General features: G+C 39.8%; 3 protein-coding genes across 3 annotated transcripts; 2 read left to right on the top strand and 1 right to left on the bottom strand.

Annotated features, from left to right (window-relative positions):
- Window positions 1-51: 51 nt before the first annotated feature.
- Window positions 52-4,778, top strand: LOC139728238 (tubulin beta-4B chain-like). The gene is made up of 3 exons (XM_071639200.1): window positions 52-188; window positions 2,402-2,737; window positions 3,262-4,778. Exons 1-3 carry the CDS (start codon window positions 132-134, stop codon window positions 4,210-4,212), a joined length of 1,344 nt encoding a protein of 447 aa, XP_071495301.1. The 5' UTR covers window positions 52-131; the 3' UTR covers window positions 4,213-4,778.
- Window positions 4,779-11,809: 7,031 nt separating this feature from the next.
- Window positions 11,810-57,104, bottom strand: LOC139728265 (enhancer of mRNA-decapping protein 4-like). Its single transcript, XM_071639224.1, has 25 exons — window positions 56,855-57,104; window positions 53,652-53,673; window positions 52,521-52,566; window positions 48,149-48,219; window positions 44,623-44,734; window positions 39,143-39,242; window positions 38,333-38,516; window positions 36,297-36,444; window positions 32,907-33,014; window positions 32,010-32,206; window positions 31,141-31,330; window positions 29,977-30,151; window positions 28,373-28,472; window positions 27,809-27,909; window positions 26,006-26,897; window positions 24,926-25,066; window positions 23,188-23,299; window positions 20,791-20,986; window positions 19,743-19,898; window positions 19,175-19,290; window positions 16,552-16,717; window positions 15,977-16,163; window positions 14,973-15,189; window positions 13,674-13,837; window positions 11,810-13,209 (listed from the first exon to the last, which is right to left on the bottom strand). The coding sequence occupies exons 1-25, from the start codon at window positions 57,006-57,008 to the stop codon at window positions 13,032-13,034; spliced, it is 4,233 nt and encodes a 1,410-aa protein (XP_071495325.1). The 5' UTR covers window positions 57,009-57,104; the 3' UTR covers window positions 11,810-13,031.
- A 4,780-nt stretch (window positions 57,105-61,884) lies between these two features.
- LOC139728237 (phenylalanine--tRNA ligase, mitochondrial-like) lies at window positions 61,885-67,647 on the top strand. The gene is made up of 5 exons (XM_071639199.1): window positions 61,885-62,383; window positions 63,128-63,293; window positions 64,176-64,307; window positions 64,956-65,113; window positions 67,284-67,647. The coding sequence occupies exons 1-5, from the start codon at window positions 61,907-61,909 to the stop codon at window positions 67,569-67,571; spliced, it is 1,221 nt and encodes a 406-aa protein (XP_071495300.1). The 5' UTR covers window positions 61,885-61,906; the 3' UTR covers window positions 67,572-67,647.
- The last annotated feature ends 4,442 nt before the right edge of the window (window positions 67,648-72,089 follow it).

Genomic DNA, 72,089 nt, shown 5'->3' with positions numbered 1-72,089 from the left:
AGATCTCTTCGCGCAGGACGCACACAACCACTTTGGACATGTTGGCGAGGAACGCTGTTTCATAGCTGAATCAGACATATCAGGGGGTTCTCAATAATTGTCCATTTTGATTGATCACATCACAAGTAAACATGCGGGAAATCGTCCATTTACAGGTCGGCCAATGCGGGAATCAAATCGGATCAAAGGTGAGTACATTTAACCAGTTTCTCGTTTTCCTGCATGATTATATTCTGTCGTGAATTCTATACTCTACTATATTTCTAAGACGTCACTTCAAAATAACAAAGTCAGAAAATCTATTTCATTTGGAGGAAGACTGGAAAAATGTCGAATAAGTCAGGTAAAGGAAGAGAGCTGTAATCGAAGCTATTATAGACTTTTCTTTTTTTTACTGAACCCAATTTATCATGACATTTGTGAGCAAAGTATTTAGACCTATATATAGGACTCTCGACAAGCCAAATTACTGACCGAATTTTATTCTATTACTTTTGTAAACTGCGTCATAACCTTGATTCGGTGTACGCGTGTTTTGTATGGAAATAAAGGTATAAGAGAGAGGGGCGGGGGGGGGGGGGGAGATTAATGGACTGAATTGATATATATTATGTGTGTGTGTGTGTGTGTGTGTGTGTGTGTGTGTGTGTGTGTGTGTGTATAGCCACGTATAGGTGCCGCAGTATGCGTGCATACATAAGTTTAAAGGGATGGTACAGTTTCCGTTGGAATGGGAAATGAGGTTTCCAAATGATGATTCTTTGAGATAATGAGAAACCTCTCAGGAGATATTAAAAAAACAACGTTCAATTCTAAGAGGAATTAAATGTTGATTTGATTGGATGAAAATTGGTTTTGAAATGGCTGAAATATACAAAACAAAGTGATCCTTATAAAAGGTGCATGGGACTCACCTTTTATAAGGATTGCTTAATTTGTTTTATACTTTGTTTTTGGATATCTCAGCCATTATAAAACCGATTTTTAACAAATATTCTTTGAATCCCTCTTTATAGAATTGTATGCATTTTGACATCTCGTAAAGTGGCATCTAAGTATCCCACAAAAGAGTTTCCCTCAACCAATACTATACCATTCCTTTTAAATAGAGTGTCCCACCCCAACCCCATCCCCACCCCCGCAAAAAAAAAAAAAAAAGAGGGAGAGAGAGACATAGGTACGTGTAGACAGAAGAGCCAATACTCTCAACAATATGAAGCGTGCATGTGAATAAATTTGCTGAAAGTTGGCATAGTGCGAAGCCACAGTGCTCTTTGGACTCGACTTTTGAATACCTTATCAGAGTAAACGGTTATGCTTGGGGTTTACTCCTGATTCTTGAATACCGACTCGTTCCAGTTAATACTGTTTGGAATACAGATTATGATCAACCAGTGATTAGCATAACGGTCCTACATAGTGGTCTCTTGTCGATATTTTCGAAAAATGCACACTGGAAACTTTTGCGCGCCAATTGTAACACAGGGTTGGACTGTGACCTATAGGCCTAACACATTTTGTCCTGCAACTCCTCCAAATCAAACCGAATTTCTTATGTCGCTGACCAGAATAAGTTTTTTTTTTTCTTTTAATATCGATGTGGTTCTCCCTACATTTTGTTCAATTCACAGTTGCGATATTTTGACATTGCTTTTTATTGAGAACATCCTTGCCTTTGACAATGCCTCAAAGACCTATAAAAGAAAACATTAAAAAGAGCTTAACATTATTACAGCTCCGACATGGTGACGAGTGATTTAATTGTCGTCTATTTCTGAGTCGAATAATGGAGGAAAATAACTTCTCCATAAAACTCCGAAATCAAGGAAACATTGTGTGTTATGAATAGCGTTGTCATGACATCACATGGTGAAAAAAAGATATACAAAAAAACAAAAACAACCCATAACCTGAAAAGGAACATATTGCTGTTAAGCTGGTCCTATGGATATGTCTTGTTTGATCATTTCGAATAATTATTCATATTTCATTTGGCGATATTCATATGAATCCATCTGTCTATTTCTCACATTGAATGTATAATAATAGCTACACCTGTCAAAAAACTAATTTACCTGTCTGTTTCCCTCTTGGTTTCTTATCCAGTCCAGTCCAGAAGTAGAACATACTCCCTTATCTCTTAGTCTCACTCCATTATTACGTATGTATATAATTATCTATCTTTCTATCTATGTGCCCCTTTAATTTTGGAAAGGCGCCTCCCCTTTCATAGGGAATTTTTGGCGCCGCCCCTGCACACCATAGAAAACACACACTGATACACATCGTGTATATAGGTCTATATTGTTTCTTGTTATTTCCGTAGAGGAAAAAGAAACTTGAAGTCTCACCATTTATCTCTGTATACTTTTAACCTTTCATTACTGCGTTGCCGACAAAGTTCTGGGAGGTGACGTGTGACGAGCACGGCATCGACCCGGTCGGGAACTACCAAGGCGACTCCGACCTCCAGCTCGAGCGGATCAACGTCTACTACAATGAGGCTACCGGAGGGAAGTACGTTCCTCGAGCCATTCTTCTCGACCTCGAGCCCGGCACCATGGACTCAGTTCGATCAGGGCCCTTCGGTCAGATCTTCAGACCCGACAACTTCGTCTTCGGCCAGAGCGGTGCGGGCAACGTGTGGGCAAAAGGCCATTACACGGAGGGGGCGGAGCTCATCGAATCCGTGCTCGACGTCGTGAGGAAAGAAGCGGAAGGTTGTGATTGCATGCAGGTAAGCAATTCTGAATCTCCGAGATCCTTTGAGTGAACACATACGTGATGTAATGTGGCATTAATAATGTAAATCAAACACAGCAGATAATGATGTGGCATCAATAATGTAAATCAAACGCAGCAGATAACTTTAGAAGCCTTTGAGAATTAAGGATATCATGCACTCGATCTTTTAGAACGAGGGTAAGTAAACATTGATGGGGAAAGACGGGAATAAATCACTAACTGAACGAAAATAACGACGGAAATGAAAGGACAATACCATGTACTTCACAAGATCAGTTAAAGCAAAGGAAAGAGGAGGAAAAAGGTCAAAGCTATAGCACAGAATATCGAGTGCCCGCTTTTAAGTGTATGCATCCTTTTTGGTTTATGTTAAAACAAAATCATATACTGTACACGATTTTCCTCTTGTGTAATCCAGCAAAATGAATGTATAACCGAACAATCAATGCAATAACAAAGCACATTTTGTAAAAACTTGCATGTTAACAAGAATTATAATTTCGTCACTTTTAACAGGGATTTCAGTTGACTCACTCTCTCGGCGGTGGTACGGGGTCAGGGATGGGTACACTGCTGATTAGTAAGCTGAAGGAGGAGTACCCAGACAGAATCTTCATGTCTTTCAGCGTCGTTCCATCGCCCAAAGTATCCGAAGTCGTCGTCGAGCCGTACAACGCCACATTGTCAGTCCATCAGCTCGTGGAGAACACGGACGAAACCTACTGCATCGACAACGAAGCCCTGTACGACATTTGCTTCCGCACGCTGAAATTGAGCACGCCCACATACGGGGACTTGAATCACATTTTATCGTACGCAATGAGTGGCGTCACAGCCAGCCTTCGATTCCCTGGACAACTCAACGCTGATCTCCGCAAACTTGCTGTCAACATGGTTCCCTTTCCTCGACTCCACTTCTTCATGCCCGGTTTCGCTCCTCTGACCAGCCGAGGTAGTCAACAGTACCGCGCCCTCACCGTACCCGAGCTCACCCAGCAGATGTTCGACGCCAAGAACATGATGGCCGCCTGCGACCCGCGCCACGGACGCTACCTGACCGTTGCCACAATGTTCCGGGGTCGCATGTCCATGAAAGAAGTCGACGAGCAAATCCTCAACGTTCAAAACAAGAACAGCAGTTACTTCGTCGAGTGGATCCCCAACAACGTCAAGTCGGCCGTTTGTGACATCCCGCCACGCGGTCTCAAAATGTCGGCCACATTCGTCGGGAACAACACCGCCATCCAAGAGATCTTCAAGCGCATCTCCGAGCAGTTCACCGTCATGTTCAGGCGAAAGGCTTTCCTCCACTGGTACACTGGAGAGGGCATGGACGAGATGGAGTTCACAGAGGCTGAGAGCAACATGAACGACCTGGTGTCCGAGTACCAGCAGTACCAGGATGCTACAGTAGATGAAGAGGGGGAATTCGATGAGGAGGAAGGCGAAGTGGAGGAGGAGGCCTAGGACACGTGGTCGATGGACTGTTGTCTCACAAAAGAAAAGGGAAAAGAAGAGAGGAAATCACGCAAAAACAACAAACAAAACAAAACACACAGTTCATGTCTTCGTGAACACCGATGATTCTTGGGATAGCGTTTGATCACCTTCCGTAGCGAGGCGATTGTGAGCACTACTGTATTACATGTCACTTTTCTTTCCATTAACGGTAAGAATCCAACTTGGTAACATAAAGGAATAATGCTTCAACTGATTGACAAATTACCCTATACATCGACGAAAATATTTGGCATTCAATTACAATAAAAACAACAACAATTAACTTTTAATTTGAAAAAAAAAGAAGAAAAGAAAAATAGACGCTATTGGCGCTTTCGTTTTATATCAATGAAAACAAGCTTCACACCTCCGGTATGACGAGGTGCCTTTTATTCACAATGGTTGCGCAAACACGATGATATATGAATAGAAAATCAAATGGTTTCAATGGAAATTCAACCATTACACATCAAATCTATCCAGCTCGTAAAGCTTCTTACCTTTTGCTAATGAGCAACTCATCTCAATTGGGGTGGGGGGGGGGGGGGGGGTAACTCGCAGTGTCCCGAGTTATCAAGACAACCTGCGCTTCGCATGTTCAAGGTTTCACTCTTCTTACGGTAATTACGGGATGTGCCAAACTAACTTAAACGTTGTGCCAAAGTAACTTAAACGTTATGCCAACGGAACTAAAGTCAGCTTTGGAAACTGGGAACTAATATCTACATTCAAGAGCATTTTATTTCAAATTGCCACTTATTTTGTCTTGAAACGTCTTTTCACATATCCAGAATGATCCCCGAGCGCAAAATATTACCTCATGAGTACGATGATTGTATCAATAAAGTTTTATAGACTTTTTCACAGTACACGACTCAGACTTCGTGCACGTTGAATGATGTTGGCGTTTAAAGTTTGTGTTTGTGGATTTCAGGGTAAATAGCGCAAGAGATCCTTTAAGAAAGGGTGCGCTCAAGATCTCCGATAACACTGTGTAGTTAGTGATCGGTGTGTCAACTCAAGATAGATCACTGTGATGCGGAACTTTGCTGTTTAAAGTATCGTATTATAGTATCGAGCTACAGTAGTAGATTACTTGAGTGTGTGACATACTAGTAGTGACTGAATACCGTAATGCCCGTTAATGCATGTATGTGAGTGTGTGTGTAACTGTGTATGTGTGTGTGTGTGTTTGTGTGTGACCCATAGAAGTGACGAATGTATAGGCCCTATTAGTCAAAGAGAATACATGTATGTAACATCTTTACTAGAGTTCTTTATAATTCAACCCCTCTTGTAACACCAATTAGGTCTATTGTGGCGGTGAATATGTAATACGCTAGTTTTCTTTGACGTCACTCAGTTATAAGATGTGGTCTATACGTCCACTCCGCGTCAGCCTCCAACAAATAGAGCACATTCAAACCACTTAATGATACATTAATCTACAGAACAAGACAGAAAGTAAGAAAGATATTCTAAAGTTTTACATAAGCGTATATTAGATGATTTTTGTCATGTCATCAAAATTCTCTCATTCATTAACATGCACTTACCTTTCACTAAATTTCTCTTTTGCAAAAATTCACGAAAGAAGTTATTGCATATGTCTATTCACAATTTAGAGGTTGTGACTATTTAGCAGTGACTATACTTTGTAAGATTAAGTTGGGGTCTAGAGAGTAATAATTGTTGAAATCATGGACAAAGTGAAGTATATCGATATTTTCAAGGAACACACGGAAAGATCGAATAGCTGTGAGGCACGACATCGCCTGCACTTGAATTGGAGGTGCTTGTGACCGATGTTAATGTTTTACTAAAACATGTTACACTTTAACAAGACAAATAGTATTCCATTAAGTTCACATGTCATTGTTCCATTTGAAGGATCGACTTTATTGACCTTATCATAACTAACTTAAATGCAGGTCAAGTGGAGCCTCTGTTAACTTTTTTTCTTCTAGTATAGCAAAGGATACATACAGGTTCGAGACCGTCATCATTTTACACATACTGCCACATGCAGCTCAATTTCCTACACTGCATGCATGCATTGTGTCCGTGTCTATTTCCAACTTGCCTGCCTGCACACTATTATAGCAAACTCATGACTATCCCTGTAAAATAAACATCTCGCGGCATGTAAATACACACCTGGATTTCTCCATTGTCGAAGGGCGCATTGTAGTTGGACTTTGAAATATTTCTGCCGATAACCTTTCGTCTGCGTGAGCTACTACCGATAATACGTGGTGGCTTTTACATTTATAGAGATACATGAACAACCCATACATAATTTTACTTCTATCGAATTTAACATGGGGAAAAATGAAGTTAGTAGCACGGGATTTAAGTTCTAATTGCGCACCAAATTATCTGAAACATAACAAATACTGCACATTGTCAGCCTAAACGCCGTAAGCGTATCCGGGCAATTACCCCCAGAGGGCAATTACCCCCGGCTAAATACTGGTTAGTGGTAAGGCTAGAGTAAAGATTAGGGTTAGGGTTAGGTTCAGTGTTAGGGGTTAGGGTAAAGGTTAGTGTTACGTTCAGGATTAGGATTAGGATAAAGGCCAGGAATGGTCTGGGGTAATTGCCCAGGGGGTAATTGCTCTATATAGACCCCGCCGTAAAGGCGAGGGACCACCTACCGGACCCTTGGCAGATCACACAGGTTAAATTTAAACGGAACTTAGCGGCGATTGTCATGGGATTGACAGCATTATAATTGGAACACAGCAACGAGGAAGTTTAAAGGGGATAATTCATTCTGATTATATAGACTGGAGAATATGAAACATGTGAAGTCCGTTCCGAAGTTTCACTCATTTTGTTTTCAGTATCTTGTAACTGATAATAATCAGTGGCAGCCCGAGATTGCACGTTTAACCTCATGAACTGCGACGCGGTTTTATTATTATGTAGTTCCCCCCCCCCCCCCCCCCCCCCCCCATTTGTTATGTGTCTCTGGAAAGGACGCAATAGTAATGAATTTTCTTTCTTCATCTCAGAGATAGAACAAGCCACGTTGAAGAGTACAATTGGGAAACGACATCTGTTGAGGAGTCTTAGCAACGATTCAACCATTTAAGAAAAGTTTCCCTCAAAATTCGTGTTAGCTTTGCGATATAAATACTAGATACACTAACGCATTCTGCCACTTTTGTCTTGTTCTGACACTCAGGAGAGAGAAAAACTAGAAAATGATCTATGAATTGTTTACTCCGACCGGAAGGTGGTTGCTGCGGGCGAGGGATATCCTGGAAACCTCAACTTTCACTTCCTGAAACTGAAGAAAATAAATCTCAGAACGGCCTTGTACAATTACCTACACAGCCCGCAAATTTCGTCACCTTGGCATATGATCGCGCGCTAAGTCATGGTCCATATATAAATGCAAAAAAGCCAACCAAATACAAATACTTCAACCTGAAGAAAAGCACAAATGTAGTAGTAGTAGTAGTAGAAGTTGTTGTTGTAGTAAGTATAGTAGGAGTAGTAGTAGTAGTAGTAGTAGTAGTGGTGGTGGTGGTGGTGGTGGAAGTAGTAGTAGTAGTAGTAGTAGTAGTAGTAGTAGTAGTAGTAGTAGCAGTAGGAGTAGTTTTAGTAATATTCTGTAGTATTATTATTAGTAGAGAGCACTCACACAAACTGTCATGTTTTGCAATAAAACTGGTTTGCCAATGCAATATCTAACCCTAGAAAGGGAGGGGAGTGGGGCGGCAGAATCCGCACACAGTCAGTCAGTCAGTCAGTCAGTCAGTCAGTCAGTCAGTCAGTCAGTCTGTCAGTCAGTCAGTCAATCAGTCAATCAATCAGTCAGTCAGTCAGTCAGTCAGTCAGTCAGTCAGTCAGTCAGTTAGTCAGTCAGTCAGTCCGTCCGTCAATCAGTCAGTCAGTCAGTCAGTCAGTCAGTCAGTCAGTCAGTCCGTCCGTCCGTCCGTCGTCAGTCAGTCAGTCAGTCAGTCAGTCAGTCAGTCAGTCAGTCATCGACCGATCGATCGACCAATCAATCAGTCAATCAATCAATGACTTTCATGTTATGGGTTGAAAACATTTTCAACACAGCTAAGTACTTCGCACATGTCTGTTCATCATTACACCTCAAAGATATCTGTCTCCTAAATTAGGTTTCTCTCTTGTCTCCCTGGTCTCAAATAAACCATTATTACTGGTACTTTAATTACTATTGGTTGGAAACCTTGCTCAAGAAATAACCTCTTGGTAAAATGAGAGCTAATCTTGTTGGCAACCTGCCTCAATGAAGTGCTGTCATAGCTATTAAACATACAGACTGAATTTGAATTGAACTGAATTCAATTCAGATACGTTTAATCCAGTCAGAGCAATAACAAAATATATTGGAACATTTACGAACATGGAACTAGTTACACAATGATCTGATAAGAGGACATGTCCAAGAAGCTACATAAACAGTAGCCTGACTCGATGCTGACGACTTCTGAACAGCGACAGGGCTGTGTATAGTTACATAAACAGGTAACTTGTGTTGGATGCCCTGATATAACGGTGTGAATAAAATTGATACAAGAATGATGTACATACCAACATATACACATACACATAAACACACACACACACACACACACACACAAAAGATACACTTGTACCCAAATGCATCTCCTGAAAAATTTACCATACAACACAATGATCACATGTAATACACCAATTGAATACTTATTTCAATATAAACATGTTTATTAAAAACAAACAACAGTCTGTGACAGCATTTTGACAAGTGTCAAAATACTCACATTGATACAGAAAAAACTGGGCATCCGGGTAGTTTGACCATCTATACCAGTGAAAAATACTCTGGACTGCTAGTTTACATCACATAAGCTACAGCAGAGGCTTAAAGTCTCCTCTTTCAGCACTCTCAAATACATGTATATAAAATGAATCGAAAGCTTACGGCTCAATCCCGCTTGTGATAACCACAAACACAAAAATCATCGCGACCCTCCGGGCATGGGGGGCAAATCAGGCATTGACTTAGGGGTAACAACCCCACTTATCATCCACTTGGTTTCCCACATCACCATACAACCATTTCGCGGTCTCATCCACGCTTGCCACCGGCGGAGTTTTGCGCATAATCGGTGATGTGCGACCACAGACATTTAAAAAAAAAAAGGAAAAGAAACATGCCTCTGATAAAACTGGAGCATAGCCTAATAAAATGTCTTCTTGGCATTCCACAAACAAAGATGAAAAAGACTAACCCGCATCTCTGGCTAGCCAAGCCCTCTCTTGAAGAAATATCCGACATTTCTTGACCGAGAGAAATAGGCTGTATCAGTTGGAGAACCAATAGGTCACACCTGACCTCTTCCAGGAGCGATGCTGACATGATAAATTCTTCCCCCTTTTTCAAAGGACCTTCTGCGATTATACTCTAACATTCATTTCTATTTTGGGTGGCTGAAATATTTGACACATATGTAAATGGTGGCTGGAACACAAATAATCATCACTTCGGCCCTGTTTTATTTAGGATACTGAACATCTCCTATGCTGTTGTCAGTGCAACATATCGGTGCACTGTACCAATACGCTCACTCCAAAAGAGAATATGATTACAAAACATCCCTTAATTCCTCAATTCTCAGCAAGCACATTTCATAAAAATAAGACTATTCTCTTCCGAGATCACTGAAAATGAAATGATCACCGTGCTCCCTGCATGAACGTAAGCAAAAACCCCTCAACGAAGGCATGGCATAAACGGTGACAGAAACTTTGCAGTAACCAAATGACAAGTACCTTCAATTTTTGACAAAGTAAGCAACAAAAAAAAAAAGCAACATACCAATTGCTTCAATGCATTGCCATATTTTCAGATCGGTGGAAGCCTAAAAATAAAACCTGATAAAAGGGTGATACAACACACACAAGACAGTTAATGTAGAACATGATATATTGGCGGCACGAAATTTTCGCGAATTGGAGCTGACAGCCTTTTTGTGGCAAGAAATTTTCGCGAATTGCCACTTGCGTTCAATGCATATAGTGTAGATGAGAAAGTTCGCGTGCATTTTAATTTCGCGAATCTTGGCGCTTGCGAAATTCGCTAAATTAAAATGCACGCGAACATTCCTCGTTTTACAGTATCATTCTTCTCTGTTTCGCTCTGAGAAATTCTGTACTTGCACATTAATATACAAGTTGTAGTTTGCTGGTCTTTAAAACGGTTGCTGTGATTTTTTGTTGTTGTATGTCATCACATTTTTGCACTACATAAACATAAATATGCATGTAACATGTTCATGATATGTCTCTCATTGTTGAGAGAAAACTCGCAATGACTCATTCACTCTGGTGTCTGCGTTTACGCCTGGTGTGTTGTTTTGTGCTCTGTTGCTTCCAGATTAAAAAGAAAAAATTAGCACATTAAAACTTATACTCAGCATGCATAATCTTCAGACACATGTGCAAATCATATGATCGTAAAAACAATAAAAAAGGGGAAAGAAAACATGAAACAGAATACAACAACCTGATTTCATTTTCAATACCAGCACTGCTCTCCAATATAGAAGGCTCTGCCATGATTGCTACCCTGATGAAAGTCCGCTTGTATTTAGGTCATGTGCACATGGGTACAAATGACCTTCCTTTTTTCTCAGATGGTTAGGCACTTTACTCATGTTTAAAGCAACATAATGCAAAGTCTTGCCCATCGTAGCAATGAAGTCATGTTCAAACAAAAATTGAACTGCATAGACCAAATATGGTCAATTAACACTTGGGGGAAGTATCCATTTCACTGGTTTGCACTGATTCCATTAGCAAATCTTTACTATCAATATTGCCAAATACAAATGTGTAATAGGCTTTACTGAACACCCTGTTGCTATTGTAAAGCAAGATATTTTTGCGGCATGACATTTTCATGAACAAGAGTGGACAGCCTTTTTCACGGCATAAAATTTTTGCAGAATTGCCCCTTGCATTCAATGCATAAAGTGCAAACAAGAACTCTTCCGGGCATTTTAATTTTGTAAATCTTGGCTCTTGTGAAAGTCATGAAATTATAATGCATGTGAACATTTCTGGCTGTTCAGTATCAGGTGGATGCGCCCTCAAGCACCATTTACAAGGATCACATGAATGAATGATCATTACATCACAGATGCTTCACTCAGTGAAATTAAAAAACAATTATCCTGTTGCCGGTAGCTCAAATGACCGAATCATGGGCAAAATGGAACAATGAATTGGCTTACTGCCAGATGCCTCGTCACTCCTATCTAGATTTTGTATTCAATAGTGCTTCCATATCAAAGATTTAAAAAAAAAAGAGGAGGCTGTGATAATTGGTTGCAACATGCTGTCTTTTTCGTCAACTTAAAAAAAAAAAAATCACTGCAATGGCCATCATGAGAGTTGACAAACTCCACTGATACATAGACTAACCATATTTGCCAATCAACCCAACTACATCTCTTGAAATCTCACATTGGAAACATTTCCTTCAAATAGCACACATTGGGTACTAAAATCAGTAAAGCAATTCCCCTTCACAACAGTATAGAAAGGCAGTCTAGAGCCGTAATCTGGATACCCCGTACCTTATGCAGCCATAACTTGTGTTTGTAAGGCAAATCTCAGCTTTTGACAAATAGTAGGGAAAAGTGTATGTAAATCAGTCCCTCACAAGATATTTGAGCCAAGAACTTGCTTGTTAATGCTTACATAACTAGACCAGTCTGTTGCAACAGACTGCACGGCACTGGCTCTCAGTATTTTGATATAATCAAGCATAAACTGGTCAAATTCTGCTCTATGAATTCTATCCCTTGATTGACATTATTGATGAGTCAAATCTTTCCATTACTAGCAATAATATTGCAACAACAACAGCAAAAAATACGAACAATGATTAGGAGTATATTCCTTATCATCTTTCATGATTTCATGCTCTAAAAAACCTAAACGCACAAAAACTTTTGAGAAATCTCATTTCTAAAATAAAATTGTGCTCTTATGAACTCTGATGAAGTGGTGATGGCTGACATATAGCACCCTGTATTTGTATTTTATGCCTATACGCCAGTTGCCAAACAATGGGTAAAAGATGATGTCTTTCTTGTCAACCTTACAATTCGATAGAGAATGTGTGCTATATATCCTGGCATTCTGTCATCTCTTTGGACCTGTGAAAGTGTACACTACATGTTTGTTTGTTTGTTCATCTCAAGAAGATAACGATAGCTGCAAACCCCTCCTTTACGATGTATTGACACTCTGAAGTAGGTCACGAGTGTGAAGAAAAGATGCTATGTGAATTTCAGTGCTTTGTCACCTTTTGCATTATAATCAAACTCCGAACTCGAGTCATATCAAATCACTCTCACTCACAAGAGAAAGTAACATTGAGAAAATACTAAGTTTTCCTCTCAAAACATACAGAGTTATGCGAAGACAAAAACCTCCCAACAAAACAACAAAAACATTAGAGACTGCATGAGTAATGATTTGTATGCAATTTCTATTATACCCAGGTACATTTTCACAGAATAAAGAGACTAGAATGGGGCGAGAATTAAACTCCAGGACATCAATGTCAAAACTAATGCGGAGTTATTGCAGAGTTTCTTGGACAGTCAATTACTCCCTTGAGTGGTGGATATCCAGCCCAAAGCTCTGGCATGCATGCAAAGTCTGCGACGCCAGGAGAAGAGATGCGAGTGATGACGGGCCGACCTCGCGAGGCTGAGATCTGAGATCGCAGGAGGCTCTCCTCCTCCTCCTCCCTACTTGAGGGACTGCGCCTGCATGAGGACCCTCTTAAGCTGCTTGGTCTGTGGGTGGTTCGGCTGGGTCTGGATGACCAGGGTCAGCTGGCGGCACAGCTCGGTCACCACGCCCGGCAGGTGCTCCTTGGTCACTGGGTAGGTCATGTCCACTGCCAGGAGGGCCTCGTCGATGTACCTGGACGAAGGTTATAGACAAGAGGAAAGAATACATTCATATCGCTGAATCCTAATCCTTGTGGGGGAAAAAAAGACACTACCAAAACATATTTCTGTCCCACCAGAACTTTGGTGCAGTCACCGCTGTAGTCTTGAGACTCGTTATGCTGTAAAAGGGAATCAATTTTTGTGCATTTTGTGCAACAAGAAACTAGCGCAATCATAAAAGCACACAAATTTTTAATCTTTCCGGGTCAAAACTCACTAAATATCCATGACACATGCCATCTTCCATCGCACCTATATATCACTCCAAAGTCTTTTTTTTTTTTCTTGGTCATGTGATCAATCACAACTTTTCCGTCAACAGAATCCTTTTCTTCCTCAGGAATGGATAGACAATAGGCTAGTTTGTGCTTAATACCCAAAAGTCAACTCTGATAGAGGATGAGAATCGAGACATGGGTAGGGGTGCCAACTTACGTGCACTTGATCTTGGTGTGTGAGGCCAAGTCTTGTGACAGCTGCTGGATGAGTGAGAGAAGGACGGGCTGCTCCAGGAGGCAGCCTTCGTCGGCGAAGATCGTATCGGGCGTCACCTCATTGCAGGTGAAGACGATGACGCGCAGGTCGGATGCATTCAGCGCCTGGGAGAGGAGAGCGACAGTACGTGGGTCAGCTCTATTAAAATACAGCATCTTACGTATGTGACACTGAGATCATGCTTGTGTAAAGATGATATCATACTCATGCAACAATGAAATATGGCAAAGTGAACCTTTCAAGCATGACATTTAAATGCAAAAAGTACAAACTTTGGTTCTTGCTCTTACATAACCAGCCATAGCAATGACACTTTTCTCTTCTAACAGGAGAGCTTAAAGATTGCAGGAGGAGATATCTGGAGTACTGCTGGGAAATTATACTAAAATCATTGCCTTTCTAAGTGCCTTTGACATATTCATAGTTTCAACATTTTTCAACATTTTATAATGAACACATTTCTAAAATATTCATTGTATAATGTCAGTGAGAACACTTGAAGGCACACTCCTCAATAAGTCTTTTAATCCATTGAGGATTTTGTTACAAAATGCATTTCCCATAGAACCTGCCTGAGTATAATTTGGACTCATCCTCAATGGGTTAAAGAAACTTTAATATTATCATGGTTATTTCAGGGGGGTTCCATTTCTTTTTAAAGTAATTCTTTGCAGCATTCTCTTTATTTCCTTTTCTTTCATACAAATTATTCCATGTGGGTTTCTCCTTCCATTCATCCCATTAACCTGAAATCAGGGGAAAATGCAACATACAGAAAGTCAAGCATGACACCCTGACCATAAAAAGGAACCTTTGGTATGACATGTCCTATGGCAAGGATTTTTAAGGAGTGTGTTTTAAGGGGGAATTCCAGACCATTTAAAAGTTAGTCCAATAAAAATAAGTAAAAATTTATAAGTACAACAGTGAAAATATGATGAAATTAAGTAAAAATCAAGGAAGTAATGAAATCTAAAATTTTGCTTTCTTTTTTTTTATTGAGAGGTGATGACATCATCACCTCACTCATATGCATATTCATATCAATTGTTTGAGATTGTTATTTTTGTTGTTGAAGAGATTAGCAAAACTTCACAATTTAGTAACATCCTAATTTTGATCTGATTTTGATCAAATTTTAAAAGTTATGATACTCAAACTTTAATCGTTTTTCCAGACCAACTTTTATTTGGTCTGGAATTTCACTTGAAGGAGTGCATGAGGCCTAAAGCAACTTACGTGCTGGAAGGCTGCGTTGATGTGCTTCTGCTCCAGCAGCTGCTTGATCTTGGCCTGGACATGCTGGATGTCCTGGGCCGCCGGCACTGGGGTGGGGGCCTGGGAGCGGATGGCAGCCATCATCTCCTCCTGCAAGGTAGCCTGCTGCTTCTCCAGGGCGTTGCTCATCTCCTCCCGCACCATCTCTCGAACTTTCTCCAAGAGCTCCTGCTTCATCCTGTTGGCATGGAAACAGGGAAACAGGGACAAGGAAGCGGTCAATCTCTAAACTTCCTCGTTCCCATTTCAACAGCCAATCAGGAAGCAGGATTATTGTCAGTGCAATGACACCTGCCAGTGCAGCAAGAGTTGCTATCATGGCAACTTTTTATCACATGGTGCCCTCAAGTTTGATGCACTATAGGGACACATAGTGCATGAATCTTCTCAAGGGGTAGATGGGGTAGATAACACAATTTCAGTTGGGTAATGATGAAAATGTGAAATATTTGCCAAGAAGGTTTGTCGAAAGTTTGACTGTCTAAAAGCAAACTGGATAGTGGTTGATAAGTAATTTATAAATTGATTACCGATAATAAACAAATCAGACCAAAGCAGTACCTATCGATCTTCTGCGCTGCAATGAATTGCACGCAGCTTGTTGGAAAATATGATTGCTAGGGCATAATCCACGGTCATGAAACATTCTACCTGCCCAATGCTGAACAGGGAGGGCTCATATGGAATGAAAGTCATACACTACTACTGAAATTATTCTACGCTTTTGATCTCAAAATACTCCAAAACTAGTCTTAATCCTGGCAAATCGCACTGGCCACTCAAGTTTCTTGATAGACCTTTTTCGATGTATTGCAAGAAAATTTCAAATGCTGAGAGATGAAGTTTGAAGTTTGAGCCCTTCTGGGAACTATGTTTTGGCTTTAAAATTCTGTTAGGTGCTACAGGCCGAGCAAGTGTGGTGGGACAGGCCAAGCAAGTGTGGCTCAAAATCACTTGTGGCTAACCTCTCGGTTGTGGTGTGCAGCTGCTCGGATATCTCCCCCTGAACGTCCTGGAGAAAAGAAGCTTTCAGTGCGTCACTGCTCTCCCTCTGGGTCTCCACCAGCGACCGCATCTCCTTGAGGAGGGGTTCCTGGCCCTCTCGCTGCTTCTGCCTCGCCTTGCTCAGGTTGGCCTCGAGCTGGTTTACATCTGAATGAGGAGAAAGCAAAGATGGGGAACAAGGTGACATTCACCCATTTTTACTGACTGCTTTGAAACCAGAAACAAAATGAATAGTAATCTTCGATAAGATTCATGAAAAAGCTGATTCACCTCAGTACATCAGCATACAGCTAATGCAAGTTATGCAGCTGAAGCAAATTAAATTGCAAATACTGAAAATGTAATGTAGTAAAAACATTTGTCCACATTCATAATATCAAAAGGGGCGAATATCAAAATAAAGAAAAACAAATCATATAAAGATTAGAAGAAATGACAGAAGGTGTCGAAAAGAATGCAATGATGACAGAGTGGCAAATGCAAGTTATCAAAAGAATTTGAAATACTTGTAAAACTACACAGCCGGAGAACTTACACTCCTTTGTGCCTGCCTCAAAACTCATATTGATCTGCTGAAACATTGAGGAACATGCTCGCTCGAAGGCAGGAACAACAGTACTGTGGAAGGCATCTCTGTAGGTGGTCTGTATCGTGTTTGAGAGGGCGTTGGCTGCGGCTTGGCCCATGGTGTCTGCCACACCCTATGCGGCAAGAAAACACATCATCATGGTATCATTACTTCATTCAAAAACACAAAAGAATCCTGTGTGATTTTACAACTGTATTCAGAACAACAAAGGAAGGGATACCATTTAAATACTGGAATGATGACTAAATGCCATCAAATGCCCTATGAAATACCCCTTTCTTACAGAAAAAAAAAATACACACTTAGCTGGCATATCGTGCAAATACTTCACATACATACACATAAAAACATGATACAAACTAGAAATGTTGCTATGGCGACTGATGCCTCCGCCATAATGCATGATTCTCCCAATAGGTGTATAGTACAATGCCTTCACAATGTGTGATGACAGTTTCACATAACTGGCAAAATATTGAAATGACAGGTTTGTCAGAAATATCTTGAATGTTCACTTTCCTTGAACTAGGTTTGCTATAATTGTCTAAGAGTGCAGGTACAGGTATTTGGGGAATTGAGGATTTTTACTTGACTTCTGACCGATCCTTTTATAAGTTTATGCATTGAGTAATTTTCAAGGTATGAAGAAAGAGTGTAATTACAGTACAAAATATATACATATATTTTTTGCATTTAAACCTGGCCTTTGAACCTTAACCTTTGACCTTCAGGCTGGAAATTTCCCAGAGAATCTCTATTAGGTAATACATGTATACATTAAGTTTTAAAACTAATAATGCAAGCATTGCATATTCTTGTATATGAGGGAAATAGTAAAATTTTGAGGAGTTGACCTGGACCTTTGACCCCCCTGACTATTGACCAATGACCCCTAAATTCCCTAGATAATCCCTCCTACCAGTCAGTACATGCGTATGTACCAAGTTCCATGAAGATACATTGAACCATTTGCGAGAAAAGTGAAATTGTAACATTTTCATCTAACCTTTGACCTTATGACATGAAACTCTCTCTGGAGAATATTTACGTGGTAGATGTCTACACTAAGTTTCAAGAAAATACCTTCGGGCATTGCATGGATACGGGGGAAATAGCAACATTTTTAGCATTTGACCTTGACCTTTTGACCTTTGACCTCTTGCCAATGTCACTAAATTCTACTCAACTAATTGCCCCATCATACATGATCCTTGGACCAAGTTTGGTGAAAGCTGCCTCATCCAGTTTTGAGTTATCACGTAAACAGATAAATTTTGGGATTCGACCTTGATCTTTGACCTTTGACCTCAGTCCGATTTCACTAAAAAACTAATCAAGTATTTGTCCCATCATACATCATCCTCGGACAAAGTTTGGTGAAATTTGCTCGATCCAGTCTTGAGTTATCACGTAAACGGATACAATTTCATGATTTGACCTTGACCTTTGGCCTTTGGCCGATTTCACCTAAAATCGAATCAAGTAATTGCCCTATCATACTTTATACTTGGACCAAGTCTGGTAGAATTCCAGTCAATATTACTCAAGTTATCGCGTAAACGAATGCGGACGGACGGACGAACAACCCGAAAACATAATGCCTCCGGCACCACTTTGTGGCGGAGGCATAAAAATAAAACACGATTATATTTGGACAGTTACCTCAGTCAGATTGTTGTCATTCTTGCAAAATATGGTTTGTCTTCAGACAAACTAAAAAAAAAACCAAAAACCCACCACATCATACACAGCTTCAACTCCTGTTTACCATGTGTACCACAATCACAAAAATTACTTAAAAACTGTAGAAGTAGTTTTGCTCCACAAAGATTTTGCTTGTGTGTGTATTTGAACAACGCAGTTGTCATAGCAAGGGCTTGTCATACACTCTATGAAGTGCATCTTGCACATAAACATCCAAAGGTCACTACATTTGCCAAGAAGTTCTGAGAGAATTGTTTTTAAGCTCATTGCACCACAAGAAAATTTAAGATGATTTTGGCCTTGCTAGCCAAGACCTAAACTTAATACAAATTGTCAATGCTCCCTGTGTTCATGTCTGTTCCAAAAGCAATTTCACACTCCTAAGACAGGGCTGCACACTAACCGTTTTTTTCTACTGGTGCGACCTGTCCGTCAGACCAGTAGGTACCCAGTTTTTCCCTATTTTACCAGTCTAGTCCTGAAAAAGTTACTGGTCTGACAGTGATTTTTAATGGTCAGGGACCATCAGACCAGTGCCAGTGTGCAGCATTGCGTAAGATGACAAAAATGGAGAGACTCTAACCCCATGCACCTTCTGATCTGGAGATTCTCCCACCTGAAACCCCTAGCAAACGGGAGATTCCAACTTGATGTGCGTGCAAAAATCCTTGTGGCCGGGGTCCAGCTCTAGGGTTCTAGATGTTATCTCATGCTATCTAAGGCTTGTTTTTCAACATACGACGACACTATGTAAGAAATCATTTCAAGTGGGAGAACAGGAGATTTTACAAAAATGGGCTTTCGGCGGGAGACCTCCCGTCGAAAGCGGGAGAGTTGGAGTCTCTGAAAATGTGAAAAATCTCACCCTTGATTTCACCAGCTTGCTAATGTTCTCCTTCATCAATTGATCGGTGGCGGTCAGCTTATGGCCTAGGGTTGTGTTCAGCTGGTCAGATAAGGGCATGAGGACCCGATGTAATTCTACATAGATAAGACAAACCAAAGAAACAAAAATGGGATACAAATCCAAAGTTAACACATTAGCCATCAACACTCAAGTGGCTCCTGTGACCCTTATTCAAAATTATTGCCTTCACATCCCCCCAGGTACTGACACTTGATTATATATTTTTGTTTAAATATACACAGGCTCTTTCCACCATTGTATGGTGCGAAAACCACTTTAAAACATTTCACTGTGAATATTACATGCTTCTGCATCTCACAACAGTTTATGAAACAGTTCGTATGCACTTGAGGACATTCATTAAAACAAGTTTTCTTCACAAGTGAGTTGCAAAACATAACACAATATTGGTATGACAGTAAGTTTTCTTTTCTATGCAAATGAGTGTACGCCATCAGACACTGTAATGGAAAAGGAAGGGAGTAGAGGAAACAGAAACAGAAAAAGATAGATGGAGAGGACTAACCTGGAAGGACTTTTGCCTCGATTTCTGTACGCACAGTCTTGTCCAGCCGGCTGGTCACCTGCTGTCTCAGGGTCTGGGTGACCGTCTCCAGCAGTCGTTCCTGCTTCTGCTTGTCCACGTTGCTCTTCTCCTGGAGCACAGTGGACAGTCTCTGGCCTGAGTGACCGCCCCAAGGCTAAGGAAAGCACTCTCTGACACAAATGCCCTTGTAAACCTTGGTATGTGCAGCAAAGGGGAATCAGCTGTCTCATATCATGACTCACAAAGCACAAATCATATTTTGTGTGTGTGTTTTATCTATGTCTCAATCCCTAAGATGCTCAAAGCATTTGTGTTACTTGGAAGATGCCAACTGCATTCTAAGAAATCATTCGATGAACATGTTTGACTTTTGACCCTGGCGGGAGTTTGACCGCAAAATTTACAAAGCATACTTTCGTATTTCGCACACAGCATTCCGCAAATGTATCTTAAAGAAATCAATAAGGCCACCGATTGCTAAATAGATGTTTGAGGGATGGTAAGGAGATATAACAATGACGACTGCATACAGAGGGGCAGCAGACAGCACAAGGTGCATCACACCTTTGGCAAGGCGCCTGTATTCTTGAAAGGAGAGAACAGAAAAGTGGGAAGTATGAGTGAAGAATGACTTGGTGCGAGCATTGCATTTATGGGGTCAGGGTTTCCCTCCTCCCCATGAAGTGAATACCAAGGGAGTGTGGGTGGAGGTATACACAAAATTGAAAAAAAAAATAGAAAGGAGAAAAGAGGAGGAAAAGGGGACAAGACAACAATGAAGAAGAAGCAGAAGAAAAAAGAGATAATGAAGAAGATGGAGATGAAAAGGATGACAACAAAGATGAACAAGGAAAAGAAACGATGAAAAAGATGACAGAGAAAAAAGATGGAGACAGAGACAAAAGATGAAGAGGGTGAGGAGGAAGAAGAGGAAGAGGAGGAGGACAAGGAGGAGGACAAGGAGGAGGACAAGGAGGAGGAGGAGGAGGAGGAGGAGGAAGAGAAGGGGGAGCGAGGGAAAGGATACGTTCTTGTTCAGACTGCTTGCTGAGCATCGTCTCCAGCTTGGTCCCCAGCCCCTTCTCCAGCTTGTCGATCCTAGCCTTGGTGGACTGGATGATACTGTTGCTAAGCTGCGCCTTGTTCATCTCTTGCCTCAGCTGCCGGATCTCCTGCTGCTGCCCCTGGAGCATCAGCAGCATCTGCTCCAGGGAGCTCATGATCTGAGGATCAAAAACAAACGCAACCAAAAAAATCCAAGATAACTTCATGAGTATTGATCAACTGTGAGAACATGTTTAAGTTTCTGTTTGGATGTGCTGGTTCATGTGTGTGTGCTAAAAGAGTCAATCATTTTTTATTTTAATGCAATACACCGTTATCTCTTGTTTTGGGACTTTGGTCAAACAAAGAAAAATCAGATAATGTGATATTTATATAAACATAAGTAGCCAAGTTGGCCTACATTGCACATTATATATTGAAAACCACAATATTAACCAGGACTTTTCATCAACTGACTTTTTGCAACAAGAGCATCTCTATGACCACATCTTATTTCCTTGTTTTGCTCTGTTGACGTTATGGTAAGGATAGCTAACTCATTTATCTTTGCACCATGGTGTGTCTTTGGGCTTTCTGAAACTCTAAATCAGCTATTGTGGGGAGCAAAACAAGATGGAGGCTGAATATTTCTGAGCACAATTAGTACACTTAAACACACAAGATGCACACAAGGACACACTTTTATATGCCTTCACACAAAGATCAACTGCCCTGTAGCAAGATTTACCACCTCTTGACCAGCGGATCACAAACCTTTCTCTCTCTCTCTCTCTCTCTCTCTCTCTCTATCTTTTATTTTTTAATTTGAGACAATGGATCTTACTCACAAGCACTGACAGCTTATCACTAGCACCAGGCACCCTTATGCACCTGAAAACATGGAACTATTCACTAATGCACCTTACATGATCAATGGTGAGCTTTATTTTATGCAGGATGTGAGGTTATCCTTGGCTTTTACATTTTAAGCACAGGTGTCATACCTCAATAATGGTCTGGGATTAAATGTTATACAAACACACACAGTCACAGAAAGAGAACACATATGGTCACAGAGACAAAAGACACACACATGAAAGACAAAACAGACTTTGGTTTGACTGACAGCTGGATAAACCAACATATAAAAACGAATGGCAGAAATCAAAGGGTTAATGTTCCACATGTGACTATTAACCTTACCTTGTCAGTCCCTTTGCATAGCATGGTTTGATTGCATCTGGGGTGCTGGGATAAGGGGGCTCGAGACTTTCAAATAAACATCCACAGCAGGATGTCAACTGAATTTCACAACTTCCTGCTTCAGGAAGAGCACTGTCATGTTCCCCACCATGCAGTACGTTCATACCCATACATATCAAGATCAGTATATCTCCTGCAATGAACACGATGCTCTTCGAACCAAATGAATTTCGTGAGCTTTCTAATCAGCTGAAGTCAATCTGAGTAGACAAATCTAAAGTGCTGGTGATAGATCTTTCTATTAGTTTTCAATGGTGTAAACACAAATGAGAATTAACAACCCTCAAAAAAAAACAACAACAAAAAAAAAAAACAAACCACCCAAAACAACTACATAGAAACACAACAAATCTTACTTTTGTCTCCTGAAACTAAACATCATATCTATTGAAATGAATACTACAGATGTCATCTTGGATGAAAACAACTAGTCAAGTTTCTTAAAATTGTTTCAAGGCCACCATAGAACCTAGGCAAGGTGCTACAGACTCACTTGTCCTCTTCCCCCAGGGCAACTCAAACCTCACTCTTGGGCGAGCGATATGTATGGGCAGGTGACTGTGTTGAATAGCTTTAAGAGTGGGGCCCTCTTCCAAATGCCAATTCAGGCAAGTGGGAGATACATTGTACCATATGTCTCCCCCCAAAAAAATTACAATAGCACCCTTTGCAACGATAACTTTAAAAATAGTGAATCAATCCCAATACAATATCAGGGTATAATACTATAACTTGTTACTCACATCTTACAGAAAACCCCATCCGATTTGCTTCAGTGGTCAAAGAGAAATGAGGATCTTTGGAGAGCATGTCAGTAATCCCTTTCCTACAAGTTTTGTCCATTGTGTTCCCAGTTCAAAGAGCATCCAAGTCCAACTTGGAAGAAACGGACCCATGGCATGCTTTACAACGATCCACATTTTTCTGTGACCACTTGACCAAATTGAATGGGGTTTTCTGCAAAATGTGGGTAAGAAGTTACAGTTTTATTTCCTAAAATAGCATTCAGATTGTTTAGTTATTTTGAAAGTTATCAATGTAAAAATCTGATTGTCATTTTTTTTTGAGAGGACATGCTGTATAATTATTATCTATTGTAATGCCCTGCTGGGCTTACCTGGCCCAAGTCCCGTTGGTACTTGTCTTGGCTGACTGTGTTCTGGTGGTGTACCACTGGCCTCAAGTCCTGTGTCAGCCCACGGTTTTCATCCTGTTCCCCTTCATCGTGTCTGCTTGGCAGAAAAGAGAATTCTCTGGTTCATTAATCCTGTGATTTCTTTGCTAGTGCACTCCTGCCAATGCCAGGGCTCCAGAAGGAACAAAGGGGAGTTGAGAGTTGGCAATATATGATTTTTTGTTTTGTTCGAATCTCATATGGTTTATGATTAACAGATGCTCAAAAGCATAAGTATGCAAAGTTGAATAAAGCTTCTTTCCTTGAAAAAAAAAAATTCTTGCGAGAAAGAAGCAATAAACAGAGAGGAACAGTCTGACAGCCCCCCCCCCAAAAAAAAAAAAACCAAAACAAAGAGAAAAGAAAATCTTTGTTAAATTACCACATACCTTCTTCCAATACGATAACAGGCTGTGACAGTTACTCTGCAAACTAAATTTGATTGGCTGAAACACATTTCGGAGACTTCTACAGCTAAAAATATGTGCATTCATTGACTGATATTTACATCGAAGAAAAGACAGAAAGAAAAAAAGAAAAAAAAAAAAAGAAAAAAAAAACATGCTGTCAAGTTGATAAGATCTGACAGACCCACACCCATAACCCAGAAGAATTATTCTGGGTAGGTTTTTCATTGTATCAAATGCTGTGAATGCTGGCACTCAGTAACAGAAAGAAAAATCAAGGCAAGTGCCAAAATGTGTCTTTCCCATTCGCGTAGAAGGAATTAGTGTTTTTCTAACTCCCGGAAGTTCATTGACCCCGCCTTTGACCGTTGACCTTGTGGTGACCTTCAACTCCCCAAGGGACATTTACAAGCCAAGTCTGGTCACAAATGGACATATGGATCAAAAGTTTTGAGCCATAATCGAAACGCGCCGTAAAAACTTGATATTTGGCCCTAAAAGTTTGTTGACCCCTGTCTGTGACCTTTGACCTTGTAGTGACTTTGAACTTCCCAAGGGACATCTCCCATCCAAGTTTGGTCACAAACGGAAATATGGATCAAAAGTTGAGCCATAATCGAAATGCGCCATAAAAACTTAACATTGGGCCCTAAAGTTCATTGACCCCTGCCTATGACCTTTGACCTTGAGGTTACCTTCTTGTTTGGTAAAATGCGTAACTTAGTAGAACCACTCTTGCCTCCAAGTTTGATTAAAATTGAAGTCCTCAGTAGAGAGTTATTCAAGTTTTTGTAGCGTTACGGGCGTTACGGACGGCGGACAGATGCCGCAGGCGATCCGTTAGTCTCCCCGCACCTGATTTGTGCATGTGAGGGGGAAATTTTGATATCTTGCAGAGAAATAAGGATTTGATGTCATGTCACCACAGAGCATATCAATTTCCAAAGTAATCGTTCAAGTGTGGTTTGATCTGTCGCGTTAAATAAGCATGACCTAGCTCCTTACAAGGCATTTCACCAAGTTTTGAGATTGAATAACTCATTTATTATGTAGGAGTTGATGAAAATATAAATCTCAACTTGTAGCATATAAATGATATTGAAATTTGGGTTTCAAGTTTGACAAAAAACCTCAGAGTTTCTCAATGAGCACGTAAGGTAATGGCAGTATAGTTAGAGGCACATTCAGGAGGCTAGTGAAGACTAACACAAGATGCAATCCATTGGTACTCTGCCTGCAGCGGGAACATAAAACATTTCATTGAGTTCCCTCACCTTGCATGTTGGTCCCCTATGTCTTTCAGGACTGTTCCCTCTCCTGCTCCTTCGCCAACATTCTCCAGCTCATCACTCACTCCTTCGGCCGCATCACCAGAGCCTATTTGTCTGTCACCGTACGCATCTGGCATCACAGTCCTGCCAACAACAAGGACAATATCTAATGACCTCATGGATTCATGGTGTATTCACAGCAATATTCTCAGAGTACAGTCGTTGCCAATTCATCACAATGGTCTGAGAATAAGACCCAATTAATCAACTGTCCAGATCAAAAGAAGTCAACATGACTTATCAGTACAATACACATAGTTCAGTACATGGGGCAACACAATGCTCTAAAACTTGCATACACTAAAAGATCACAAGCACACTGAAGCTGTATGTGAAGTTTTGTGTATATAGATCAGAGACAAGCTTTTTAGGTGATCCGAGTTTTTTGTCAATTTTGACAGGATTGTTTGCTAAAACAGTCTTGTAGGAGGGATTGATTAATTCTCCAAAGAAAATGTCTATTTCCCACGAATATCTGATGAAAAATGAGTCTAATTAACTAAGTAACTAATATCATTTTTTATTTAAGAATTCAGAATAATATGCCTTGGAAATGATATACCATGATTCTGTCCCATTACAGAGTCATTCCCACTTACATGAGTTCCAATTAAATGGTGGTAACTGTAAGGCAACCTATATGAGAAACAAGCTGAATATATTGTGTATAGTTTGGCGTGTACATATTCATATGTAACAATAAAGTGTTTTGAGTACATACAATCAAATGGGTCTGACAATCTATTTTCTTGTTTCTAACACAAGCTTATGCCACAAAATGTGGTCTTGGGAATATTCTTACATATGCATTTTGCCTGCCATCAAGCATCGATCTATATAACACTTCCAGCAAAATGTCATGGCACAGGCATGAAGAATACTACAATTTCTTCCAATAATATAATACTCAATGTTTTGCACAAACTGGGGAATACAATTAGAAATGCTCATGAAGCACCACATAAATGGCTACAGACTGCTCCACTACACCAGGATGTCATGATGAATTCCGAGAAAGATCACCTGGCTGGCAGCTCTGTGTACTCTTCATCTATCTCCCGGTTGCCATCTTGCACAGGTAGGTGTGAAATGTCCTCCATCTTGGCACTCATATTACCTTCATCTGCCTTACGGATGTCCTGCTCATAATTCATCGCATCCTCCTCGTCATCCTCATCATCCGCATCCTGCCCCATGGCCTCAACCTCCTCCTCCTCGTCATCCCCGACGTTCTCGCCAAGGATCTGTGCGACCTCCACGCTGGAATCAGAGATGCGCTTCTCCTTGATGCGGGCGCTCTTCTGCAAGAGTTCTGCCACGTTCTCCGATGACTCAAGCAACCGGTCGCCCTGGAGATCGTTGATGTCTCCTCCGACGGGAGACGGGGGAGGAGATTTGGGGACCTCGTCTTCCTCCTCTCTGATGGAGTCCTCATATGGTTTGGACAGGGCATTGTTCCCTACCAGAGGAGCCTTAACGTTGTGGGGGGAGATGTGGTTGGAGGATGCACTTGCTGTTGGAGTTAGGGTCACTGAACTGTCCGGCGTGAGGGAGGCAATGTCGTTGGTGGCGCAAGAACTTAGGAGGTCCTCCCCCGACACGCTGGTGGCGGTGAGCTGGGTGAAGCTGCTGCTGGCACTGGAGGCACTGTCCCGGAGCACGTTCTGGGGTGTGGTCTTGGTCGGGGAGCGCGTACTCGAATTCATGAGTGACTCCGGCGTCATGAGGTACGGCTGGCTGGAGGAGTGGGTGGACTCAGAGGTGAAGGAGCTGGTTTCTGCCGAGGGTGTGACGGGGTCACGCTGGGGGGATGGAGCAGCACCCGCTGGGTCTAAGTGAGAGTGGTCCGTGTCCGAGGAGGCAAGAGATCGCTCCGTAGCACTGAAACTCACATCAGACAGGCCGTCCCGTAGGGCTGTAAGAGTCACAAAGGAAAGTGACATTCCATAACTGCATGTACCATAATACTTCACACCAATATCCTGAGAGAGATCAAAGCAATGCATATGACACTACTGTTTTGACAAGTTCCACTTTTTATAAAGCTACACACATAAGACCTAGTCCTACCAACTCTTTCTTTATACATTCAAAACTTTCACCAATGAGATCAATAAAAATATTGTCTTAAACAAAATCTTGCATTAAACATTATGAGCATTAAACATAATCTTAATAATCTCTTGCAAACATAATCTTGTCAATATATGCAAACTAACTTACAACAGGCCACAGAGAAGCACTGAAAACACAAAATGATTGGTAATCCCACTGTGTAAGTCATTCTACAACTCTTCCATGTTGTAATGACCTTAAAATATTTGCAAAAAGGACATCTCTTGTCGTCAAGAAATCTGTGCATATGAAATATTCATGTCTAGGGCATATTAGCTAACAGGAAATTTTAAGGAATAGGCCAAAGACCAGTCATGAATAAAGGAAATGCATTCTATAATTGATCTCATCTTTTCTGAATACTGAGAACTATTTCTCACATAAATTTTCTGCAGAATATTCATCACAGTACAAGGAATATATTCCAGCCTTTATTTGTTCAATGAAAAATATCAATAAGATATATATCAACATCATTTAGTGAAATTTCTCAGACATCCAATCAAAAGATAATTTTATGTGTGTTCAGTATCAAGCATCTCGCCACAAAATTATAACTGGCTGATACAAACACACACACACACATAACGATCTAAAAGAACATGAAAGCTGCAATGCCATAAGAATTCCTTAGAATGCTTCAGATTTGCCATGCAGGGGTTTAAGAAAAGGGCAGAGTTGGTGTGAGATGATACATCTACGTGGACATACTGTTGTCTCCGTTGGAGGTTGTGGTATTGATTGAACCCGCCATGACTTCCTGGTTGACAGATGGGCTTGGCTGAAAACGGATCTGAAGCTCTTGAAGTGCTCTACGGAAAATGATGTAAAAAAAAAAAAATATGATGAAGACTAACTCGCTTTGCTTGTCAAAAGTCTTGGGAGTGAACATTTGAAAATTCACCCAAGCATAGAGCAAAATATTACAACATTTATAAATATCAGTTCCACCTAGTAGGACACACCACGCAGAGTGACATGTCATCTATTGGCGATAAAAGAAAAATTAAAAGTCAGAGAGCACAGAACCAATAAGAAACATCTTAAGTACGTCTTACTGTACTTCCTACACTCTGCTTTAAGACTGAGCAGACATAAATTACTTGGTGACCCAGGGAAATTGTTTTTAACTACATTACTGGAAAGATTGGGAAACCAAAATGGATAGAATACACATTTTGACATTAAATTTTCTAAGTTGTACACTAGCAGCAAAGGGGGAAACAAATGCTCAAGCCAGACATCACTGCACTTTCGTAATTTCTAGCGAAATACCTCTTGAAAACACAGAACATCTTGACCAGGACATTGACGGGTTGCCTGTTGCCAACACTCTCCTCATCCTCATCGCCGGGGGACACCTCTTCAAACTCTACTGAAACGAAGAGATAATGGTCATCACGCTCATGTCTGCTCTACTGTAAACGCTGATATTTTTGCGAGATTAATATTTCGCACTGAGCGGCTCAAAAACATATTCGCGGGTTGTTGAATTTGCGCCGTGCAATTATTGTCAGCACATTCACAATGTGCATAGAAAGTTGTGAAGATATTTTCGCGGGTTTTAGAATATGCGCTAACCGGAAGTAGTGCGAAATACGCGAAAATTAATGTACCGCAAAAATGTCTGCGCTTACAGTATTCTTGTTTGATGCACATCTCATCTGTACAGACTATCTACGCCTTCAACACATTGTCATTGGCAAGCTATTGATTGTTTGTGTACTGAGGAACAGCCCTCATCATCACAATATATATCTGCAACCATTGGCCAATGTGCTTCATGTGCAATCCAAACACTGGTCAACAGTCACTGCCATCTCTCCCAGAACAAACATGTATGCAATGTCTGTGAGAATCCTCCTCCCATACTGTGGGGTGGGGCAAACTAAAATTAAAGGATTACCTATCAATTTCCATCTGTTACGCATGACTCTGATGCCTTGATTTCTAATCCGATAGTGCATTTCTTCCTCAGTCACATTAAAATGAGTGGTAAGCTTCAGATATTGATTGCATCATCATAATTACACACATTTGAATAAATTTCTCATGCATACTTCATGCAATCCTAATCTTGAATGTCCCAAAATGGAGCACCAGGGTTGGGGACAGGTTGACTAACCAGTGTACTCTACATAATTGTGTGGTCAAGGAAAGCACCGGTCTCTGTGAAGGTTGGCAAGCTCTCTCACGGATTGGTATGGTTTATTCAAAGGAAAACACTGGTCTTTGTGGAGGTCTGCGAGCCTGGCACATTCCAGTTAGACAACATACCTTACTGCACACTGAAGATGACCGAAACAAGGACATAAGCTATAAGATAGACTACTAATTCGATGTGCGTTAACCACGGGGAGAACCGATACTTAGACGATGCTATCTAGGCCGTGCTCAAAAGCAAATCAAAGTGAACCAAATCATACCACGCCAGATATGGATCGTTTGAACATTTGTGGAGAAAGCGCACCCCGTGAATTATTTCTGGACTCCAGTCAGAAGGGGTTCACATGTTTTTTAGCAACAGGGTCATGCACGTGCATTGCTTATGCTACTTACAGGTGTCCTAAGCAAAGGGAATCAACACTTTTCATTATGACGTAGTGGTGCGTGTTACATGCATTATTCTCATGCCAACTTCTGGCACGGTATAGTGCGCTTTTGGAGCACGGCGGGAAGTGGTCTCCTTTTTGGTTCGGTAGGGTATGGTATGGTACACTTTAGGAGCGTTCTGAGTACTCCTCTGGCACGGGCACGTTATGGTACAATACGCTTTAGGAGAGTGCTTGAACACACCAATAGACCACTAATTTGTAGTAGGCTAACCACGAGGAGAATAGACACCAGGGTGAAGTTATCGACTACTGCTAAGGACAAACCTGACTGGAGTTCCTCGCCGTCCTCAGCATCCTCCAGGGCCTGCTTCGCGCGACATCGGCCGGCGTCAACGATGGCGAAGCTGAGCATGGGCTGCATGAGGAGGAACTCGGTCAGGGAGCTGAAGTGGGCCCGCCCCTCATCATGCTCCTGGTGGAGCTGGATGACATACAACACCTGTAGGATAGGATGAGCGAGGACCAGAATAGGATAGAGAGAGACAGAGAGAGAAGCACATAGAGAAAAGATTACCAAAATGACAAAGTGAGTAATGAATAGAACAACATGAATATTACATGAAGTTATGACAGGTACATAGACAGAACACTGCTGTACTGAATATGTTCAAGCAAAATGTCCTCATTCTAAAACAACATTTATAATGCATCATACAAACCTACAACTTGCAAGAATGGCAATGCCATGGGCTAAGAGATGGAAGGGCACTATTCAAAGCTCTCTGAAATCAACAGAATTGTCTCTTTTTTTTTTTCTAAACAAATGCAATGTCAAACTGATAATTCATGGCTAGCACACTGATAATGATAAAAGTACAGTTGAGAGTGGCAAATGCTATATGACACTGTCTCCAGGACTCACTGAAATGATTTCTTACAAAAAATACTCTTGATATACATGTATATATATATATATATATATATCTATACCTATAAAAGAATACAATGTTGATCTTTAGGTTAGACAAACTAATGACTTTACTTTATGCATGTGATTATCAAGGCAATTGAGAATTATTATCATCAATTCTTTTTAATAAGCTACTACTTATGAATAAAGTTCTTGGTTATTCCTGAGGTTATTTATATCATTTTTTTGGTGAGTTTATATATAAGACTGATATACCGTAAAACATGATATAATCGCGGCACGAAATTTTCGCAAATTGAAGCCGACAGACTTTTACGTGGCATGAAATTTTCGCAAAATTGCCTCTGGCATTCAATGCATACAGTGTAGGCAAGAACTTTCACGTGCATTTTAATTTCGTGAATCTTGGCTCCCACGAAATTCGCGAAACTAAAATGCACGCGAACATTCCTCGTTTTACAGTATTAACATCCACAGAATCTATATTCAAGAACGACTGCCCCTATCAATTTTCTGCAGCTGAGAGTGCCCAGCTCTGCTCTAGAACCCTTTCTGACCTTTCTCTTGATGTCCGATGCCATCAGAAAGCTGGCGCTGAGGTCCAGCTTGACCTTGAGGCAGGGCTGGGGGTCGGTGTTCGGGCAGCTGAAGCGGATGGACTGCAGGCAGGTCCACTGGACGGTGCACCACACCTTCAGCTCCTTGTTGAAGTCGGCCCCGGTGATGAGGAAACGCCAGAAGGGCAAACTAGATACAAGAAGACAGATTATTGTCATATTTTATTATGAGGGCATCTGGAGGGATGCCACTATTATTTGTGAATTGTTTGAATATATGCCGGTGGTCTTCTCATATGTTGGTCTGAGAGATCTGACATCCTACCGTGGACAGTTTTTTAAAATCTCAATATAAGCAATGGAGTGGCTACAGAGGAGGATACATCATTGCCATTTATTGATGGCATTTGGAGGGAGGCAAATATGATTCACACCACTTTTAAATTTAAAAGACAAAAATTTGAAGAAAAAAATTAATCTCCATAGATTTTGTGTTCATCAAATTGACAAGAAGTGTGACTATAATAATATTAATTGCCATTATTATTTGTGAATTGTTTGAGTATATGTCGGTGGCCTTCTTATATGTTGGTCCCGAGAGACACTCATATTTATCCTACTGCGGACAGTAATTCTAATCTTCATACAAACAATGGAGTCGCTACAGTGAAAGATTAATTAAAATTACACCAGACTTACGTCTCGCATCTGATCTCTAGTTAAACCCTGAGGACATAGAGTATTTTCCTCGTTCAAGACAAGAGAGAGAGAGAGAAAAAAAAAAATCTACACCCAACTCTTCCCTTAAAAACAATCATAGCAGAAGAACAATAACAACAAGAGATGGGGGGACTTTGACATTGCCCAACCTGGCATCTTGGTGCTTGTGGTTGTCACAGAAGAGCAGTGAGGTGACCGGAGCGCCCCTGTGGGGCTGGAACTGGTGCAGGCAGCGCGGCGGGTCGTCGGACACCTCCCAGTACATCTGCCAGAACTTGACGTTCCCGTCGAGGCTGGCGCTGGCTAGGACGGAGCCGTCGGGCGACACTGCCATGTCTGTGATTGGCTGCGGAGCGGATACAGGAAATATACAAATTATTTGTCAAAGCCTGCTGTGATTGCTTGTGACACTCCACCATCAAATTGTTCAAGCCTTTGCCATTATTTCTAGTGCTTAACACCACGTCCAGTCGGAATCCATTTTACATACAATTTGGTATCAAAGGGTGGCGTGGATGAATGCATGAGTTATTCAACAAAAGATGTCCAAATGCTTCATGTTCTGTATGAAACTGATGTGACAGAAAATTTACAAAAAGACAATGGTTCTGCAAGTTATAGTATTTCTTCAGGGCCATAATGAAGGTTCTGTTATAATACAGTTTTAAAAGACAAATAAATTCTGTGAATGTTATAAATTGTCAATTAAAAAAAAGAAAACTATTCGAGTTTAAAAATGTATTATGTTTTTAAAATTTCATTCCTGACTAAATTCCCCATTCCGGGAAAAGAAGAAGCCTCCAAAACAGTAACATTTCATGAACACTAACACTGGTATTCAAACTTCATAAACTACTGCACAAAATAAGAGTGGTTTTGGTGTAGGAATAGCATGATGCAGAACATTCAAAACCACATGTGGAAATCAACTGGCATGTTACACTCCCCTCCCCTTTAAGCAAATGGATAATGCACACACTTTCTGAACCCAAAGTTCTGCAGAGTCTAATCTGCATACGTGAAGTACAATGGACACCATGGCTTACCTTACTGTGGCCGTTGTTGACTTTGATGAGTCCATTTTTGACCTGATCGTACTGGATGTTCTCTGTCCCAAGCTCCTCGGCTACCACAGTTATGTCCCATAATTCGGCCTGATTGAATGAGAGCATGCAACATCCCCTTATTATAAAATGGGTTCAAGAATGTAGCCAATAGGAAGCGCTGAAATGAGACACACCTCCTTCCTTTACTTCAGTACAATTGCACTGCCTGTAATCCTATGGTAGATTGCCGATCGTCCGTGCGCGCGGCGGCTCCTTTGATGAATTGCATGCATACGCGCTGTCAATCCTGTAAACAACTTCTAGTTCGGGCTGCCGGCCGGCCGGCCTGTCTTCCCTTGTGCATAACATGTGTGGCGTACGTACGTACGTATACTCTACTATACGTACACTTTGTACAGTACAGTAGACCAAGCGTTATGGGACCGGACGCGTACATGGAGTCACTTTGAAGAGCAAATCCAACGATTTAGCAGGTTAATTCTCACGCCGTTTTCAGAGTATGTTGTCTAGTAGGCCTATATGAGGAGTCTATATCAAGTCTTTAAGGTAAAGGGTGCATATTCTATGTAAAATAAGTTAGTTTTCATGCGGGAACTTAAGTGTCCGGAAACCCAACCCCCCATTATACTTATACTGTATGTGCGGGACTTCCGCGAGTGCGACGTGCGTAAATGTTTGGGACGAACATCTTCGGACGTCTTGACCCACAAAGGTACGTGAAAAACGCTGAAAAATGATGTTAGTTTTCGAATTTTCGACCCATTTTATAAAACAAATGATGCATAGGATTATTTCGTGGCGTTAGTGGAGGCGTAGCTCACTCTCGGGTATTTACAATGTAGTGCAACATGCACTCGGCTTCGCCTCGTGCATGTTTCACAATTGTAAATACCCTCGAGTGCACCACGCCTACACTAACACACTCTATCCTGTGCATCATTTGTATACAATCATGTGTCCAACATAGTCTCAATCTCACTGACACACATGACACATTGTATGACTTGACTGATGTATAAAGGAAAATCTCAAAAGCTTTGGTAACTGTTACAGGACCACTTAGATGTACAGATTTGACAGCAAATAAATAAAAGCCTTTGTTTCACATTGTATCTACAAGTCACCTTGAGGAAAACTCACAAAAAATATTCATATCAGCCCATACCTTGTACCACATCTTCACACAAAGTTATCACTGGCATTTACATCTGTCAGGCAAAGTGTTACTATGCAAAGATTTCAATCTTAACCAACAGCTTGTAATCATGATCAGATTTTGACCTAGATCTACTCATCAGTATGCTATGTGACAATACATCCGTCATTCATATTTCAAGTAAAAAGTGACATGGACATATCTTGGGTTGATAACCCCCCCCCCCCAAAAAAAAAACAACAAAACACCACACAAAACAAAACAAACAAACAAACAAACAAACAAACACACAAACCCACACACAAACCCACACACAACAAACAAACAACAAACAAACAACCAAACAACAGATGTCTGGGTGGACAAGTGATGTAACATAAAAGCAAGCTTTTTTAAAATACAAGCATTTGCATAATTGTTTACATAATTTACTCCATTAGGATTATCAATTTACTGTGGCCTTCCTCACAACACAAAGTACCATGAGGCCTTGCAAGATTCTGCTCACATTGGCCTGGGTGAAAATCATATCAACTTGCAAACAAGAAATGCTGAGCTTTGATCCATACAGATATGGCTAGCTTCAATGACCATGAAGAACTGATCTTTTCACTTAAGGATGAGTTCCTTCAAAAACGTTAAATGTGCATCTCACAAACACAGACTCCATTCTTACAGTTATGGTATAAGAGTGAAGGATGCAACATTCATGAATCATGTCTGAAACAACAAGAAATGAGCAGCAAAAAAGAATACCGTAAAGTTCCGTGTATAAGACGCACCCGTGTATAAGACGCACCCCTACTTTCGGACCTAAAATTAAAAAAAAAAAACCACGAAAATTTCCACGCAAATATTGCGTGTGTCATACATATTATTTCAGCTCAAAATTTCCCTAGAATGCAGCATGTATTTGCTCTATTTTTCGTTTCCTTTTATATTTTCTTTTAACGGTATTCATCGGACATCGGCAAAATATGGAAGTCGCAAAATGCGAGACTTGTCTCGGTACTCACTTGCTATTGTTTTGCCTTTCAATCGTGGTACATGTGTCATGCATATCGTACTCATGAGTGTACAGTACGATCTTTGCTGTCATGATAGCAGAGGGTCTCGCATATTGACGCATGTCAGACTGGAAGGTTCATTACGGAAAATAAGAAAAACATCAACAAGTGTAGCAGAGGGATCATACGGCAAGACATACGGTGCGTACGGTAGTACACTCATGCACTACCAGTAAGGTGTGTCTCTTGTACCATGCTTGTATGCACAGTGCTAGCCTTTTGCAAAAGGCAGCTCGCTATAATTTCAGCACACGCACACAGAGAGCAATGGACTTGCACACACAGCGCGCAACGGGCAAGCGCGCTTCGATCCGATCGCTGTGTGCACGCGAGTCCATTGCAAAAGCCTCTCTGCAGCTGCTGCCTTTGCCAAAGGCTTGCTAGCTAGCTACAGTGCAGCTATGCTATCCTAGCTGGCCTCGTGAAATGAAGAGCAAACGAACGACATGGATATGCATGCATGCTTCACACATCGTTCATATTTGCGGTGACATAGTGTCGATCCTATGGCCATATTGATACTAGTACATTGATAAGTTTTACGGTATCGGTAATTTAGTAATGATACCTGTACATCGCGTATTCCAGCTACTAGGTTGGCTGTTGGTACAATGTAGCTTGGTAGACTGACATCGGTAGCATACAGCAGTGCTGTTACAGCTGTTGTCTATGGCCAGATTGATACATCGTTACTGCACAAGGCCGATGTAAGTTTATCTCGTACTTGCAGCTTTTGTGTGTGTCCAGATTGAAAGATCGCTAATTTATCCGTAAGTTTTAGTGATTGCTTACCTTCCAAACGTCGATGGGCATACATGGCCCCAAGTTGGCCTTATAAAATTGGGTGTACATGACGGATTTTTTTCCGTGATTCGACTGTACCCGTGTATACGACGCACCCCCGATTTTCAACGTTTTCCGACGAAAAAATAGTGCGTCTTATACACGGAACTTTACGGTACACAAAATCTCTCAAAATTGATATCTGCCTAATTGAGTTTAAGTCTCCTGAGTATCCTGAGGCTGCTTAAATATGATGAGAAGCCCCTAAAGCATGTTCTTGAGTTCTCAGAGCAAAGGCCTTAGGCACAAGTCAACACTGGGGACAACCTCTGATGCTCAGACCAGTCATTGACCCCTGCTCACCTTTTCTCCGTGGGAGACGGCGAGGAGGTTGCTCCACTCGTTGGAGATCTCCTCGTCCGGCGTGTCGTCAGGGAGGTACGGACACCAGACCAGGCGGTGGTACTCACTGGGTGGCTGGTTGCGATCCACTCGGATCTTGGGCATGAACCTGGGTTTTGGGCAGCGAAGTAAGACAGAAGATGGCTTGAAAGGGATAATACTTAGTCTAATTCTGTCACTGCAGTTCTCATACAATCACAAATACATCCACTAGGGAAATGTATGCAATCTATACATACAGTGCATTGCATTTGTGTTCTAAGGGGCAATTTGGAATGTTGTTTAATTTGCATGACATCAGCTGAAACGCAAAATTCACAACTAGAAATGTCGCTATGGCGACTGGTATGCCTCCGCCATAATGCACGATTCTCCTAATAGGTCTATAGTACATGTGGACAATGTGTGATTACATTTTCACAAAATTGGCAAAATATTAAAATGACATGTTTGTCATGAATGTATCGAATGTTCACCTTCCTTGACCTATGTTTTATTGGATGAATAGGAAAGCATGTACTTTAACTTCGACTTTGACCCTTTCATAAGTTTACGCACTTGAGTAATTTTCAAGGTATGGAGAAAAAGTGCAATTTCTGTATTGAACAGTAAATTGTTATCATTTTCATCTGGCCTTTGATTCATAAGAGAATCACTGTCAGGCAGAACATACATAAATATGTACTAAGTTTAAAGATTACTTGAGCCGCTTCCGAGATATGGAAAAAGTAGTAAGTTCAGCACTTTCACTTGATCTTTGACCTTTTGACCTTTGACCTTCTTGGCAAAAAAAAAATCCCAGAGAATCTCTAGTGGGTAATATACATGCATACATTAAGTTTTAAAAAAAATAATCCTGCTGGCATTGCATAAATATAAGGAAAATAGTAAAATTTTGAAGTATTGCCCTTGACCTTTGACCCCTGACCTTTGACCCCATAAACCCCAAATTCCCTAGCTAACTACTGACAGTCAGTACATGCATGTATACTTTGTTCCATAAAGATACTTTGAACAATTTCCAAGATACAGAGAAAAAAGTGAAATTTTAACATTTTACTTGACCTTTGACCTTTTGACCTCATGACCACAAACTTTCACCAAAGAATCTTAATTGGGTAATACATGTATACACTAAGTTTCAAGAAAATATCTTCAGGCATTGCATAGATATGGGGGAAATAGTTCAATTTTAAGCATTTGACCTTGACCTTTTGACCTTTGACCTTGAGCATGTGCACCCAAAAGTTGATAGGCACAACTTCACCCCCTAATACACATACATGCCAAGTTTCATTAGTCTACCTCAAAAGGTTTTGAGAGTTACCCTGTCCACAAAATTCATTACGGACGGACGGAAGGACGGACGGACGGACGGACGGAAGGACGGACGGACGGACGGACGGACGGACGGACGGACGGACAACCCGAAAACATAATGCCTCCGGCACCACTTCGTGGCGGAGGCATAAAAACAAAACCACAGCTAAAAAGGAGTTCCCTTTTGCAGCCATTAAGACTGGCACCTTAGAGGTTTCATCATCAGCATGAAATAAAATTCTGCACCGTGACAGTCCAGCATCTTAAAATTTCACACATTCAATAATTTTTTTAAAAATTCTTTGCACAATTAAAACATCAAGAATTATGATACACTAGTATGCCTGCTACTAGATCACAAAGGATTGAATAGACAAAGACTATTTTCGTCTTTAACTAGTACTACACTCTGTACCATCAATGCTATGACCTGCCCTATAAATTCTGCCTTGAAGCCTGCTGGCCTGGCAAAGGGAGTACTTATATTTTGTTTGTTTTTGTGTGCTACTAAAAACGGAGCTGCATTATACTTAATGCTTCATGAACATCAATCACACACATAGAGAACATTCAGATTAAGAACAAAAAGAACAGCATGAACATGAGTCAAACATCAACTGATAAGAAATGTAAATAGTTTTAGTTTAGGGTTTATTTCTCTTTTTTTAGCCACTCACTCAATCTTTCCCTCTGTTTCTGTGATCAACCAGACCGAGAGGTTCCCTTTCAGGTCAATACAACCCAGCACATCGGCGTTGTGACAGGCGAAGGCAATGTCTACCAGGATGTTGGAAAATCCCTTCAGTAGTGCCCTCACGGTAGTACGCCGATTTAGTACCCTCATGCCATATCCAGATTGGACTGTCAATGTCAAAGGTCACAATGGGGTAATGGAAAGAGTTGAGATGGGCATTTCCATTTCTTTAAATGTGTCTACATCCATTCTATTGTGTATGCAGGACAGAACAAGCTGTCTGAAATGCTGTGCATGAGTGGGTACAACATGTTTACAATACAACCAGAGAACAAAGTAATTATAGTCTGTACATTTGGGAGAAGCCTTCATACTATGACAAGCTTTCACCAATATAACAATAACTAGCTGATATATGGCATGAAACTAAATATGCTGTTCAGAATAGGCAACTTAAATATTTCGAAATAGTATTGAGCCATTTCTGCTCAAGATCTGACAAATCACCTTGGAGAAACAAAAAAAAAAAAAAACAACAACAACAACCCCAAAACCAGTTCAGAACCATTTTGATTTGATGTACAAAATCACCTTGAAATGACACACAAAATTGCAATCAGACAATGACATTGTATAGTATGTTTCTCATAGTTCAACAGGCTGATTTCTTCTATAACCGACAATGCTACCATCAGAAAATCATAGAATGATATCTTTTGCGACAATACGCTGGTACAGCATGGAAAGAAGACAATGAAGTCTCAGAAAGGAGTTCACTCAACAACCGACTTACTCTTGAGAATGTAGACGAGGTACGTGTTGTTCACTGCCACCAGATTGCCCCAGTAGTACTTGGGCTCCCAGTCATAGTTGACTACAGGGGTGATCTTCACCTGACCAGACATAGAAACAAGTGTCATTTTCAGAGTAATCTTGAAATCATTTAATATTTAGCGGCATTCTTTTTTCTTTAATTTTCTTCTTTCGCTTTGTAAAATCAGAGCGGAGTTGATTTATTGCCTCTTTTGACCGCCTTTAACCCTAACTAGGCTGGGGGGGGGGGGGGGGGACCCTCCGAGGCCCCCCCCTCGACGTTCCGCGCGATGTATCGCAATCAAAAAAGCTATCGCCGCGACGTTTCATGACTTTTTTCTTTTGAGTCTCCCGCATCTTTTGACACCAAATTTGTGACGCCCAGGCGCGCAGTTCCGAAGTTACGCATAAATATGTACGCATGTCAGACCAAAAATTGCTCAAAAACGTGAATTCGTGTACAATTTCAATGCAAACTGCGCTTGCAGGCAAATTTCATAAAAGCATGATTATTTTGGTGTTTTATTGATTAAAATCAATGAATATCATATTTTCTTGTTTGGAGCGATGTCGCGAACAAATTCCATAGAAAAAACGATGAAAAACATAAAGTCGAAAAAACAAGAAAATACATAAGAAATTAAAAAAACAATAAAATACTTAAGAATTTTTTCAGATATCACAATTTTTTTTATTACATTTGCTTAGGACACTAAAAAGAATATTTACACAAAAAATGTGCCTGTTTTGAGCTTTATTTTGTGATTTATACCAAATAGTCTGATTTCATGCATCATTATGCATAAATTAGCATAATTTAGCATAAATGATAATTTTTTTGAAAAACTAACTTCATGGTATTTTAGAGTACATCATAGGCAATGTGTGTGCCAATTTTCGTCGCGATCGCGCGGTCGACGGCCGAGATCTGGAGGGGGGCCTGGGAGGCCCCCCCCACCGGCTCTATCAACTACCTAAATAGCCCGGCCTAGTTAGGGTTAAGGTACCTGGTACATGAGTATAAAAATATAAAACATACACAGGTATATAATGTACAAGTGTGGAACATAAAGTGAGAAGAAATACAGTCAGTGCAAAAAAATTATCATGGTGCTAACAACATATGTTACCGTTACAAGTTTAAAATATTGTATTTCGCGATAAACTTTTTAGACATACAAATAATGATACATAGTGTCAGAAACTACTGTAAAAGTAGATATTTTTGCACGACTTATTTTTCACGTTCGGTTGGTTAAGACATCAACTACCAGAACATACATGGGTCATTCCATGGGGTTGGGTCTTCTCTAGATTTTCATGTTGTGTAGGGTATAAAAGTCATATTCTGAAAAATTTATCAAATAATTGTCTGTAGTTTGCAGTTATTCTTGAAGAGAAATGTGTGAAGAATTATTTGATGAAAAAAAAAACAAGCCTGTGTACAAATGTATTTTGTCTATGACTGTTTCACTAATGATGTCCCATGGTTTTTTGTGGTTTATGTTGTGACATAAATATATGCCATTTTCATGGCAATGTAAAACAGGAATATACAACCTTTCAGCATTATGACTATCATAATTAAGAGAGGCAAGGTGACTTCTACAAAGACTATAAGGCACATAAACATTTGTAACAAAATAAGAACACCAGAGCATCTTCAAGCAACCTCATACCTATGTTACAAACGATGTCCATGGCAATTTTTGTTGTAACATAGGTATAGCATGGTTTTACATACACTTCCAATCATAATATGATCAGAAACTTTATTTCTATAATGAGATTTATATTTCAGAAGTATTCTCATCCAAAAATTAGCATCAAAATCCTAGAAATAAACGAGAAAATACGGAACATATCACTGTACTTCAGTGCGATGTCCGGTCTCTTCGTGTAACGTAGGTAAGGAAAGACGCGTCTCGCGATAAAAAGAAGAGCTACTAACTTCAGCAATCGTATTCATGTCACTGGCAGTCCTCCCCCAATGGCAGAAAAACTACTCACAGCCAATATACACCTACCTGGACAGCGCAAGATCTGTTTTTCTGCCGTTGTCCATGTAACATAGGTACAGGAGTTTTAATGTTTCTGATGTCAATTGGTAAGCTTTTATGCTATTTTACGAAAATAATAACCTTTGTCATATTCTGTAACTCTATTAGAGAAAAAAAACGACATCTAAACCTCTGAACTGGCCAAAAATACTGTTGACGATGATACTGTAGTCCCACATACTGAGATATTTGTTACAGGTTCATGTTCATGATTTTGATCGCCAAATTTTCCGTCCATGCTGGTCTCTGCAAAAGGAGCATATAATTCCTCTCTTAGAAAACCATACAAAAGTATATCAGTGTATTTTCACTGCAATATAAATTTGTTTTACCTCCCGATTATTGTGAATTTTTGGACCCTTTTGTCATAAAGTATCTACCAAGGTAGACGTGCTAGAGTTAGTATTAATCATAATACTAGTTGGAAAACGTAGATGTCCAGACTGCATCTGAACTAGAGAAATAGAGTTTGACTTATTTTGCTGGTGATATTGAGGGAACTAGAAGCTGTGAAATTCTTTCTCTTTAACAGATTTACTTCGAAAATGACAATGTTTTCCTTCCAAGATTTCACTGACCTGTTAGATGCTCTGATGAAGTTGTTAACATTTCACAAGGATTCACCATTTCCATTCCATGTTCACCCACTGTGAAGTCTCAAAGCTAAATTGCCAGTGTCCTATTCAGTTTGGGTGGGTAGTGGGTAGGAAAGGCTTCAATAAAATTATGAACCCCAATCAAAATTGGACTATTATTGCTCTACACTATCATTCAAAAAGAGGGCGACAATTTCGATGGGGGATGAATATAAAATAGGGCCTAGTATCATTTTGGGAGTCTATTAAGGACCATAATCGTAACCGTAACCCTGACCCTAGCCCTAACCTTAGCTAGGACACTGGGGGCAGCAACCTGCCCTTCCTAGCTTACATCAAAACAAGTTTATAGCATAGAGTATGAAAATGATATTTTCCTATGTTTTACATGCTATATTATTATTATTATTAATATTTACATCATTTTAAGCATAACCCATTTTTTTTTTTCAATTTTGGTGGGAGGTACACATGGAACTCTAGCTAATGGGTATGCCAAGAGGTAGAAATGTAAGCAAAATTGTTGAAATTATTTAATTCCATTCATAAACACACAGATACATCAACAGGAATATATAGTCAACCCCGACAAAAATTTTCTTTAAATTTTTTTATTCTATTTCTCTTTACACCTTTTGTTCAGTTTGTCGATGAATCTGCCATGGCTCTTCCTCTGCCACCGCTACGTTTTAAACTACATGAAAGAGTGAAAAGGACACATCCACAGCACTCCACAAACAGAGAGGAAGCCGACAAAGCAACACCCAAGAAGAGCGAATGTAACAAACTAGACAAGAAGAAAACTGCACAGAGGGAAAATGGACAGAAGAAAAACAAAAATCGAGGGCTAAATGGACATTGGACAAAAGAGCAGAAATTAATTTCAAACAAAGAACATGGAGAAGACAAGAAGACTTGTATGATTTCTCTTTATTAGTTTTCTTAGTTGACAACTAGTTGATGATGTTGTTAGTGTATATAAGGTCAAATTGTGTAAAGCTTCACTTTCTTCTTCTTCTTCTGATTAAGTCTGCCTTCTTTCATACCAGAGTTACAAAGAATTGAAGTCTGTGTAACATAGGTATTGTTCCACAGGTGTGCAGTAGATATAATTCCAAAGAACTGTTACAATAGTGTTATTTGTGGGAACATACATAAAGTCTATATGTGTAGGTTTTAACATCTCACACCACAATAAAGGAAATCAGTTGATATGTTGTATTGTACCTATGTTACAAAGACATACTGTCCGTGTAACATAGGTAGTACACTGTGGGCGAGGTTGTTGACTGAAAACCCCTGATTGTAACAATAAAATCATGTTTTCACTTGAATACCTATACAAATCACTTGCTTCAATTGTGGTGCTTTTAAGAATATTGTCATTGTGTCACTCTTGATGAAAAAGTTAAACCTTTGATTGAAATTGTTAATGGTTTGTAGAAAAAAACATGTTAATAAAAGTGGCTTGCAGTTGACATCAGAACATACAATCTTACTAATAATGATCTCATGCGTCTGTTAAATGACATGTTGATGTGCTATGGACGAAAAAAACGTGGATGTGTTCATTGTTATCATTTCAGAACACAAAATTATGAAGGATGTCAACAAATGAAGTCCGTGTAACATAGGTATTTTGCCATACCTATTTACCCATGCTGACTGAAAGTGTGCGAAGTAATAAACAGATTTCTAGTGGAATAAGTTGAAGAATGGGAGTAACAAATCAGGGGGAAAAAGGAAATTTCAATTTACCCAACTTGAATTTTCAACTTGTATGTCACAATTTCAGTCCCAACCCCATGGAATTACCCATATGGCTAGCAAAATTATTCGCATGCTTTTATTTTCGCTCTAATTTCTGGTTGCATGAAATGCGTGAACATTTCAACACCGCAAAATTTCCACTTTTACAGTATTTAATGTTATGCCATTCATGTACAGTGTATTGGAAGAGCTACACGTAAGATTACTAAAGGCTAACAGTCCTGAAAGTTTTATAGGTTTAAGACTTTTTTTTTAGGTGAACTTTCTAGGAATGCAGTGTGCTTGAGAATATGGTTAATATCTTTACACAGAATGCAAATACGACAATACTATCAAAAGATTCTGAATTTTTTAGACATGCAATATATACAAGTTTTCATCATTTTGGAAGAATTTCAGCACATTCTTTTTTATTCTCTTCTACTTTTCCATTAAAATCCATCACAAAAAATTAAAAATAAATTATGGGGAAAAGCATATTTCACAACATTCTTAATGAATGAGAACTTGACAATAGAATTACAACACTGTGACATCATGCAACCTTTAATAGCATGACACCATGCATTAAATGCTACATGTTCCAGCAGTATGAGACATAGCCAGAATGAGACTCACTATTACCAGTTTTCATCTTGTACAATGTGTAGTTAAATTGTTTTTAGGTCTCCCCTAATGCACAAAGGATCACCATTACTGCATAATTACTAACTTCACCATTTCTTTCTTGAACAAATATGTAAGAGCTACAGCACTCATTTCTAATATGTCATCACCAAAGATATTACAGTTATGGTTGGTGAAGTAGTTCCATAAACACTAAACTGGCAAAGTTGCCATTATGTTTGAAATGCCATTAATATTCTATTCAGGACACACAAATACACACATACACACATGCATAATTGGTTTAGTGTCTTATCTTGTGTGGGGTTGCCCTCAGATCATCACCAAGTTGGGTCTAAACGATATAACCACAGATTGCATACAAAAGAAGGCAACCACTGTGACATACGTCTCTGATTAAAACTTACTTTGTTGCTGCCCGGCGTGGAGCTTTCCACACGAGAAGCACTGCTTGGGGTGATGTTCACCTCTCGGCCGTACACGGGTATTGAGCTGCCCCTGTCATCACCTTCCAGGAGGCTACAAGGCATCAAAAAACAAAAAAACAAAAAATAATAATTTGGTAAACAAACAACAACAAAAAACAAACAAAGAAACAAACCAAAACCCCACTAAGATTTAAAAGCAGCTACAAATATCAATACAGAGATTCTAGGGAGCACTTTCTCCTTATCACTTTATAAAACAACAATACTTTCAATATGATTTTTCAGTCGTCTTCCAGGAGGCTCGATGGCATCAGAAAAAAAAAAATGAATGCAGAGGGGTGAATTAAATTGATACAGCCTGCAGGAATTACTTTAGAAAATATCACTTTTTATAAAATGGGTTCAAGAATGTAGCCAATTGGAAGCACTGAAATGAGTCACGTGTGCGTGGGTTAATTTCTCACTAACATCCACGGCCTGACGTCACAATGTTTACACTAGCAGTGCGCACTCAATCAGTTGTTACAAGTGCGTCGCGCGCTACTATTACTCGCTGTCAATCCTGTAAACAACTTCTAGTTCGGGCTGCCTGCCGGCCGGCCGGCCTTTCTTGTGTGCATAACAATGTGTGGCGTACGTACAAAAGTGTACAGTACTCATATGTGCGGGATTTCCGAGTGCGACGTGCGTAAATGTTTGGGACGAACATCTTCGGACATCTTACAAAGGTACGTGAAAAATGCTGTTAGTTTTCGACCCAATTTATAAAACAAATGATGCACAGGATTATTTCGTAGCGTTAACTCTATCCTGTGCATCATTTGTATAACAATGCATAAATACAACTGCACTTCTGACACAATTTGTACCTGCCTTGGCCTTGCACTTGTCTCCATTATGTTAGGAAACAGGTGTATGCAAGGTAAAACAAAAATGAGAGAATCTTATTCCTTTTGTGAGGCAAGTGCTTGACACTGTATCATTTCCTTATGTTGTTTCATCTGGTTAAGTGCTATCAATTTTAATTGTGGGAGTAACAACACTTTTTCATGATTGCATGTGATTGACAAATTGCCCTTTATCTACATAAATAAGTGCCGATTATTATGTGCTTTAGCAACAGTGTGTAGCCATGATTTAAAAAAAAAAATCAAGGGCATACAAGTGTACATACTCGGGTTGGTACAGTAAGTCATAGCGGGTGACATTGAACGAGATACCCCAAAAATACTGTACTCGCCAGGACCATACATTATTAGCATCAAAGATAAATGGTCCTTATAAGGGCAATATAATTTGATAAACACATAAATGAAATCATCAAAAATACAGTGTAATTCTGTTTTCTACGAACATTTCACATAGTTGTTACACTTGGAATTTCATCATATTCTCCATTACTTTGTCAGCAATGCAAAATCTAAACTACTACTGGCTGACAAATTACTTACTGCACCAACCATCATATAAAATTTTCGTGATAAAGCCTAAAATATAGTTAACTATAATTATAACTATAATTAGCTATAATTAACTTGCATTTTATAGGAACACATGTGAATAGATGGGGGAGGGGTACTAAAATATGAGCAGCAACACTCTAATCTTCAAGTTTATGAACAGCAAAAGTGTGTTGACATTGGCTTGGGAAAAAAAATACCAACAACAAATTATATCACACAATAACTTCCACATAATTATGTAGAGCAAGAGTATTTCAATTTAATCCAGACATGGACCAGTGCACCAAAGAGCAGCAGAAAGAAGAAATGTGTCGATGAAAAATGCCAACTAGAGGTGAACAAACATGAAAATGCAGCAGAGTCACATCTACATGTATTTCCTGGCCTCTTCTACCAAAATATCAACAGTGCAGTCATCCGATTCAGAGGTTCAACTCGCACAAGACTGGCTTGCACCCACAGAAATGCCCAGTCTTTTTTTCCCCCCCTTGATGATAAATCACCGGCTGTACCTGCAGTAGCATGATTTGTGCAGATGACAGGTACACGCCGTACCTCCGCGTTTGTTGGCGAAGAGAAGCACCCTCCTGAGCAGGTCGCATCTGAGTGATAGCATTCTGACACCCGCAGTCCGACATTTGGCATTCCATCAACGTCTCCGTCCCAATCAAACCACACTGAGTCATCTACTGCGGGAACGGGATCACTATCTAGTCTTAAGACTCTGGGATCTCTTTCGAGATAGACCCACCAAATATCTTAAATTGCAAGCTTTACATATGGGGAAGATAGTCCGCAACACGCAAACATTTTGAGTTTACTACGAGTGCCTGGCTGTCGAAGGGGGAAATTGTAGAGATGTATTTCCCTGCCTGAGGACAGGGTGGGGATAGAGAAAGGGGAAACTGCCTTAGCCCTAATCATTAATGTCTGACTCAAGCAGGCCTACTTCCTCTTTCCCCACCCCTCTTTTCCCCTTCCTTAAACTAAACATAATCTAAAACCAGAAATTTTTTGTGTGCATGAAACTTTCATGAATTTCACAAGGAGCCGTGATTCACGAAAGTAAGCTGCGTGCAACAGTTTTTGTCTACATATGATAATGCATTGAATGCCAGTACCATGCTGTACAGCTTCATGGTTAACAATTTTCAAAAGTTTCATGCCACGAAAGAAGGGCTGTCGGCTTCAATTTGTGAAAGTTTTTTTGCAGGAAATGTTTCTGGTTTCACAGTACATTGCCGATTTGAAATACGGTAATTTGTTTCAACACATACACACAGTGTATTCCTAGTTAGGAGTTTGTCTTCATGTTGAAGCAAATAACCAATACATAATATTCATATACAGAACTGGTAGAGGCTCTATTATATACTGAATACACCATACATTCAGCAAGTCTGATTTTTTGCAAATCAGGACTTCATGACAATTTCGCAGGTGGTTCGCGGTTGAGGAGCGCATTACTGAATGGAGAAATGTATGCACATTCACGCCGGGATCAGAGTTGATATTTTCATGTGTTTTTAAATTCGCAAATAGCACCCGACCAGCGAAATTGGCAAAAATGAAAACCTCTGGAAATATTTTGCGTATACAGTATATCATAAAACCCAACTGTGAATGAGCCTCCTCTTGTTACTTCATGATTATCAATCATACGTCCTGAAATACATCATGGTGGCATTCTGTGAGAATCTTGAGGAAACGAGACTGCCTGAAGGACATCAGCGCCACACCCAAAGCCTGCATTAAGGCAGAATCCTCCCTGAGGCTCGCACACTTCCCTAGTGCCATGGAGAGAGCTGAATGTGTCTTCTTAATACTCGATCCATATCAACATCTCCGCATATTTCAGTTTACAAAGTCCTCAAGATTCAATAAACTGACACTGAGCGTTTCTAAGACACACACGAAATCTCTCAGAAACTGTCAGTAATATGAACAGGATTAATACATTCTGAATTCAACAGAGATAAGATTTCAATATGATTTGATCTTAGACATATAATGTGTGAAGTTAATGCACTGATTGTACTTACATGTTTTGAGTGACTTTTCCATCAAGGGCCACCAAGTCTGCTACTTTGTTGTTTGTATCAGGCAGCAAATTCTATGTAAAGAAAAAGAAAAATAGTGAAAGTAACAAACCTGCAATTAGCAGTGGACACTTGATGCTTACATTGCAATTCAATTATGGCATTGACACATCAACACCAAGTATTTATGACAGCAATCACAATTCTTTTTCCAGCTACAGTCAAACCTGTCTATATAGCAGCCATCCAGGGGAAACAATAAAAGTAGCCACTATAGACAGGTTGGTGGCCATTTTGATTTTCTAACACTTGCATTGCATAATAGCATTTAAAATATTTTTGTAAAATTTTATTCATTTTAAAATTTCTTTTAGCCTACTTCTGTTCTTTTGATAGGACTCGGTAGAATTCATGCAATGAATGTAAAAGTCAATGTATTCATGGCTGATCTAACAGTTCAGCTAAATTCTTGAGGCCACTATATGCAGTTAGATATTCACCACGGGATACAAAATAAGTGGCCTCTGGCCACATTTGGCAGGTGACTGCTGTATATAATACAGCAATTTCTTGAGGGGGATTTTTCAGTGGCCACTATTTAAGCAGGTGGCTGCCATAGACAGGTGGCCACTAAGGCAGGTTTGACTGTACATGTATGAAGTCTGTGATATTTCATGTTTTGATTAAAAAAAAAAATCTCCAGACAAAAACTTTTTTGTTGATTCCAAATCTGTATATTTACCCTCCCTGACCTTATGCATCAACGAGTAACAGCCCAGACACAACATCTTTGCTAAACATGTCACAAATTCCACTGAGGGAGAGCAATTCCACCATAGTTTCTTTTATCATTGTCTGTGTCTAACTTCCTGTATAAAGAAACTATCAGCTCTGAACATTTGTCCCCAGTGGTGGCTACTCCATTGCGGGAGAGATGAAACGGTCATGTCTATTCAACAGCACTGACAGAAAATGACTACACTGTACTGTATGTACATGACAGCATGTACACGGACAGTGGCACTGAAGAACTCTTGGATGATGTACAAGTCTGTATCATGCATTTCCTGTACTCTTTTGGCCTTTCTTCATTACTTTTCTCTTATCAATTCGTTGTTGTTGTGTTTTTTTTTTTGGCATCCTTCGTTTTAAATCAATGGCCACTGATGCTCCAAAATCCGACTGGCATGCTTCAAAATCCGATTGGCATGCTCACTGCAGAAGAATATAATTTTGAAACTTTGCACAGCTACCCATTGCTGTTAACCGCAGAGGATAAACTACGGCTATGTTAAAACCACATTTGTATCACTTCTGCAAGTTGAGCACTATGATCAATAGTGTACACACATGCATACACTGTAAATACACACACACACACACACACACACACACACACACACACACACACACAAAGGCCATTGAATATTGATATCTGGATGGACATGGAACAAGAAATCAACCTCTTTTGACCTCTTGTAAAATCATATGGACATGATAGGAACAGCCATAGTGCACATCAACAACAATAAAGGAGAGGGAATTCAGTTGTGATCCCCAACAGAAAATCAATACAAAGCAAGCATTCCTCTTGCATCACAGTAAATTCAGATATCATATATCAGATGTGGGTAATTCCGTGAAGTTGGGGCAGTGTCCATGTAGCATCGTGATATTTGAAAAATACATTTCAGCATAACTCAATATTAATTATGCTATACATTTATTGTTTGTAGGCTTTACATTTGCATTGAGGCCACACATTTTCCTGGAAATTTTGTGCCATTCAGACTCGATTTTGATGAAGTTATTAAACAATATGTAACGGTGTCCTGTAGCATCGTGACGTGTCCATGTAGCATCGTGAAATTTTAAAATTTGGTCCTAAGAGACAAATTATGGCAATTAGCTTGACCAAAATTTGATGCAATATGCATATTTACTAGATTAGTCAGATAGCTAAATATCCCAAATTACCTGTACACAGTTTTAATTTTAAAAGAAAATTACAAAATGTATCACGATGCTACGCGGTGTCCTTTTTTGTTACATTTGGTAGGACACCGTGTAGCATAGTGACACATTGTGTAATTTTCTTGTAAAAGTAAAACTGTGGAAAGGAGAGTTAAGATATTTAGCTATCTGACTAATCTAGTAATTATGTATATTATATCAAATTTTGGTCAAGCTTATTGCATTAATTTGTCTTTTAGGACCGGATTTTAACTATCACGATGCTACATGGACACGTCACGATGCTACAGGACACCGTTACTTTTTTTTTGAATAACTTCATCAAAATTGAGTCTGAATGGCACAAAATTTCCAGGAAAATGTATGGTCTCAATACAAATGTAAAGCCTATAAAGAATATATGTATAGCATAATTAGTATTGAGTTATGCTAAAATGTAACACTTTGTGCCCCAACTTCATGGAATTACCCATGTACAATGTACTGCCTTCTTCTTGTAAAAAGGACAAATCCTTTTCACCATGTGGCCTTTAATTTTGGTTTTTTTTAACTCAATGTGAAATTTGTACACAATAAATTCTTAATGCTGCTGAGTCTAGGTAATTAAAACAATATATTTTCTCCTTTATCTAATTCACTGTTGATATGTGGTAATAATAATGGTATAAGTATGGACAACAAAGAAATGAAATGTATGTTTTCATGCTAGTATCAAAATGTGCAAATTGTGTGGAAAAATTAAAAATTTTCCAATCTAAAATTCCCTCTTGTCCTAACCCCTCCTCCCACCCCCAAACCAACATTTTTGAAGAATTTTACTTTCGTGTTGTGACTTTTTATTTGTTTCATGCATATATATAACAACATCAGTCTTTGATACAAAAATTTTGAACCAAGTAAAAGAGTACAACTCCAGTGACATAAATTTTGAACCAAGTAAAGGAGTACGACTCCAGTGACATCAAAAGACACACTGATATTCATGGAAGAAAGTTGATTTATCAACTATCCCATTTTGGGAATACCTTCATTTTCATCCCTAATCCTCAAATATTAGAGAAATCTTGTATCATTAAAGGCAATCTGTACCATAGTTGGGCTGTATTTTGCTAATTAGCGCAAAAACTCTGAAATTATCTGTCAACAAGTAGGGTTTAAAGGTAATCCTTCTTATCCCTAATTTCCCTTTTTAAATATGATAATGGCCTCCCTAAGGCTACTTGAATTGATTGACAGACTTGCATTACTGCGAAGTTTGGAGAGATATTAAAGGAATGCTCACAAGATACCTTTCAAAATAGCATGTTACAGCTTAGAGCTTGGTCATGTCAAAGGTTAAAAACTACAATTTAACAAGGAAAATTAGGAGAATAAACCTCTGTGCAAAAAGTATACACATACAACATACATGTACAAGGAGAGTCACTACATTATACATCACATAATGTGACATCTGTAGTGGTCACCCTGAAACAATTGTCTTTTGCACATGATCAAGACATTACTGGCAAACTTTCTTGTTTGTGAAAGGACATATTTCACACATGACCCTGCTAAAGTGACATTTGTTTTAATTTTAATGATGCTAGAACACTTCACCTCAGATAACATAAGTTCTTTCCCTTTAATATAGGCTGGATACAAACAAACAAAAAGAAATGCATGGAAACAACCAATGAGGAATTTTCCTCTAGAGACATCCAGCTGAAGTCATGTGACTATGATGGCATTTTCAAAGTCTTCATATGACTCGTTTCAGACAACATTTGGACACTCAGAATGATTCATCCTTTTTCTTGCCTGAGCAGGGCTCACAAAATTCCCCATTTCTGCTTTGATTTAACCAATTTGTCTAAATTTTTTGTTCAACATGCAAATTCCTCTTTCACAGTATTCAGCTTACATTCATTCCTCCCAACAGAATGACAAATCTACACAATTTGAGAAACAAAACAAAACAAAACAAAACAAAACAAAACAAAAAAGCTTGGTTTTCACCTCACAACAACCAAATTTCACTCCCTGAATCATGGATGCAGGGTTGTCATAGAGTACTAAAGCGATAATGTCACAGTCTTTTTTACAGCTTGGCTTGGATCCAGGTGTGAGCATGGTTTAATAGTGCTATTCACAGATATTCAGGCTAGGTGAGGTTGTTTAGAACCAGTTTCCAAGGCGATGAATGGCTATGACATCAAACTTTGATGCTCTAGGGGGCCACAAATTTGAAGATGCTCATGACGGATACGTTCAAAAACAGCCTTTGGCTAAATCTTGTTGCCATGCTTAAATAAATGAATGAAATAAACCGAAACAAAACGAAACCACAATATGGCAATATAAATTCTACAATATACTGTCCATGTACAACCAAACGTCTTGAAAAGGCATATTTCTTTACCTTAGCTGATTGGTCTGCTGCAGCGTTCATGGTTGACAGGTCCATTCTGAGATTGACAAAAAACAAATAAACAAACATAAACATGTAGCTGATAAACTTGTATTTCTCCCTCCTCCTCTCAATGCATCTATTTTGTGTATTATCAATTGCATTTTTGTTGATTTCCTCACCATTTATAGCAAATGAAACTCTGTCAATGTTTGTTTTTTTCTTGACATTATCACCTTGTGATATCATTATCCCAATATTTTTCATACGCACAACTACCAAACACTGCAAAAGCAACCTGCCTTGTCTGCCTGTGATTTTGAAAATATTACACACATTGTAGTAGCTTGTGTAAGGAGATTATGGAGAATAACTTTTCCCAAACCCATGTATTAAATGAGATTTTTCTCTCATACTCGGTTATAAATACATGTATGAATACATATGGAGAGCGTAGCATAGAATTTATGTATTTCACACACTTTTGTACATTTGTTACATGGCATACCAATCAAACTGTTTGCTGCACAAGCTTACAATAGAAGGTTCTACAACCAAAGAAATAAAAATGAAGCTTGGTGCAGGTTGGTCGTACAGATGTGTTTGTGTGTGTGTATGTGTGTGTACTGTTTGTGTGTTTGCACTGGATCAGTGACAGACATGTCATTTCCCCAATTCATAAACCATACTTTTCCTTTTATCAAGTGAAACAATTTAGCAGGCTGTATTTTGTTAATTAGCACAGAAACTGTCTGAAATTAGCTGTCAACAAAAAGGGTTCAGGTAATCATCCTTATCTCTAATTTCCCTTTACGATATGATAATGGCCTCCCTAAGGCCACTTGGACACAGATACAATCACATACAGTTCCACATCATGGTATGAGTATTGCCCACAAAAATCATAATTTTGTTCATGAAATTCCAGGGTTTTTACAGTTGCCTTTTTTTCTCTAGTGAAAGTCATCTTCCATTCATTTGCTTGGCTGCATACTACCAGTATCATAAACTAAAAATGCAAAGGATAAAAAAAGCGAAGGATAAGTACAACGGAATATAATCTCCACTCTATCTGTGGGAAGAAATGCTAGGGTCTGGTCATGTAATATGACAAGTAAATATTATAATGTACACATAGCTTACCTTGGAAGCTTCGGAAGAGAATCTGTAATAGAATAAATGGTAAAAGATGGCAACTTAATCATGGAAGTAAAGACTTAAAGAATTGTACCTCGTCATCCCTAGTTATTCATAAATACATGTTTACTATTTATTTTTATATTAATTGTATATATAGATAAGCTTGAAATATTTTGTTTGAAATAATAAAACCACATATTGTTGCATTTTATGAAAAAATCAGATATGATCATTTTGAACACTTAAATTGGTTTTCTGAGGCACGGCTGTCAACTTGAGAGTAGGGCATCAATGACGTTGCACCTTTTGCCAGGCTCTTACACGATCGCTTGCAGGAATTATTTTTTAAAAATCGCGTACGGAGACAATTTTTGATGTCCACGCGTATAAATTGGTGAAAGGTTATATTTTTTACTCTTCTTAATTATCAGTACAGTGAAAATCTCAGGACTGCTTCCCTTTAACTTGTCTGTCAAACAAACTTTGTTAGCAACAACATTTACTCTAAATGTGCAGTGTATTAAATACCAACACGGTTTAAACACTATCATGACCACGTAAATCCTGGCATTACAATAACTCTCTTACTGCCTGCAAAATACATAATGCTCAATATGGACATACAGTTTGTACATGTACAATGGCATACATAATGTAAGTTAATTGAACATTCATAAAGTTCATTATTTCACAGAATAATTCCGAAAAAGGCAGTGGACATAATGTCCTCTGCGATAGGTTAATTATTGATCCCCTGCTTGAGATTATAAGGAGTTTTAGATTTTCGGGATGGGGACATTGAGAGGGGGAAAACCCATTCTGAGCATCATGTGCAGAATCGCTATCAAAGTTGATCTATTTAAAGCTAGCGTCGTCTGATTTTTTACTACGCGTTCTGTGCAATTCTTACATCTGCTCAATTCAAAACGTAGAGAGCTACTGCATGCACCGATCATATGGGGGTGCCATTTCATTCTTTATAGATTGCGTCTTGGCATAATCTAAAGCTGCTTTTCAACACGACGCAAAGAAGAGGAGAACGTCCAGCTCAAGCGTGGTCTACCAAACGTCTGCCCCGCAAATCTACTAAAATCATTGTAGTAGATTTCTAATAACGCAGCATCCATTCATTTAAAGTCATTAATGATGGATGAAAGTTTAAAGCAAGTTACCCATGATTTGACCGTTTCCATGAATAGATCACTCGTACAAATATAAATTCCCTGAAATTCATGAATAAAAAATGGCGCAAATCAAGTGCGATATTCAAAGAGCACAACACTTCAACAGTGGGCCACGTCGCCGGACCCCTGAAATCATTGTCACGACCTTCCCAGAGCAGCTCGCATAAGCAGTTCAAAGGGTAAGTAATGGGTAAGTAAAGTTGCATAGCAACACATAAAGACTTGTTTCATTCCAAATTTTGTAGTTACAAGTAAGTTTATCTGCTTTGAATCTGTACAGCGTGTACACCTACAGCCACGGTGTCAGCAATTTCTGAGATAACTTGCACATTTATGCACTATTTTTATTTTGCATGCCACCGTGCCAGAATTTGCAATATTCGCCACAGTTCGACCGCAATGTGTATGCTTTGAATCTCTCACACAGAGTAGAGTATACTGTAAAAGTGGATATTTTCACGCGACTAATTTTTCGCGCTTGGCCTGACGAGAAGAGTTTCACATGTGTTTTAATTCCGCGGAATCAAGACATAAACCACTGGAACATATGGCATGCAAAAATATTCCCGTGCTTTTATTTCCGCGCTTGTTTCTGGCTGCACGAAATGAGCGAAAATTTCAACACCGCGAAAATTTCCACTTCTACGGTATCGAGTACCGTGCTCTCATAGTGCGATGTAATATACAGTGTGTGCATGGCAAGCGCGGCAATCCATTCATAGGCGGCGCATGGCGGTACGTCGCGAATTCGAAACATGGACATATGGGGTCGAACAATGAGCGCAGCCGTTCGAACGATGATCGCAACGCAGGCGTTCGAATCATGCACGATATTTTGCTTCCGCAATTCAGGCGGTCGAAAAATGGGTAACTTGCTTCACCACTGCACTGGTTGTGTTCTGTTGTGTGGCAATGCACAGCACCCGGCACCCCGTTTGTTGTTTCTTCTCAATCAGGCCGCGCAGGGAGGGGCATTTGAGCAACCATGTGGCGTACTGGAAGTGCTTTCATTTACGCACACTCGCGTTGACACATACATCATTCATACACACACTGCATCCCAAATCTCACACACTGTATTGACACAGGCCCACAGTACATTTACCGGAACACATGCTGTCAAACTCGCAGTGCCTGATATACATCATACGTAGGTCTATCTAGGTACAATACTCAAATTCGCACACACTACTTGATTAGGAATCTCGCACTGAAAATATAGAGCCGTAAAGTGCAGAATTAATTGCCGATAAACATTAATTTGGTATAAACATAAAAAGGACTAAACAAGGAGCTTCCGTATGAGTAACCCCGTCACGGGGCACTGTAACACGGTACGTATTTGTCCGTATGGGGTCGCTGCTGCGGTTACCGTATGAGTAACTGTTAGTAACATACCTGCCAACTCTACCGCATTTGGCGGTAGACTACCGCTTTTGAAAGATTTCATTAGCATTCAATCTATAGCGCTGCTTGCATAGGCATCCTGGATTCTACCGCTTTCTCAAATGAAAATGTTGGCAAGTATGTAGTAAGTAGGAACAGTAGAACGGTCTACACTCCACACAGCTTCACAGGTTAGGAGGGAGCTGGATGGAGAGGCCGGTGTAATCACTCACATTCACACTAGTCACTAGGTTTAGGCCCTTTGTCAGAGTATTAAGAGTAGGCCCAACGTTAGACTAGCCAACAATTTCATGAATTTGCAATCGGCTAAGTCAAGTTTAATTTCAGCTGTCACTTCATGTCATGCATGCTACACATTCCATGCACTTTAGGCCTAAATATACTTGTGAAAGTTGTAGCTAGCCTAGGTTTAGACAACACTCAACAGAGCAGGGCCAGAGGCTCAGCTACATTCACTTCCCTACAGTAGCCTAACATGTTAAATTTTACAACTTCATATCAGCAGCATCGACCGCGCGCCCGCCCATTAATTGCATTGACATTGCTATGCATGCCTAGTACTAGTAGACTCTATGTGGAGTACAATTTACAAACGTTGATTGACTGTGTAATTACCTGTGCTAGCGTGCGGGAAAACTCCGCTGTTACTATTGTGGTTCTGCTGGGCCTTCCCCACATGCAGCAAATCTTTCAGAACTTGCGAGGCGTCACCAGCACTTAAAAGCCTGTTTAATTTTACACGGCTGTCGCTGGGAAGGGCCGGTTCCATGCTAAATTACAAGAGCAGAACATGCACAAATGTGGCCTTTCGTACAAAACAGTCCATTCAGTGCGTACGTACACGTTTCCAGAACATGGAAAAACAACCTAATGTAACATCCCAACAGGGCAGAAAGCATGTAGGCCTATTGCAGAGTAAAAGTACCTGTAATTGGCTGAATCCACTCGCTGACGTCGTGTGTATGGTATCTTCACATAACGCAAGACCCCGCAAAACATGACCGATGTTTATAAAGTTCTACAAAGCAAATGCAGAAGGTGATGAAAAGTAACGAATGAATGAATAGATAGATAGATAGATAGATAGATAGATAGATAGATAGATAGATAGATAGATAGATAGATAGATAGATAGATAGATAGATAGATAGATAGATAGATGAATAGATAGATAGATGAATAGATAGATAGATAGATAGATAGAAAGATATATAGATTGATAGATCGATAGATAGACAGATCGATAGATAGATGAATAGATAGATAGTTAGATAGATAGATAGATAGAAAGATAGATAGATAGATAGATAGATAGATAATAGATAGATAGATAGATCCAGCCTATATATAGATAGAAAGATAAAGATTTGTAAGATTTGTAAGATTTTATTGTCTCTATTGACCCCCTCTCGGGGTATGAGAGTACAAACATATTTACAATATATGAATACAAAAATGATAATTGATAAGTGATAATGTACATGTTCATGTGAAAATAACAGATATAGATAGATAAATAGATAGATACTAAGTGGATAAATGAATGAATGAATAGATAAATAAATAGACTGAGAGACTAGTCTGTAGACATAAAACTGCGCAGTAAGTCACGTTCTGTTTACTCTGTTTTGCCAATTACACAAAGCATGCATGGACAATAGGAATGATGAATTCACTTTATGATATAATAAATGGACTCCGGTAAAGTGCTAATATTATACCCAAAAGATGCTCATTTTGCTATTGTGAAAACCATGATATGTGATATGTTATTACAAAGTAGATCCATGATATAACATCCAGAACAAACAATGATGCAACAAATATTTAAAAGTTTAGATGTAAAACATTTACTCATAGAAAGAGGTAGGTTTAAAGGGATTCTGGTTCTAACTTCTCAGTGGCGGATTAATCGCTAAAAACAAAAGAACTAAAAAGAAAATAAAACCCGGAAGTGGCACTAGAAATACTAGTTATGGAGCCCCTCAGTTAAATAATTCCTGGATCCGCCCCTGCTTCTCACAAGATAATCTTAGAAATTAACTTTCACCAAGAAATATTAAAGAATATACAATTCTAAAAGCAATTCAAAGTTTACTTGACAAAAATGGTTATGAATGGCTCGAGATACCCAGAAATATGGTGTCCTAATAAAAGGCGAGTCCCATTTTTTATTGTTTTTTGATATCTCAGCCATTTCAAAATGGATCTTCATAAGATCAAATAAACTTTGAATTCCTCTTAGAATTGTGATGCTCTTTGACATTTCATTAAAGGGTTTCTAATCATCTCGCAAAAAAGTTAAAACCTGAATCCCGATTTCTACGCCGAAAACTGCGGGGCCGAGCTAGGCCCTATCCCTTTAAAAGTTCAATTTGAAATAGAGGTGCAGAATTAAACAACTTCTTAGAATAAGTGTAGAAATAATCAAAATTAGATGAACAGATAGAAACAAATAAAATCTACTGACCGTATAGATACAGATCCCTGTTTAATGCGTCTCTTCTTCCAGCGTACTGCAGATACAGATATCTGGTAGCTATATAAACAAACTTAGAAGTAGAAGTAGACTCGTAGTATCTTTACTGAGGTTCATCTCTCTAGGTGTATGTCCTAATATGGAGATTACATGCTCTCTATCAATATAAGTTGTGAAATATTGAGTAATATACTTATTGTTGATTTCTAGTCATGTGAAAAAAGAGTTGATGGCATTGCCCCTTTCAAACTGTTCAATATTGTTGCCACATGCGCGAATGGAAATAGTGAACGCGATATCGTCGAATATTTCAGGTATGGTGTCTCTGTCGACGATGCATTACGCAAAAGACAGTCGAGAATGCAAAGGCGTTCATGCAATCAAACTGCGATCTTTGACGCAATACACTGCACATACAGGGCTATTACTAGCCTATCTCAAGATATTTGTATATTTATTGTGCACACAAACTACTAGTAATAAGTCTAAATTCTCATCAAATATTAAATAAAACAATTGATATTAGATTGATATAAATTTTCTGCCGTAAGAAATCTAAAAAAATGCATGAAAATTTCGTGCCAGGAAATACCTCTCATTCATCTAACTGGAAGGACCTTCAAAAAATCTAGAGGTTCCTTCCTCATGATATCGCTCGCTCGCTGGCATGCGCCGCTTGCTGTATGTACCCGTACCACCCTTTGGCCCCTGCTAGCTCTAGTAGTTCAGCGTTGCCAGATGGTGATTTCGGGAACCAAAAAGGGTGAAATTTGGTGATTTTTGAAGTTGTTTGGTGACAAAATTTTAGCCTGGTAACCAAATCAAAATTTGGTGATTTTTGGTAACTTTTTGGTGATTTTTAGACCAATGAAAAATAATCAAACTAATTGAAAACGAAAATGCATTTTGCCCAAAGTTTCCCCCTTATTTCCTGCAGAAACATAACATGTGCCCCTTTTTTGTCACTCGACACACACAAACACTCATAGTCCATCCATACTAAGGGTGTAGAAGCGCACGCGCTCTGTACTCTTTGATCCATACACATCGTACACATTTTGCATTTATAGTGTGTGTGACTATACGGCGCGCCGAAAATTGCACCGAGACTATAAGCGCAGAATATTTCCAAATTTGGTGATTTTTGAAGGCTTTTGGTGATTTTTTACAAGCCTTTTGGTGATTTTGCGCTGTTGGGACCTGGCAACGCTGAGTAGTATGTTGCGCTGCATGCACTTCGTGGGCGTCTACTTAGCCGGAGCCGCCGGGCCACGTTGGTAGAGGGAGCTGGAACTAGCTAGCACTGCAGCCGACAGTAGAAGAAGGCTACCGAGTATTCCACGTGAAGTTGCGATTTTTTTCTTTTTGATTTGTGTACATTGGTGAGTGAAATTTAGATGGTGTTCGATGTAAACTTATGTCGCTTTGGTTAGCTTGCCTAGCCTTAGTATAGACTTGTTGGATAGTCTGTGCTCAGTTTGACCGAAAGATCGGTCTGTACAGGGACTCCACCTCCCTGGTCTGTATCTGTCCGTCGGGGAATGTTCCGCGGAGACTACGTCTGGCTTCACGGATCCCCTCCGACAGCGTCAATGGCAAAATATAAAAGAGTCCTCCGGACAGACGGATCTTTCTGTCTAGTGCTCAGTGTGCTGTCCGGCCGGAGGAGTCTTTTAATTTTTTGACGTTATCGCTCTCCTCCGTAGATCCATGAAGCCAGACGCAGTCTCCGCGGAACATTTCCTCGACGACCAGATACAAACCGATCTTTCGGTCGACTTAGTATTGATTGAGCAAGGTGAAATCAGAATTAAGGAACACCAAACCCTGGCCCTGGCCTGGGGCGTTCCTTTACACAGTGTACTAACAGGCTACATCATTTTAATAAATTTACTTGGCATTCAGGCTGGACGCAGTTACACATACCAGTACTAACCATCATGTAACGAATAACATTAGTGTTCTAATTTACTTTCTAAGGCAGATGTAAGACTATTATCTTATCTAGACGATAGATCTACACCATTCCTCTGCAGTGCTAAATTTAGGGTACTACTGGACATGGTGATGTTGCTTTCAATTCAATTATGATCAATATGACAATGAACCATAGATCAAATGTTTTGATCTGGCATTGTTGTTATTATTCGATTTTTAAGGCATGTGTCATTCAATTATGAATATTTACGCCTAATAATACCTACTAAAATTTATACTAACGCTAATATTTTTTTTTTCCTTTGAAGAACATAAATTCAAATTAATAGAGTCTAAAGAAGAAAAAAAAAATTGCTGCATTACTGCTGCAATTTTGGAGATTCTAAAACAGACTGTCAACACCCACCATGGGCCGTTTTTGCATATTTTCTTGCCAGCCCAGCAATTATTTCTTACGAAGTGAGTTGTGTAGTTTACTTATCACATCTCTCGGTTACTTAATTGATGATAGGATATATGCTATTGTTGTTGATGATGATTTATTCTGACCACACTGTCCACAGGGGAGGAGATCATATGCTGAGAGAGAGAGAGAGAAAAAAAAAAAGGTTTGTTATACTATTACATGTTGGCTATGAAAGGGAAGCATTTAAGCATACTTTCCTTGAAATCTCCTCTAAAATGTATAGCCTCTTCAAGTGTACTGTGAACAAAATGCTTTCTATGCTGATGCTGGGAACTTCTGACAGTGTGTACAATGCTGTACAATGGGGTTTTCTTAGCCAGTCAACACTCAAAGCGCACAAATGGTTAAAGCAGCAGTTACTGTAAAAGTGGATATTTTCGCACGACTAATTTTTCGCGCTTGGCCGGGTAAGAAGAGTTTCTCGTGTTTTTAATTCCGTGGAATCAAGACATCACGCACAGGAACATATGGTAAGCAAAAATATTCGCGTGCTTTTATTTTCCCGCTAGTTTCTGGTGGCACGAAATGCGCGAAAATTTCAACACCGCGAAAATTTCCACTTTTACAGTATTAGGTAAAAAAGTCTTCATTGTTTTTCTTTCGTAGGGCAGTTTGCATTGACATGCACCATCCAGTGCTGGCTCTGTTGTCGAGGGCATGTATGCCAAAGAGGGTGTTCTTGCAACCCAATGGAATGAAATGTGCCTCAGCATGGATTCTGTTCCAAGGGAGGACGCTGGCCCTAAATCACCTTCACGTGAAGCAGATATCCAGTCAAGCAGGGATGGAGGAGCCAGAGCTCATCATCCAGGGTCAGGAATTCACCAGAGATGATTTCACCACTGTCACCCCAAAGATCATCTCGCGCGTTGGTACCAACTTGCATAACCAGCCGCACCACCCTCTCTGCATCATCAAGGAGCGGATACGAGACCACTTCTACAAGAGCTTCCTCAATCGCCGCGGCAACCCCCTGTTTTCAATCTATGACCACATCAGCCCTGTCGTCACCGTGAGGCAGAATTTCGACAGCGTCTTGGTTCCAAAGGACCACATTTCTCGGAAGCGGGGGGACAACTACTACATCAACAGGGAGCACATGCTGAGGGCTCACACCTCAGCTCATCAGCACGAACTGATGCAGGCTGGGCTTGATGCATTCCTGGTAGCTGGTGATGTGTACAGGAGAGATGAGATTGACACCAGCCACTATCCGGTATTTCACCAGATGGAAGGGGTGCGGCTTTTGACCCAGCATGAGGTGATTTTCCAGCAACTCATGACAAATATTGTAAGGTACATTTGATATTCAGGCAAAGCTTTTGTTCCAGATGAGCCATTGCAATGGAGCTCAAGTGTGTTCCATGAAGATAGTGTACAGTTTTAGCTTGTGTAAGCTCCTACTGATGCTCAGGGGCCTGTCTTATAAAGACTTGTGATAGAAATCACTCACAAGTTTTTTGAGAGCTGCAATGCAAGTTGTGATTGATTTAGGGACTTGTGCTTGATTTGAAGGCTTTATAAGATGGGGCCCTGAGCTTGCCTGGCCAATTTTGAGATTTTGTTTTCGAAGTCTACTGTGAACAATACTGTATGAGCTGTTATTTTTGCAAGGGTTTAATTTTCGTGAATTTTGCGAATCACAGTTGGATTGCGAATTTAACAAGCGAATATGTGAAAATATTTCTTGTGCCACTTCCGAGTTTCATTTCATTTTTTATTTTTATTTCTTTTGTTTTTAACGAAAAATAAAGGGGGGGGGGGGCGTGCGCTGGTTGCGCCACCCCCTCTGGATCCGCCACTGCATACTGCATTGAAGATGACCTTCTGGGTCTCATTGCATGAAAAATCCAATGATAGCAATTCTTGGTATAAATGTAACTTCTTGTAGCAACAACCAATTGAGAAGCAGGATTCTTGTCAATACAAGTACATGTACACTTGCTCTTCCTGCGAGAGTTTCTGTCATTGCGACTATTCATGAAATGGACCCCTGGTCTCCCAGTTATTCAGCAGGTGTAATGATGCGACCGACCTCAAGCTCTTTGAGAAAGTGCCGACCAGGAGGACGCATGAGAAGCAGGAGACACACACGCTGGATGCGGCCAAGCTTGTCGAATTTGAGCTCAAACACATCATCACATCCTTGGCAGAGATGCTCTTTGGGAATGGTAACAGATTCTAGAAGAATATTCTTCTCTCAAGTCTATCAAAGCCTCTCTAACGAGTACCATAGCATTTATTTCATTATAATTTATAGAAGTTATGATTCCATATTTGTCTTGACCAGCAATAAACTTTGAGGGGAGGAGTCCACCAAGAGACTGACTTCTTGTAACAAGAAATTATGCCATATAACTTTTACCTTTCATGACGAGATTCCATTACATTGCTTTGCATATCTTCTCAGATATATCAGTGTGTACAGTGTTTATTTCTAGCTTTCAATAGTCACTCACGATTGGACTTTAGGTAAAAAATGTAACCTGTATATTCCAGTAGTGCATCTTGTTTGTTAGACAAAGATGAGTTTCACAAGCAGTTTAACAGTAAGGACACACTGTAATGGTGTAAAATGCTTAAGTGTTTAAAAGTGTTAACTTTAATTCTTTTAATGTTCTTTGAGATGAATTTATATATATGTTTAACTTTTATACCAGTGTTTGGAGTGAACTAAAGTTGAGGCGTAGGAGAGAAATTGTACATACATTGTATATTTGTTGAACATGACATCAGGAATTGTAAAAAGGATTATTAAAGTAATGTGATTTGGTGTTATGAATTGCAAAAAGTTTGAGCTGAGTACAAATTGTGTAACTTTAAATAAAAGAGGGTTTAGCATGAGAAGACAGAATGTTTACAATACAAGGAAACATAGCATGAATCTCTTGATCACAAAAAAGAGTTTGATTAAGAGTTTGAAGAAACATCTATAAGGATGCAGTTCTGTGATACTTTGTTCTACTTACGAACTTTTCAAAGTGCCTTTCTCAGACAGTAACTTTATTACACTCTTCCTTTTCTTGCAAACTCTCTCGTTACGCAACTATCAGACATTGAATGCCGGTGGATTGAGACAGAATTCCCCTTCACACACCCCTCCTGGGAGCTTGAAATCCTCTTCCAAGGAGAGTGGCTGGAGGTCCTTGGGTGTGGCATCATGGAGCAGAAACTCCTCCAGTCTGGTAGGAACACCCCCTCCTCCTCCCCCCCCCCCCCCCACCACCCCTCTTTTGTAGGCACAGTGCTGTCACAGCTCTACACCAGCAAATGGCTGGAGGGCTGAATGATATCAAATCAATAACAAATTAATCAAGAGAGAAATAGAGACTTGCAACTTTTATTCTGTCTTTCCCCAGTGTGCGTTTCTGCTTATGTGCATTTTTAGGCGATTGGTATAGATGACTGGATGTCCTGACACTAACTCTAAATGAAAAGGGATAAATCCATCCTTAACTGTATTGTGTCATAACCTTTGTGATGGACTGTTGCTGTCTTGTGCCTGATTTTGTTAGCACAGTATACATTAATGTGAATTTGTTTAGGGAATCAATTAATTGCTAATAATAGGGCCTGCTTATACTAACAAATTACAAGAAAGTGCATAGGCACGTAAATGATATGTATCAGGTAAATGTTAGCTGTAGTTTCAATGTATAAGCCATTGACCAGATAAAGAATAGAAAAGAGCTCTAAAAATGCTGAAAAACCCCATAATCCTTGAAGACTAATAAAGGTACTTGTTTTGCAAGTCCATTTGGCAAGTTAAGCAACCATTTAAAATGAAAAGCATTAAAATATTATTTCAACCTCAAAATGATCTTCCCATACAGCTGGAGCGGGATCTTCCATAGGCTATGCCTTTGGCCTTGGACTGGAGCGGCTGGCCATGATCCTGTTTGACATCCCAGATATCCGCCTCTTTTGGAGCACTGACAGCAGATTCTTGTCACAGTTCAAGGTGGAGGATGCTACGCATGTAAAGTTCAAGGTAGTGTGTCTTGTTTGTCTTAAACCAAGTTAGTCTGCTATGGCTATAGCTTTTTCTGTTACAAGAATGTGATATTTCAGTATCAACTCAAAACATCTGAATTTCTGACCCCAGATCCTTAAATTGCTTTGGATATCATTGTCATGGCAACTGTCATGTAAAAAGATTGATGCAAAAAAAAACTAGAACCGGAATCTGTCAACACTGACAAATTAGGTGATCCGATCTCTTCGAAAATCAATGATTTAAGTCCTGATCCAAATATTCATGACCATACAGGTTTCATCTGTGTTGACGGGACATTCAATCCATTTTTACGAGGTGATGCCGTCATCCAATTAAAATGTTGTAATTATATTAATGAAAGATCATTTAATAAGCTACAACATACTGAAATCTGGGTGTAAATTGGCAAAGGATAAGTGAGATACGCTCGAGTAAACTTGAAATTTGATGACGTCATTTTGAAAATTTGCTTTTTTTACTTTATTAAGAAATTTGATATCTTTTCATCATTTTTCCAGCATCGCCAACCCATGAAATAACATGTACAACTCATCAGCTTTCAGAATATGTAAAGAAAATGGGGGGTCACTGTCCATCCTGACGAGTAAATTCGGATTTAAAATTGGCGGTTTTTTTGCATTGTTGCACTGTATATCGCTATTGACGCACGCGCGGAAGTTCAACTTTGACGGGCCCGTATGATGTCATATTGAGTCGGATTGACTTGAAACTTGGTAGAAATATTCCTTGACATTTCAGGCATCCGATAAATGTAAAAAAACCGGAAATTTATATTGCATATGAGCTGTGCGTGGGTATATGTGCGCGCGCGTACGCGTCCGTCCAATTTTTTCAATTTTTCAAAAAATGCTCCAAATGGTCTGAAACGTGTGCAAAAAAAATTTGAGCTCGATTTGAGCATACAAATATTTCAATGCGCACGTACGCGCACGTTTTAAGAGAAAATATGAATTTTGAGAAAATGAGTGGAAGGGGCATAACTTGAAATATATGTGATGTAAATTTCATTGAAAAACTCCATTCCATTAATGAGATATGAGTGAGAATGTGTTTTCATATAATGACGTCATAGTGACGTCACCATCGACCAATCACAATGATATATAAAATTTGTCGTCTTTGGGACATGATACATATGTGGTATGAGTTTGAAATTGATACTGTGAGTACTTTCTGAGTAAGTAGATACACAACTTTTGTCCAGAAATAAAGAAAGAAGAAGAAGAAGAAGAAGAAGAAGAACAAAGAATCCGTACAGATACAGAAGGTGATCCGAGAGGATACTCGGATCACCTAATAAAAATAACTTGGCAGAAGATCAATTAGGGACTTTTCATTGTGTCAATATTGGTATTTATTTGTGATTACAATTATGTGTAAGTGCCAACCAACTGCATTATTCACCACCTGACAAGCGGAGGAACTGCCCTCGGTAGTCTCACTCATGCTACAAGGTCCTGGCTCAAAGATGCAGTCTTCAATGCATGGGGAAAGAGATAACAGAGCAGAAAGACCATAAGCAGGAAGAGGAAGAACAAAAAGTGGTTTGAAGAAATGGAGCAGAGAATAGAGAAAAATATATCAAATTTTTCATTATTAAAAAGTTTTGTACAAAACAGAGGAAAGAATGTATACAGTTTTGTATCTCGTCAAGAATAATTCCACACTTCTCCCGTGTCATTGTGAGTATGATGATTGCGAAGAATCCAACTTCTGCTTTGAGGCCATTTTTGCAAAATTTCTCCTACTCTGTGTGTCTCCCGCTTTATTAATACAATTCAGTTCTTTCCTTAACATACATAAGTTTTGTCATATTATGATAAAAATAAGGCTAAGATAGCATCAGAGATCATCTACTGAAGTATAATCCTAGAGCTGGACCCTGGCTGCAAGGGATATCCCGCATTGTGCTCATCACATACACTACGCTTTTATGATATTGTGTATATGTTGGTGTGATCAGAGTCTCCAGTTTGCTTGGAGGGTCAGGGATTATAATCTCCAAATGAAGAGATACTAGGGGTTGGAGTCTCTGTGATTATCATACAGATTTTTTGTTTTTCACAACCCCCCCCCCCCCCCCATTTCTTACTCTCCCCATCCCCACCACTTCTTTCTTATTCTGGGTCTTGTTCATCTCCAGCCATTCAGCAAGTATCCTCCCCTCATTCAAGACATGTCGTTCTGGTGCCCGGACTCGCAGTATGAGTCCAATGACTTCTACGATCTCGTCAGGTCCATCGGTGGGGAGTTGGTGGAGCAGGTGGCACTAATCGACGACTTCACGCACCCCAAGACGGCCCGCAGGAGCCACTGCTACAGGATCACCTACAGAAGTATGGACAGGACTCTGACCAAGGAGGAAGTGAGCAAACTCCACTCCTCCATAAGAGAGACAGCGGAGAGAAGCCTGCGTGTAGAATTAAGGTGAAAAGCATCTGCAGACGGGACTGTCTAAACCAAAAGCTTAAAGTGTGAGTGGTGGAAGCACAATCTGTGTTCATTATCCTTTGAGGAAGTCGCCTCCTCTCTGTCACTGGATGACTGGGTTTCTTTCATCATCTTCACCAGTCTAAAGGTGTTGGACTCACATCTCTATGCAGTTTGCATTTATAATTTCTATAACTGGTGATTGTTTTCATGTACAACGTATTCTCTTTCGAGGTATTGAATTGAAATCCAGCCTTTTCTTTAGTTTACCACAGTCTTGGCAAAGAAACAATGTGCAAGTACGGTACTTTAATGATGTAGGCGACCATGAAAAGGGCCCTTTCAGTGGTTTCTATGTGTACACTGTCCTTGTGTATTGACAGACTCTGTTAGTGTGCAGACTGAGAAAGATGGACCATTTTTCATCAAGACTTGACAATGTTTTACTCTGTCCAGATGCATGGAATAGTTGAAGAATTATGCCATCATGATTTTTAATGATATCAACAGTGACATCACAGATATTATGTGAGAAAAGTTTGTGATGTAAAATGACAAGGTGATTATGGAGGAAACATCAGGAGCAATGATGACATCAAAGTCTCAGCACTGGAGACCCAGAGATGCTTTCCTATTTTGTATGTCTTTGTCTTTCAAATGAAAAAGAAAAATCCAATGAAAACATTGAATACAGTGCACTCCCGTTATAACGAGCACAGTTATAACGAAATTCCACTTACACTGATATAAACATTCAGCCCGCAATATTACTGGCTTTTTGTTTTTTGTTGTTTATTTGTTCGGTTAGAAATCTGCCAGTCCCGAGGACTTCGTTATAACGGGAGTCCACTGCATAGGAAAAAGTGATCATTATCTTATGGCTCATTTTCCTTGTACTGGTACATTGAGGTCAGAATATATGCTCCTTGTGTGGATATATATATATATATATATACAGCTGTAGTTCATCATTTTTTTTTTTCAGGATGCACAAACAAATTGCATTCTGCAGTCACGTAGCAATGCTATATCCAGACAAATTTTTAGTTTCCAATATGTGAAATGTGGCAAGCTGAAATAAATATTTGAGTAAACCTATATCGATTTCATTGTTCAATGACTGATTTGTTGTGCATTCACTGTCATTCTAAGGGAACAGCATGTTAAAGGGATGGTATAGTACTGGTTGAGATAGGGATTCTGGTTTTAACTTCTTACAAGATAATTATTAATTCCCTATACAAATTGTATGAGATATTAAAGAGCATACAATTCTAGGAGGAATTCAAAGTTTGACAAAAATCAGTTTTGACATTGCTGAATCCAGCAACATGGCATCCTAATACAAGAGACCCGCGGGTCTAGCGCTCACCTGAGTATCGCAAGTTCACCTTTCACGCAGTCACTAATCTAAATTATTCACAGCTCTACCAAAATTTGACCAGGCATTCTCAAGTAGAAGATGAAACTGTACAATAAGGGCCCAAATTTTTTAAGATTCCTTAATTTGGGGGGGGGGGGGGGATTGGGGCCCCCTGGGGCCCTCTGGGTGGGGCATGGTGCCCATTTTTATAAATTGAGATCCTGACCCCCTAGGGATGCTACCTGCCAAGTTTGATGAAAATACACCATGAGGTTTTCAGGAAGAAGATGAAAATGTACAATTCAGGTCCCCATTTGGACCTTCCCAACCAACCCCCCCCCCCCCCCCCCCCTGCCCCCAAGAGGGGCACCCCTTGATCTCCTATGAACAAACTTGAAAATACAGTCATTAATGTACTCACTCATAGTATTATCTTACCTCTATAACTTCTGATTCTAGAGAAGATTTTTAAAGATTCCTTCATTTTGGGGGTTTGGGGCCCCCCTGGGGGCCCCCTGGGTGGGGAATGGTGCCCATTTTAAGAAATTGAAATCCTAACTCCCTAGGGATGCTACCTGCCAAGTTTGGTGAAAATGGGTTATGGGGTTCTCAAGAAGAAGATAAAAATGTACAATTTAGGCCCCATTAGGACCCCTCCTCACCCCCCTCCCCTGGGTCCCAAGGGGGGCACCCCTGATTCTGCCATGAACAAACTTGAAACTACAGTTATCAATGTACAAACTCATAGTATTAACTTAGCTCTATCACTTCTGGTTCTGGAGAAGAAGATTTTTACAGATTCCTTAAGTTTGGGGCGTTTGGGCCCCCTGGGGGCCCCCTGGGTGGGGCATGGTGCCCATTTTAACAAATTGAGTTCCTAACCCCCTAGGGATGCTACCTGCCAAGTTTGGTGAAAATGGGTAATGGGGTTCTCAAGAAGAAAATGAAAATGTACAATTTAGGCCCCATTAGAACCCCTCCCCACCCCCCTCCCCTGGGTCCCAAGGGGGGCACCCCTAATTTTGCCATGAACAAACTTGAAACTACAGTCATCAATGTACTAACTCATAGTATTAACTTAGCTCTATCACTTCTGGTTCTAGAGAAGAAGATTTTTACAGATTCCTTAATTTTGGGGGGTTTGGGCCCCCCTGGGGGCCCCCTGGGTGGGGCATGGTGCCCATTTTAACAAATTGAGTTCCTAACCCCCTAGGGATGCTACCTGCCAAGTTTGATGAAAATCGGTCTTGGGGTTTTCAAGAAGAAGATGAAAATGTAAAAAGTTTACGCACGACGCACGACGGACGACGCACGACGGACGACGGACGACGGACGACGGACGACGGACGACGCACGACGCACGACGGACGCCGGACGAAGGGCGATCGCAATAGCTCACTTGAGCCTTTGGCTCAGGTGAGCTAATAAGGTTGGTCCCACCTTTTATTAGGACCACTTTGTTTTTCTTTCTTTCTTTTTATATTTCAGTCATTTCAAAATGGATCTTCATCAAATAAACTTTGAATTCCTCTTAGAATTTTTTATGCTATATAATATTTCATACAAGTGTTTTTGAATCATCTCAAAAAAAGTTAAAACTGCATCCCCGATTCTACCAAATCTATACCATCCCTTTAGGTTGTCTGTGTGACGAGATAGATATCTGATGATGGTTAATGTTAAAAAGGTCTGCATTTTGAAGAGATGCCATGGAATGACTATGTACTACACAGTTGAAATTTCCTCATTATGTCAGGCATCTTGTTATGTAAGGGATAAAATCCAAAGAATATAATAGAATATCAAAGGATGGGATCTGCAAATGTATCTTTGTGTCAGGTATCTCAGTGTATCATACCTTGTTACAACAAGGTTCCACAGTACATTGTACACTGTATGATGAATGTTTGAAAGTTGAATAAACTTCAAATCACCCAACTTCATACTATCTGTCACCAACTATATGGGTCTCCAGATAAAACTGACTCCATTTGTCATGCAAGTCAACCACCGGTATTTGTCAACATGTGTATGCTGATACAGTGTACATGTACATGTACTCAATACATTGTACATATCGTGTATATCAAGCATTTTCTCAAGCCTATGAAGTCAATTCTATGTAATACAAACACATCCACACAAACAAGCATGCATTCTTTATAAAGAGGCATTCAGATGTACACCTTATCACTCTTAGAGGGTTTTCCACAGTTGACCAACTGAACGCAAGATATCTTCCTCTTGGACTAACCACAATTCTTGAAAGGCAAGACTTGGAACAAATCAATTCTTTAGTGTGAACTGCATCAAACTACATGTATACGCATTCACCCATCCGTGAACTGCACCAAACTACATGTATACGCATTCACCCATCAAGGTTGTCAGTGTTTGCCAACTTTCATCCACATTTTACAAATTACTACCTGTAGTACACACACACATACATACATACACACACACACACACACACACACACACATACACACTTTGTACACACATACTCCCCTCTACCCCTCTCTATCACTCTCATATATCATGTAGCTGTATACAGTGGACTCCCGTTATAACGAAGTCCTCGGGACCGGCAGTTTTCTTTCGTTATATCGAAATTTCGTTATAACCGAACGAATAAACAATAAAAATACATTAAGTGGACAACGTTACGGCCCGAATTTTTACTTCGTTATAACCGGAATTTCGTTATAACCGTGTTCGTTATAACGGGAGTGCACTGTATTTCCATATGTGATACAGTGTATGTACAAGATAGATAATTTCGTTCAGTCAGTTTGCTACAGAACTTGATACACAGATATTAAGTCGAGCAGAACATGAGTGATAATGTTAACATTTTTCTGTTTTATATGCACCGCAACAACATGAGTTCAATGAGTGCTGCATATGTTACAGTAACATCTGTCAAATGAAGACTAGGTATGAACACCAATGAGACACAACCCTCTGTAATCGGTCCAAATGACAAGCACACATAAATATTTAAAAAAGGAAAATATTACATTATGGTTTGTGAGCATGTAAACATGCACAAGATTTTCAGAATGTACAGTATTGTGCTGCAACTTGGCAGTACAGCACATAATTGTCACCAAAACCCAAGTTATTCCCTTATAATGAAGTGGCAAAAATTGA

The sequence above is a fragment of the Diadema antillarum genome, unplaced genomic scaffold (genome assembly GCF_040938485.1).
Source record: "Diadema antillarum isolate AM-2024a unplaced genomic scaffold, OU_Dant_1.0 seq00000170_RagTag, whole genome shotgun sequence".
Classification (NCBI taxonomy): Eukaryota; Metazoa; Echinodermata; class Echinoidea; order Diadematoida; family Diadematidae; genus Diadema; species Diadema antillarum.
The sequence above is the reverse complement of the archived record's forward strand: the minus strand, read 5'-3'. Positions and strand labels throughout refer to the sequence as shown.

What these genes read in the sequence shown, in the direction of transcription:
- LOC139728237 (XM_071639199.1), top strand. Translation starts at nt 61,907, where the DNA reads ATGGAGGAGCCAGAGCTCATCATCCAGGGTCAGGAATTCACCAGAGAT. An exon ending in AGAGATGCTCTTTGGGAATG is followed by an intron (nt 63,294 to 64,175) that starts GTAACAGATTCT and finishes CGCAACTATCAG; the next exon opens with ACATTGAATGCCGGTGGATT. An exon ending in GCAGAAACTCCTCCAGTCTG is followed by an intron (nt 64,308 to 64,955) that starts GTAGGAACACCC and finishes CTTCCCATACAG; the next exon opens with CTGGAGCGGGATCTTCCATA.
- LOC139728238 (XM_071639200.1), top strand. Translation starts at nt 132, where the DNA reads ATGCGGGAAATCGTCCATTTACAGGTCGGCCAATGCGGGAATCAAATC. An exon ending in GGAATCAAATCGGATCAAAG is followed by an intron (nt 189 to 2,401) that starts GTGAGTACATTT and finishes TTGCCGACAAAG; the next exon opens with TTCTGGGAGGTGACGTGTGA. An exon ending in AAGGTTGTGATTGCATGCAG is followed by an intron (nt 2,738 to 3,261) that starts GTAAGCAATTCT and finishes CACTTTTAACAG; the next exon opens with GGATTTCAGTTGACTCACTC.
- LOC139728265 (XM_071639224.1), bottom strand. Translation starts at nt 57,008, where the DNA reads ATGGAACCGGCCCTTCCCAGCGACAGCCGTGTAAAATTAAACAGGCTT. An exon ending in CACAAGCACCAAGATGCCAG is followed by an intron (nt 31,331 to 32,009) that starts GTTGGGCAATGT and finishes TCTTGTATCTAG; the next exon opens with TTTGCCCTTCTGGCGTTTCC. An exon ending in CATCGGACATCAAGAGAAAG is followed by an intron (nt 30,152 to 31,140) that starts GTCAGAAAGGGT and finishes CCTATCCTACAG; the next exon opens with GTGTTGTATGTCATCCAGCT.